The sequence below is a fragment of the Hakea prostrata genome, chromosome 10 (genome assembly GCF_041222555.1).
Source record: "Hakea prostrata isolate BN-2017 chromosome 10, UWA_Hpros_2, whole genome shotgun sequence".
In the NCBI taxonomy this organism is placed as follows: domain Eukaryota; kingdom Viridiplantae; phylum Streptophyta; class Magnoliopsida; order Proteales; family Proteaceae; genus Hakea; species Hakea prostrata.
This window is the reverse complement of record NC_142609.1, coordinates 15,661,482-15,733,570: the sequence shown is the minus strand read 5'-3', so window position 1 is coordinate 15,733,570 and position 72,089 is coordinate 15,661,482. Positions and strand designations below refer to the sequence as shown.

At 38.8% G+C, this 72,089-nt stretch overlaps 2 protein-coding genes across 6 annotated transcripts; both read right to left on the bottom strand.

Annotated features, from left to right (window-relative positions):
- Positions 1-1,387: 1,387 nt before the first annotated feature.
- On the bottom strand, positions 1,388-3,898 carry LOC149002158 (receptor-like protein EIX2). The gene has a single exon (XM_089138648.1). The coding sequence runs from the start codon at positions 3,896-3,898 to the stop codon at positions 1,388-1,390; it is 2,511 nt and encodes an 836-aa protein (XP_088994774.1).
- Positions 3,899-22,274: 18,376 nt separating this feature from the next.
- On the bottom strand, positions 22,275-61,431 carry LOC149002157 (protein LNK2-like). 5 transcript variants are annotated; one of them, XM_089136399.1, is made up of 11 exons: positions 61,022-61,431; positions 54,940-54,970; positions 40,409-40,769; positions 40,206-40,335; positions 39,673-40,015; positions 39,403-39,492; positions 37,425-38,141; positions 37,184-37,341; positions 23,033-23,148; positions 22,741-22,906; positions 22,275-22,649 (listed from the first exon to the last, which is right to left on the bottom strand). In XM_089136399.1, exons 2-10 carry the CDS (start codon positions 54,940-54,942, stop codon positions 22,767-22,769), a joined length of 2,058 nt encoding a protein of 685 aa, XP_088992525.1. In that variant the 5' UTR covers positions 54,943-54,970; positions 61,022-61,431; the 3' UTR covers positions 22,275-22,649; positions 22,741-22,766. The 5 variants fall into 5 exon arrangements, with proteins under 5 accessions (XP_088992525.1, XP_088992526.1, XP_088992523.1 ...); XM_089136400.1 differs by lacking the exon at positions 54,940-54,970 and having other exon boundaries at positions 37,425-38,111; positions 61,022-61,430; XM_089136397.1 differs by lacking the exon at positions 54,940-54,970 and having other exon boundaries at positions 61,022-61,429.
- Between the last annotated feature and the right edge of the window lie 10,658 nt (positions 61,432-72,089).

Sequence of the window (72,089 nt, the reverse complement as noted above, 5' to 3'; positions counted from 1 at the left end):
CTTGATCCTTGTGACTGTGATCACATCCATGGGTATTTAGGTAAGTCCAATACCGGCTGGGAGAGGTGCGACATAAGTAGTGTGCTCCTGGTTACAGTTGGGCTACATCAAGGATTAGATTTAAACCTCATATTTATTTGTACCTATAATGGATGATTTAATCAAAGACATTGAAGATGATGTTCCTTGGTGTATTTTTTCTTTTTGGTAAGCTTGGTGTATTTTGTTGCTGATATTGTTTTGTGAAATTAGAGACATATTGAAGTTAATACCAAATAATAATAACCATTGAGAGCAACTTTGGAATCAAAAGGCCTTAAACTGAGTAGAACAAAGATGGAATATCTAGTGTGTGTATCTAAGGTTTGCTCCTAGTAATCATATTAGCGTTGGTCATGGAGTAGCTGTGATAAATGATAAACTATGAAAAGTTGATTGAGGCGGCAAAACAATGTTCGACAGAGCCCTTTAGATGCATTGTGTAGAAAAACAATTTAATCCAGGTTGAAGGAATTAGAAGAACTAGGACCAAACCTTAGATAACCTTAAGATAAGCAGTGAGAAAGGATATGCATAGCTTAAGCCTTGTATCTAGTTAGTATGGACTCAAATAGGTTTGATTGGAACGCAAGGATCCATGCAACCCCATATAGTTGAGAAAAGGCTTGATGTTTGTTTTCACTTTATTATTGACTAACATATGTTGATCATCTAATGGTGTGGTGATGTTGGACTTGTTAGCTTTATGGTTACTTTTTGTGTATCTTGGAGGGTATTCCCCTTGTATAGCTTACCTTTTAAGCTTTTGGTGTATCCAATGTATATAAAACAAAACACATATGGAATGTTATCACTTAGTTTCTAGATTTTCTATTACTCAGATAATGATTCTTAGGTCTATGATTTGATATATATGATGTAAGTTTGGACCAGCTATAGCTTCTAAATACTAGAATGGTTAAGGTGTCCAAGGTGGATGTTTCACGGTTTAATGTCATCTTGGAGAGGGCTAAGGGAGAACCCGCCATATAGTTAAATTATATATAAAAAATACTTTGAGGATGTAATCAAGTGAGTGTAAGGGATTCAAATAAACCTCAGATCCAAAAGAAAAATAGTTAATTAATTGAGGCACAATGGAGCAATCATCACCATCTTGGTTAACTTTTTCAACATCAAATATTAGAATATCATGCATTAAGGTACTATTTTGAAATAATTCAAGTGAAGAGGACTAAAAAAACATTATAGCTTGCAATCCGTATGCTAAACTTGGCCAAATTGAGGAACTAAGCTCAATTTGATTTATCTAGGGGAGAAACCTTTGGAAAGTAAAAACAGTTACATTGTGTGGAGAGATAATGCAATTATTATTTGTCATTGAATATCAGCCAAAGCATTTTTCTATCATCTTGCTTAAAAACTGAAAATATGCATGTCTCCAGGATTTTTTGTACAGTAAAGGACCCCACACACCCCAAAAGCCAAACACAAAACCGAAGGCCATGCTGATATAGAATCCTTCAATTTGAGAGACACTGCCTTTGTTTGCTTCTCTTCTAATATCGTTGTCAGACGAATCTCTAGTGCAATTTGGTGTGAGTGGAGGCCCACAAAGTTTTGGAGTGTTCCCCATAAAACTGGATTCATTAAAGCTTTGGAGCTGGGTACTAAATGGAATGTTACCTGACAAACTATTATTAGACAAATTCAAGATAGCTAAAAATGTTAGCTTTGACATGCTTTCGGGAATGCCACCAGAGAGTTTGTTTACTGATAAATCCAAAGATTCCAACAATAACATTTCCCCAATCTTCTCAGGGATATTTCCTGTCAAATGATTTCTTGACAAGTTCAATGATCGCAACATAGCAAGACTTGTTAGCTCTTCAGGAATCTCTCCAAACAAATGGTTGTCTGAAAGATCAATGCTAATTAGAAGCTCAAGAACAGTAGTGCTATATTGAAGCTCATTTCCTTTGATAGTCAACCAAACCTCCTCTGAGGAACCTATAAGGAGCCCCATAGCTCTTATCAAGTGAAAGAATAGAGAGGAACCCATAGTCAAGTCTCTCTTTGTGGCCATAGAATTGAACTTTTTGAAGCATTGAGGTATGGTTCCTGAAAGGTTATTATGAGCAACATGAAGGATTTGAAGAGATGACAAATCACAAAGTTCTGGTGGAATGCCACCCCCAAAATTGTTTGAATGCATGATCAGGACTGTTAGATTTTGTAAACTTTTCCCCATCCAAGTAGGTATGCTTCCAGAAAACTCATTCTTACTAAGGTCAATAAGCTGTAACATTGAACAGTTTTGCAAGGGTGAAGGTAATGTACCAGAAAGATGATTGTTGTTCAAATGCAACGACTGAAGACCATAGGCTGATCCGAGAGAACTTGGAACCTTTCCAGTTAAATTGTTGTGCCCCAAATTTATTACTTCCAATGATTGTTGTGTCATCCAACAATCAGGGATATCCCCAGATAAGAGATTGTTAGAGAGATCAAGAATTTTCAATTTACTTGATACATCTAACTGTTGACAGAGGAAATGGGAAATTGGTCCAGAAAACGAATTGTTAGAAAGATCTAGTTCCCCAACAGGGGAAGAGATATGAGGTAGCAGGCCTGTAAGGTTGTTGGAACCCAAAAATATCGTTGAATAGATAAAATCAAGCTTCAGTCTTCTTGGGAGCTGTCCACTTAGCCAATTGTTGGAGAGATCTAAATATGAAATATGTGAAGATAAGTTCCAAAACCAAGTTGGTATTTCACCAGAAATTCCTGCATAATATAATTCTAAGGAAGACATGTTCCTTTGTGTTTGGAGCCATGATGGAAACTGAGATCCTACGTGCCATAATCCCAAACTTATATCGTTGAGTTGGAAAGGAGGAATCCAATTTGAGGCAACTCGCAAAACCAATGAGTTTGAAGATGCACACAATGAATTTAGTCTAGTGAGATTGGCAAAATGAACTTCAGATACCTCACCTTCCAAGGAATTTTGGTCGATCCTCAATTGCTCAAGCTGTGAAAGATTTCCCAGACTTTCTGGAATAGATCCATTCAACTGGTTACAAGAAAGACCTAATTCCCGCAGTGATGATAAACTTCCTATAGATGAAGGAATGGGACCAAAAAAAGAATTATAGGAAAGATCAAGCACAGTTAGGCTCTTAAGCTGCCCCAGTTGATTAGGTAGGGGACCTGAAAGGTAGTTCGACGACAAAGACAATTCCTGCAAGTTGCAAAGATTTCCAAATGTTGTGAATGGTAGGGAAGTCAGGTTACCAACTGCACTTACAATTGAACCTCCCAAGCCGTTCATGGAGATTTCAAGAGTTACAAGACTTCTCATATTAAACAACCAATCTGGTATGGTGGAATTAAAATTGTTTCCAGAGAGTTGTAGGATCCGCAGAGAAGTCATGTTTTGAAGACAACCAGGTATCGGACCATAGAAGGAATTCCAAGCTAATTGAAGAGAAACGAGGCCTCTAATACTCAACAACCACTTAGGAACAGATGATTCCATAAAGTTATAAGAAAGGTCAATGCTGGTGAGTGATGTAAAATTAACAAGTGAAGCAGGAAAATCAAGACTTGGGTTAAGTTCACAACTGGATAGGAATAACTCTGTTAAAGAAGGGAGCACATTCAATACCTGCACATAGTCAATTGCATTGGTGAGGTTAACTCGACTCATGTCAAAGTATTGCAGTAAAGAGAGATTGGAAAGCCATTGCAGACTCTCAGCATACAAACCAGTAATACCAAAAACTGAAATAGAACCAAGTGCAAATGAAAATTCTGTAGCAGTAGCTGAGGTCAAGATAACGCAAACTTGATAGATTCCCCAGCTGATGAGGAATCGTTCCACCAAAATTTGCATTAGAAAGGTTAAGATATCTCAAGCTCTTGAGTGAACCGAGGAACTCAGGGATGCGAATACGAGAGAAGTTTTTCACACTTAGGTCCAAGTATTTCAGTTGCTGCAGATCAAGTAAAGAAGGACTTATCACCCCACCCAATAAGGAATTCATATAAGTATCAAATTGTTCATCAGCAATGCCCCATCTTCCATGTTCAACTATTTCAACATCATATGGTTGTCGAAGGTTGACCTTGGTGACGTGTCCGGTTCTTTTATTGCAGGTTACTCCTTTCCATGTACAACAGTCATCACCGATCCAAGAGGAGAGCCAATTTGTTGGATCTTCGAGGCCATTCTTAAAGCTAAGAAGGGCTCGTCTCTCAATTTCATTGCAAACCGCTACTGTTATGTTTGTACTTGTGACACTTGAGTTGGAGGGTTGTAAGCATAAGAAAATAAGCAAGAGAACCACAAAACTTCTCATGATGAAGCAAAGAATGCTTTGTTGAAATAGATGATTTGTGAAATGTGAGGAAATGCAATACTTTCAGCAATATATATACAAAAAGTGAATATTGGTGCATAAGATTGGTTGCAATATTGAGGAGGAACTCTTAATTAATTAGTAAAGATTCACAACATTCAGATGCTCTCCATTTCATATTGCTTTTTGTCCTGTCCACGTGACCACTATTGGATGGGTAGCCACAAAGAGAATCCGGATTGAAATTTATGACCCCTGGCCCACTCCCCATAAAACTGAACAATCAGAACAAGTCAATTGAGGTATAATTGTGTCAGATTTTGATTTGATTTTTTATTTATTTATTTGTCTTATGATAAAAGTTGTCTTAAAAAAGAAGGATGTGGCTCCTTGGATTTAACTTTCTTTACATAAAGAGACCGTCACTTTTGACAAAGCACATCCACCACCAGCTGTCTTGTATGACTAAATGGGGCTCTATGGGTAGCCACTGATCATTTTTGGATGAGAAAAAGTTCAAGTAAATAAGTAAAGTCTTCCTTCCAAAACTGATTTACAAGTCCTCTACACCTTTGTCTACTTTAATAACCCAATTAACAAGTAAAAGTCTCTTCAACGTGATACACATCTCCAATATAAGAAAGTTATTAAATCTAGATAAGATCAAATGGACAGAATCATAATGGGCAAAAACTAAGGTGTAAAGTATCTATATTGAGTATTATGTCCGTCTAAGTGGTGTTTAGGAGATGTATCACCTCATATATTAAGCATTGTATCATATTAATCAATATATTTGGTGCAATCCAACGATCCCTTAGGGGAAAAAAAATAAGAAAGGCAAAATGTATCATATCAATTGGACCCAATATGGATATACCGACTAAGATTTTATTATGGGATACTTTCAACCATAGTAAAAACCCATTGCTTGCCCAATGTGACGTTTGAGAAAATAAACATATAACATCAAGGGTAGTTTTTCCATGGACCGCCTAGAGGATTATTGATACATAAAAAAAGTGTTTTAGTTTGGCTTTGGCATTTTGATTGGAGGATTATTTACCAGTAGTCTCTTTGGTGCAATTTGTATCTATGTTTGTCTAATTAATTTCTTTTTTTATTTGTTTTATTAATTTGCATTTGCTATATCCATCAAAACAAAGCAACTATGTAAAAAAAATAATCAAGAGCAAAGGTAATGGGAGTGCTCGGATTCTAACAATGAAATGAAGGTTTTCATCATGGAGGAGAAACTAGTCCAGCAATGATCTCAAGAAGTAGAAATGTTCTTCCACTTCACCAAACCGGAGTAAAGCAAGTCATTTCTCCCCTCCCCAATCAAATCAAGTTAATTGATAGAATAATTGTGTAAGATTTTGATACTTTTTAAAAAGAAGGATGTGTCTCTTTAGATTCCAAGGGTCACTTTGTGGAGTCCAGATCTGTGTGCTCCCCGACGGCTTACCACCACAAAAAATAGGGGGGGGGAAGGGTGGTGATTGGAGGGAAATCATGTTGTTCTTTATGTATATATTATCATAGGTGGGGCCCACCACTTTTTGTGGTGGAAAAACCGTCGGGGAGCACAAGTCGGGGGTGATGATCCGGATTCCACTTTGTCAAAGCACATCCGCTAGCAGCTGTCTTTGTATTTACCCAAAAAAGAAGGAAAAGAAGAAGAAGAAGCTGCCTTTGTGCAAAAGCACATCCATTAAAGCCATTCCCTTTTGATAGAGAGAGGGTTTTAATTAATCACCATTCAAAGTCCAAGCAAGTAAAAATCATGCTTTTCGCTACAAGAGAGCGACTTATATGGTTCGTCATGTCAATTGGTCAACTCTAATGATAATAGTAAGAATAATTAACCCAATTAACGAGTTCTGCTACATTTCCCACATCTTCATAAAAAAAATAAGTCAATAAGTCAAATCTAGCTAACATCAAAACGAGTGAATCACAGAGGTAAAAAGGTATCAAGTGTTTGATCTAGTTAACATTATTAATCATTCTCTAAGTTAGATGATCAACCGATCTCTCTGGTGATTGGCCAAAAAAAATAAAAATAAAGAAGGCTTGAGGGTAGTTTGGGTAGTTCATAAGAAAAAATTAGTTAGGCAAACAAAATTATTACAAAATTTAAAATTTAGTGATTATTTTTAAAGATAGAATCCATTTGTGTAAAATTTTAAAAAAAATATCTTATTGAGTAAGTTTTTCTTAAAATTTGACCATCTAGAAATTTTTTTCATTAATTTATTTTGATATTATCTGTTTGCCCATCTTTCATCAATTTTAGGTTTTGAATCTTTCAATCTTTGTTCTAATGAGTTACTCGATTTCTAATACTACTGCCTTAACTTATAGAATCAGATGATCACTATCTGTCAATTATTCTGACTGATCTGATACAACAGCTGAAATGCCTTTGGAAAAAATGTTGTTCTATATACCGGGGGGTATTAATGGGAGAAGAGCATGCATTCATGTGAAACGTTTTCAAGATCATGGTTTTCGATTTCCTTGCGAAGATGGCAGCGTGTTATGGTCATTATTAATACAATCTCTGAACATAAGTAAACCACTTGAACCAGACCCAGGGCTCAAGCTTGGTCCAAGAGGGTTCAATTAATGCTTCTCAGTCATGAGGCTTCTCGGAAGAGATGTTAGCTGAGAACCCAAGAACCAAACATCGCAATGATACAGCTGTCATCATGTGACTTCTCGGGAGAAGCTACGCTGGCAACAGATCTTACGTATCCCTTATCCAAACATCAATCATTGCATTTAATTCTGCATTAAATGATCATAGATGACAAAGAAACCTCTCCCTCATTTCGAGCTCACCTCGAGCCTTGTACCTGCACCTTTTGCTCCCCAAATTGTGGGCTAGTGCCATGTCAGTACCAATTGGTGATTGACAGCTTGATTCATCAACAAGATCTTCCATCAATGTAAACATCACACGAAGAGACTTGTTGCACAAGACTCTCTAAGAAGTCATCTCCACCCTCCATCTGATTAGATAAGCATCTGAGGGCTGTGAAGCATCCACTATCTCTTTAGGTATGGACCAACTATATAACCCATCACTACGCCTGAACAACGGAAAAGACTTGAATTCTCCAACCATTATTTCTCATGTATTTACTCTTGAAGAACATTCTCTTCTCCATTCCCTTAAGCATTTATTCCTTAAGGGAAGTCTCTGGTTTTCTTGTCTGGATTGACTTAATCATTGGAGGTGGCTTCCCGTCCCTAAAGGAGGCTAACTCTCACCATTGTTTTTGTCTCAAGAACCAGACCCGAACCAGGAGCGGACCAAGGAGTCCAAGCACATTTTCACCATAACATTTGGCGCCGTCTGTGGGAAACGCTAACAAAAAGTTCAGTAGCTTTCCCTTTGTCTGAACCTTTCAGATGACCAAAAGATGGTTGGAGATGACTCAGGCAATGGAGTCTCCAAGTCTCAAGAAGCACCCCCGTCCCAGGAGGAAGGGGGCTAGCCGAGGATCTGGAGTCCCAAGAGATACGCAAGGGCGTGAGTGTCAGGAAATTATCCCTGAGCTACCCGCTGATCCTCCTCCCCAGGGAGCAACTCATACATCTAATCTAGATCTTGCCCCACGTGCCGACGTACAGTTACAGATGTCTGAGGCAAATGGTTCCTTCCAAACAATTGCGAACCAGTGGAGTCAGCTTGTAATTTTCCCCATTCCAATCGCTGTTCTGCCTGGCACAAGAAAATCCTACCCTTGTCAACCTAAACAGTAGGGCCCAGGAAAAGAAGCAGATACGCTTAGGGGTGTCAATTTATAGCCCGAACTGTTAAAACCGAACTGCACCGGCCCATTATAGCCCGAACCGGCCCGAACCGAACCTTAATGGGCCGTAATTGGGCTGAGGGTTGTGGAGCCCGCACCAACCCGAAACTGAACCGCAACCCGTTATAACCCGTTTTGTAAATTTTACATTAAATAGTATTTGAATCATTATATTGCCATTAGGTAGTTGGTATAGACAATTAAAAAAATTAAGCATGAATTCAAATATCAAATAGTTATTTTACTACTTAATATCTAGGTTCTTGATTTCTATAGAATGGGTGGGTGTTTTTTAATGGACATTGACCAATAGCAACTTTGCTTTCCATATAATTTTCGCTTTTGTTGTAGGATGCTCAATTGTTTCTTCTTGTTCTTTTTCTTACACACCGTAAACCGTTAGTCAACCCGAATCTAAACCATTAGCCCAAAGCGTTAGTTAACCCGAACCCAAACCTCACCAAACCGAAACCGGCCCGAAACCGTTATTTTGCTAATGGGCAGTGTTTGGGCTAGGTGTTTTTCAACCTGAAACCATTAGGCCCAGCTCGAAACCACCCCAAACCGCACCGTTGACACCCTTAGATATGCTTCACATTCAACAGGAAAAACACAAAAGACGTGGGGAAGTCCCAAGCTATAGGCGAAAGAGCACACTGGTCTGTCCTTGAAAGACTAAAGTCTCATACAGATAGATATTCCTTCCCTGGAGTTAGCACACGGCGACTATAGGTCTCAAGACCTAAAAGAATGTTTAGAGGAACATTCACTCTTCTGGACAAGTCACTTTCTACAATTCCAATGCAGACCCGAGATTATTAAGATTCAGGGTTACTGAAAATCCCTGGAAGATTACATGCATACCCCCCGGATGGGGCTGGCACGTCAAGATACTGCCACTAGCACAAAAACAGAGGGCATCATACTAATGACTGTCGTATGTTGAAAGTGGGAATTAAGAAGCTGATCGCCAAAGGGCACTTAAATTAGCATGTAAAGGCCCCTCACTAGGATGAGGCCTCACCTCCGCCAAGCAGGTGCCGCTAGACTCCTCCACATGATGGGACTAAGTCAAGAGGGAAAGCTCTAATGGCGCCCAGGGACGAGGACTTCATCTTGATCTTGGCTGTCCACCTCTGCAATGGCCCTGTTGCACTCTACCACTAGAACTTCATCTTGATCTTGGCGCTTCCTTAGGCTCCTAGTAAGACTGAAAACTTCATAGGCCACATATCTGCTTCTTCTAATTTGACCTTCAGTCAGGTTGACAAAGTTATACATGTTCTTGAGGAACAAAAGTAATTAGCCTTTGATGGATAAAGGAAGAAAAATACCCAAAGTACATAAAAAGAAGGCTCTAGGGTACTTACTGAGCGACTTGAGAAGTTGGGGTGAACAAGGTGAATTCGTCATAGATTTGTTTATCATTAGAGGGCACGCAATGTTCCATCCATTCTTTAGTCTTTGAGGATTCCCCAAAAAGACTGCCCCCCTCAGAGATTTCCATTGGGGGATCCAGTAAGATGGAGGGGGCATTGCTGGATTAATAGGAGCATTATCTCCCCCAGATATGGTAGCTGAAGGAGACACTACAACCTTTGGTGCCCTTGGTGCCTTTGATGTTGGAATTGCTGCTAGTGGTGGTAGTGTTTTTGCCGCTATTGGTGGTGGTGGTGTTGTTGTTGTTGCTACTGTTGTTGTTGTCATTGCTGGTGTTGTTGTTGTCATTGCTGTCTTTGCTGCTGTTGGAGAAGAAACTCCAACAAGTGAAACTTTCACAAGGGTCTTTGAAACCTTGGAAGCAGGGCCCCTGGTTACTGAGCCTACTCTAGGAGTTATAGAAGTAGAATCCTTTGGGGTCCTTTCCCCAATGGTGATCGCAGGAAGAGATTTCCCTGGAACCAGTAGAGGAATACCCTTCGGACACTTCCCAGACTTAATGGCCTTAATCATTTTTCCCTTTCCTCTAGTAAGGGGAGGGTGCGCAGGACGTTTACGGCTGCCCTTTGCGACCACATCACTACTTGGAAGAATCTCCTAAGGGCTGGTTTCGCAGGAAGGTTTGACCAAAGTCCTGTCCTCTTCAACCGTAGACGTGTCTGCCTCTTCTCTCACTTCCTGGGCAATCTCTTCAAGAGTCTTTAACTCGAAGTCCAGGGGGATCTTGGCGACAGGGCTGGGGAGACCAATAGGTGGAGTAGAAGGTCCGGCCTCAACCTCCTAGGTTTTCTCACATAACATCCTAGCTGCTATTTGTGCCTCCCTGTAATGTTGAAGAAGAGCTTCTCTATTCAGAGACATGTTGGGAACTGCAAAGGGCGGAAAGATTTTCAATTCAAGGAAAGACAAAATGCACTAATTTCCTAATAAATTAGGCGAAAGGTAGAGATCTAGGGGGCTCACCAAGCATGACTTCCCAGAACAACAAGGAAGCTTCAAAGTCCATCTCTCGAACATGAACTGGGATCCCCCTTCCCTTAGCAAAAAGTTGATAGCAGCGTGTTTCTTCCTCATTTAGCGAAGGCTTGACATTCAACTTCTTAATGGAGCTTTTGGATATGTAAGGCCAGACGAAGGAGGCGCATTTCTAAGGAACTTTACAGGCAATATACCTATCCCTCCACTTTTTGTGACTATTGGGGAGGGTTTATTCCTCCAAGATCATGAATTTGAGAGTGGAGGTACCCCGCTTGCTGAAGCTGTACCATCCCACTCTTTCAAAAGCTCTAAGGGAAGAGACACACCTAAAGACGTTCAGATTGTATTCTATGCCTAATTGCTTGCAGCACCCCATAAAGCCCACTATATACCTCCAACCATTTGGAGCTAACATCCCTAGGTTCAAACCGTAATATTCAAGGGTTTGCATAACAAAGGTGCAAAGAGGAAGTCTCGAGCCCCCAAGCATGGAGTGATTTCTCCCTCTCTCAATAGATTGGCCCTCTCATTGGGACCAGGAAGTCTTAACCAGTAAACTCCTCAAGGATCCTGAAGGTTGTCTTCATCAATTGGACATGATGGGAGCACAGAAGACTGAGGCAATGAAGAGGCCTTGACTTGGAGCCAAAGGTATAGTGTTTGATGGTTGAAGGGCTTTGGGACAGTACCTCAGAGGCCATCTCCTCTTTGGTAGAACTACCTAATACAGCGTCTTCATGCTGTGACACTTCTGGCTCACCAACAGAACCAGTGGCCATACCAGGCAAAGGATAGGGGGAAGGGAGCCTACCTTCATCGCCTAGGGAATCTCCTCTGACCTTTACCTCCTTCCTGGGGTTTGGAGAGTTTTTGGCGCTAGGCTTCATAAATGAGGTGGTCTTCCTTGCGATTTTTCTACCCATCTCACTAGCTGAAAGAGAAACTTATGGGAAGAAAAAAGGATTGCAAGTTCTTAAGAGGCGTTGGTCCAAGCAGGAAGTTCCAAAGCTTGCAGAATGAACACTAAGAAGAAAAGTTAGAGATACTAAGATTCAATTTATAATGGTTATGGAGCCAAAAGCAAAGTCTCAGATCCTTTTAGATCAAAGGCCTTCAAGCTTCGACACTTCAATTTCGAAAAAGAAGTTATAATGAGCAGGACACGTGACCATAAAGCAAGTGTATTGAGAGTCGTGTTCCTCATTAAGGGTGACGTGATTAAGTGGCATAACTGTTAGATAACGTCAGGATTTAAAGCACGAACTTATCCAGATTTTGAAACTCTTCAAGAAGATATTATGTGACCTATTATGAGGTTGTTTCAACTTCTTGGGTAACCCCTAACTTCGAAAAGCTGCGAAGCTGGGACAGAGTACTCTTCGTAGCAAGACTTTCCATGAAGACTAGTGGGCTAATGTTATGGTCATTATTACTACAATCTCTGAACCAGAGTAAACCACTTGAACCAAACCCAGGGTTCAAGCTTGGTCCAAGAGGGTTCAGTTAATGCTTCTCAGTCATGAAGCTTCTTGGAAAAGATGTCAGCTGAGAACCCAAGAACCAAACATCACAATGACACACAACTATCATCATATGACTTCTTGAGAGAAGCTGCCCTGGCAATAGATCTGATGTATCCTTTATCCAAACGTCAATCATGGCATTTAATTCCACATTAAATGTGTCAAGAGTCATTAAATGATCATATATGACAAAGAAACCTCTCCCTCATCTTGAGCTTCGCACCTGATCCTTTTGTTCCCCCAATTGTGGGTTGGTGTCATGTTTGTACCAATTGGTGACTGACTGCTTGACTCATCAACAAGATCTTCCATCAACGTAAAGATCGCACGAAGAGATTTGTTGCACAAGCCTCTCTAAGAGTCATCTCCACCCTCCATCTGATCAGATAAGCATTTGAGGGTTGTGAAGCATCCACTATCTCTTTAGGTATGGACCAGCTATATAACCCACACTACACTTGAACAATGGTATGGACTTGAATTCTCTAGCCGTTATTTTTCCTGTATTTACTCCTGAAGAACATTCTCTTCTCCATTCCCTTAAGCATTTATTCCTCAAGGGAAGTCTCTAGTTTTCTTGGCTGGACTAACTTAATCGTTGGAGGTGGCTTCCCATCCCCAGAGGCGGCCCACTCTCACCATTATTTTTGTCTCAGGAGCCAAACCCGAACCAGGAGCGGACCAAGGAGTCCCAAGCACATTTTCACCACAACAAAGCAAAACGTGAGACTCCTTCTTGTAGTTATTATTCCTTTTGCAAGAGCCCAACTTGGAGGTCATCTAAAGAAGAAACTAAAAGAAGAGCTTGATCACATCCTTTTTTCTCTTCATTCTCATTCTCATCTCTCTAGTGTCTTCATCCAAAATGGGAAGCAATGGATGAATCATGGAAATTTTTTTGGTTGTGTAGCCTAACTTATTCATCCAAAAGGGTAGCTGATTATGTTTCAACCATTTCTAAGTAGGCTAATTCCATCCTTCTATCTAATAGTTGAAATTAAATCAATACACATGTTGTCCATCCAATCGTCTGACGCACAAAGACCAAGGGCAATGCAGGACAAGGAGAATCATGAATAAGATTCACAGCCCTTGACCCACTTCCACTAAAATAAACTAGCCAAGTCTTTCCCTTATCCAAACTTTGAGTAAAACAAAACAAGTCATTACTTGCCTCCCCCACCCAATTGAATCAATTGATGAATAATTGTGTAAGTTTTTTATTTAACTGTCTTAAATAAGAGACCATCACTATTGTGACAAAAACACATCCAATAACGACTATCTTATTTGACGATTGAAAGGTGCTCTATGGGTAGCCATTCTTTTTTGCGTGAGAAAGGGGGTTTCTAGTTAATCACGATTCAAAGTCCAAGCAAATAAATCAAGCCATCCTTCTAAAACTGACTTACAAGTCAAAGTCCACTACACCGTCATCTACTCTAATAATTAATATTAAGAATAACCCAATTAACAAATTAGGTTCTCTTCTACATTTCCCACGTCCTCAAAAAAATAAAAATAAAAAGTCAAAAAGTCAAGTCTAGCTAAGACCAAAACAAAATTATCAGGTCAAGTGCTCTTCAGTGTTGCGTATATCTCCATAACCAAGGAACGAATTATCGTTCATCTTGCCGGGTTCGCTACCCAGGGAACCCGGCGATATGGCGAAATCTCGCCGGAGAATCGGCGATAAAATTTCGGAGGTAACCCATATCTCGGCCTCAAGGCTCAGGCATCCCTAGTTTTCTCAGCAATCAAGCACCACCTAAGAGAGTGAGAGTAACCCATATTTCGTCACCATTTTCTTCTTCATTTGACGAACCCATACGACTTCCATAAGAGAGTAAGAGAAAATTGATAGCTTTGACGCCGTTCTCTCTGTTAATGGATTCTAAGACCATTAGGGATGAAAGAATAGTTGGTGAGGTAGAGCATTTGAAGGTTTCTCCAAAGAATACCTAGCTACTTGGGTTTTCTACTTTTCTTATCAATCGGTTCTGAAGGGCTTCTATAGAATCAATAATAATCAGTGGTCAGCGTATCATGATTTCATCGCTGTCTTTTTCTTTCTTTTTTCTACCGGTTGGAATCTGAAACTATTCATCAGGGACAGGGCACACTTGGATATTCGTATCAGCCATCGTAGATGTAGCCGAAGTTTGAGAACCAGCAAATAGAGAGCTCCGATGGGGACGACGGAGGAGATTTCGCCGACATTTTCCGGAGTTGCAGACTTGAAATCCAAGCATCTTGGCCGACGCCGGTCATCTTTGTTGAAAACTTGAAGTATTTTAGGCATAGCATGGATTTCGGCAATTTTCGCCTGAATTTCGTGAGTTCGCCAGAAAATCGGTGATTTTCCGGCAAAAATGGAAAATCTCGTTTGCCCCTGGTATCGGTTTCGCCAGGGGGCGAAACCAGCAAATTTCGGCGATATTTCCCGAAATTCCGTCGAAATTAAGTTCCGTGTCCATAACAACAAAGTTAATAAGTCAAATCTAGCTAACATCAAATGAGTGAATCATAGAGGGAAAAACCTAAGTAGCCAACTGTTGGTATTGAGTATCGAATATATCAAGTGATTTTAAGAGGCATAACATCTGGTATCGAGTAATGGGTGTATTGTACTGGGAAACATATTTTTGTCTAATCCAATACATAGCCTTAAAAAAGTAAGAACGAAACATATTGATATGTATTGTATTGGTTGTACTCAATATGGATACGTATCGACTAGTATCTATACATTATCCATCTCGCAAATCCATTCCATGTCCAATGTTACTTTTTGATAGCTCCAATATTTCTTTATTGTTTCTAACAAGAATTCTTTGATCCCTTTCTAGCAAGACCTCAGATGATTTGGATATGGTTAACTTTATCAAGGATGTGTTACTCTCTAATTTAGATGATAAATGGATCTCGTTGAATTCCTCAAAATGCTCGTCCTCAACTAAATTTGCGGGGAAAGTACCGTCTTAGGAAAAATTCAGCTCTTCGGACAACTCTTTCTTTCAATGGTGGAAGATGACCGGAGAGAGTGATTTCCGGCGGGGAAGGTGAGGCGGTGGTTTCCAGTAAGGAGAGGGTGTGGTGGTTTCCGATGGTGGTGAATGATTTCTAACAGTTAAGGTGAATGAAGGAGATGGGTCACCAACCGAAGGGAGAGTGTGAGTGACAACTGGAGGGAGTAATTTGGTCATATCACTTTTCAAATGGCATTATATTTATTTCATATTGAAGATACGAATTACTTAACATAATCAAGGCCAACCTATTAAATGTGGATAACCAGTACGGACTCTTGCCCTGCAGCCTCAAAGTTCATCTGTTGAAAGTTGAAACAAGAGAAATTTCAATCCCTACGACCTCATCAAACTACATGAGATTGTCAGCCATCACGACAGTAAACATACAAATTTAACATGTTATGTTTTTCATCTCCAAAGGAACTTCCATTGCTAATTCTCGCTTTCTTCTCTGTGGTACAAGTTCTAATTTAGTTTGGATTTAATTTCTATCTCACTTCCACAGGAATTTTAGAATTGAGACTTGAGAACATCTTCTACCCTACTCTTGCGGCACTTTATTGGAATTTCTTTAATAAGAAAGAGCTTTTGAAGGCATCGAAGAAATGGTTTATTTTGGGTTTTTCATCTCCTGTTCTTTAATTTGGAAAACTTGCAGAGAGTCTTAAAATGGGTGAAGCATCAAAGCCCCTTTTTTTAACCTCGTTTCTTTTAGTTACAGGACAATTCTTGAATGAGCAGACTCGCTCCTGATCTGTTCGCTTGTTCCTCCAAAATTGTTCTATTTGAAATCAAACATCGAATTAGAAGGAATCTTACCCTTCAAGAGTAAAGGTCAAAATTCTAAATAGATACTGAAAATAAAACAAAAAATGCTCAGGCAGAAAATATTCAAGTCGATTCCTTCAATGTGTGAAGAACACAAACCTAAACTGAAGAAAGAGAGAGCCCAAAAATCAAAAGTATAGACGAGAGAGAAATAATCTTGGTAAACAGAATCAGAATCTTGAATTGAGTAGTTAAGGAGACAAGAAAGGAAACACAAGTCATAACAACTTGATAGGCACCAATTTTTGAGTGGTCACCTTCAGTACTAGACCCATGAAGAAGTGAATCCCTCATCGTATGCAGCTTTATCCTTGCCTTGCAAATTATGCAAAAGTATCTCCCCAAAGCAAGCATTCTCACTCTATTAACAACCAGAGAAGAAGGAACGTACCTCTCTCTTTTGCATCCAATCTGATCAGATTTCACTATTCTTAAATGATGGAAAGCCATTCTGATCATTAGATTAAAGGAGAAAGAAAAAATGAGTCTATTCTACCAGAGTGGTGGATCTCAGTGACAAGGCATGTAGAAGAACAAGGAACCATTCAATCTTCTACATATAAGTTACAAAGGGTTCCTATGACTTTGAGAGATGTTGAGAAAAACAAAGGATGCTAGGACCCGATTGTGGTCTCCACTGGTCCATTTCACCATAGGCATCCCAAGCCCTAATCAGCAGAGAACCTCAAAACTGCATTTGCTCAGAAGTTAGACTGAGACACCAGAAAATTCTATATCAAATTTGTTAAGCTAAAACCACAGAGCAAGGGAATGTTATGCTCAAGATTGAACTTCTGAATTCAAAGATGAATTTTAAGCAAGTCAATAATATCCCAATTATTCCCTTCACATATGAAGTTTGAGATCCCAAATCCATGCCCAGGTTAGTGCCTTTGTAATAGCTTTGGCCTCTACTACCATTGCAAGTTGATCACCACATCCCTCACAGAAGCAAAAAAGCATTTTTTTTCCTTGGCTGTTGCTTAGCACACCTCCAAATCTGGCTTGTTTCTCACCCCACCCCCTCCAATCTTGGTTAAACAGGAGCCATTACATTAAACTTGACCCATCCCTCCCTTGGTGGTTCCCATTTTATCCTCTTCTCCTCCTAAATTGTTGTGCTATTGCTGCTGCCATGATAATAATTCATATTTTGTGGAGACAATGCGGAATCAGTAGGACACCTATTTGTTAGTTGTGACGGGAGTAAACGAATTTGAGCGTCAGGTCCAATCGGATTGAGAGTGGAGAATCTTCATTTTAATAACTTACTGGATCTCTATCTTTCCTTATATAATCACTCACATTTGGATAAACCTATGCTATGATGGCTTTTCTCTCTTGTTATAATAACTTGCTATGGTATTTGGTTATTAAGAAGTAGTAGAATGGCTTATTGATCCATGATCTCAAGCCCTTTATTTATAATAAAGTGGAAAGTAGACTATTACAAGGAATAGAAGTTTATATGAATGCAAACTCTAATTTAACTCCTATACAAACTCTTATTTAGACTCCTAATAGAATCCAACACTCCCCCTTAAGTTGAGGCATGGATATCACACATGTCCAACTTGACCAAAAAAGTATAAAACATCTGTCCAGGTAAACATCTGCAATTTGATCTTCAAACTTATAGATTACGTCTGCCTTATAGACTTCCATTTGATTTGTCCTCATCTTTACTGCAACTTTATGTCTCCAAGGAAGAATGCCCAAGTAAAAAAGTAGAATCTTCAAATGTTGAGAAGACTAAATTTCTGCACAAATCTGAGGGAAAATATATTTTTGGGGTAACAATAGCTAGGGTAAAACAGCCAAAGTGAAAGTTTTGATTTGTATCAATGTTAGATCTTTAAAGGGAAAGTTTGCCAAGGGAAAATCTCCAAAGGTAGGGGAAAATTTGTCAAGATAAGTGACAATCTCCAAAGGTAATAGAGATCAAGTTCTGCAAAGGTCAAACGACATGTCTTTTGCAAGGTTAGATCTCCGAAGGGAAGATGTCAAGTTAAGGGGCAAATCTCCAGGGTTAACAGAGATCAAGTTCTGCACAGTCAAAAAGATAGCTCTATAGCAATGTTAGATCTCCAAAGTGGAAGATTGCGAAGGTAAGGGACAAACTTTCAAAGGTAACAAATATCAAATTCTACATAAGGAAGTCTACATGAAAGGCTTTGAATTGTAGACATCTTCAATCTCCCCCTCACGTGTAGCGTTACACGTTGGAAGATAATAACAAAGGAAATTCCAATGGGGAAACTTGGAAAGGAAGATATTGTAATGGTAAGATAAAAGTATCAGGAAATTTTTTTTAGAGAAAATGAAAAAATTTGATAGGGGGTTGACCGAGCCTACGGTGCCACTGATGAAGGTCTGATATTACCGAATGGACAGGATTAGAAGATGTAGTCAAAGCAGAAGTAGATCCTCCAATCGGCTCGAGCAAATAAAGTCCATTTACCACGACCAATCTCCTTCCCCGGGACCAGATCCTGAAGTAGCATGGTAGGAGTTGGTAGGGGTATTAGAGGAAGCAGTGGTCGAGGCTATACCGGCAGTAGAAGACTGCATAATACGTTGCAGAGTAACGAACTCTTCCTGCGAAAAACCAACATCTGCAGAGGATGTGGTGGAAACTGTCTCAAAAAGATTAGCCTTTTGTTTTCCCTGTCTTTGTGCTCGTTTTTGCTCAAAATCAGCAGGCTTCCCATGCAGTTTCCAACAATTTTCCTTGGTATGATATGGTTTGTGACAGTGCTCACACTTAACAATCTCCTTAGCCGGATCAGATTTAGTGTGAACAGACTATAAAGCTGATTTCTCCATAATAGGAGTATGAAGTATGATTAATCGATGACTTTCCTCACACTGAACAAGAGCATAAGATGTTCTAGTGTAGGAAAGGGAGAATGACTTAAGACTTGCACTCTGATTTTATCGTACTCCACGTTCAAACCTGCCAAGAAGTCATATACTCGAATCTTATCAATGTACTTCTTATATGTCGCCACATCATCTGGATTAGTGGGGTGATAATCCCCATAATGATCCAACTCTTGCCAAAGAGATCGCAACTCAGCATAATAGTGGGCCACAGTTAGTTCCTTTTGGGTAGTCTCATGAAGCTTCTTTCGTAGCTCACAAACCTGTGTATCATTCCCCAATTGTCCATATGTTTTAGTAGTAGCCTTCCAGATTTGGGCTGCAGTATCAAGTAATAGGTAACCCCGGGCAATATTTGGATTCATGGAATTCAAAAGGAATGACATAATAAAAGAATCATTTGATATCCATTTATCCTGTAAAACACCTGCAGTAGTGGGTTTGATAGTGGTGCCCGTAATGTATCCAACTAGTCCTCTTCCAGCAATAGTTAGGTAAGCAGATCGAGACCAAATCAAATAATTTGTGCCTTCAAATCTTACCGAAAGAGAATGAAGAGTGGGAAAATATTCGGATCCAGTGGGAGCAGTAGTACCATCGATAGTGGTCATGTTGAAAAAAGTGTGTGCAGTTCTTCGGTCTTCACCTTTTGAAAAAAAACTAAAACATCGCAAAATGCAATAGCCAAACAATGTAAGACAAAAAATTTTCTCCCTTTTTTTTTTTTTTTTTAATAGAATAGCAGATTATAAGAAACAAAATAACAATATGGTTTGGCCAAATATGCAATGGTCTAGTTTGGTCTAAATTCGAGAGAACCAAATATGGTCTAAACTTGGAGAGAACCAAAATATGGTTCGACCAAGATTTATTGTTTACCTGGTTCAGTCTGATTCGTTTTCTCTTCTTCTTCTTCTTGAAGTCCCAAAAGCTAGAGAGACGAAGCAAGTAGCAGCAGCAATGGTGTTTCTTCTCTTTCTTCTCTTCTTCTTTGCTTTTCTTCCTGGTCTTCCCTAATCGAACCTTGTAGTGCGGTAGTGCAAGAACAAAGACAAAAAGGAAGGGGGGCAAGGGGAAAAAAAAGGAGATGGGTTGCGAGGGGTTTGCGATGGGTGCAGTGGAACTGAAGAACCGAAAAAAACAGAACTGTGGGTTGCAAGGGTTTGCGATGGGTGCAGATGCAGCGGTGATGGTATGCCAGAAAAAAACGATGGGTGAAAAAAATTCAGGGAATTTCAATGGCTTCTGGCTCGATAAGAGATGCAGCGGTGATGGTATAAGTAGGGTTCCTCTTCTCTTCTTCTTTCCCTCCTTTTTCTTGTTCTTGCAGTGGCAGATTTCAGTCCAAAACTGAAGAATCGATAGGTGTAGAAAATTTCTGAATTTGAATATCTGCGATAGTTGCAAAAAAAAAAGAGGAATTTGAATGTTTGCGATAGTTGCAGAAAAATCTTGCAATGGTTGTAGAAAAAGTTATGCAATTGTTGTAGAAGAAAGAACTCTACGATGGTATTACAGTTGCAGAAAATTCCTGCGATGGTTGCAGAAAATTCTGCAACTGCGATGGGTTTTACGGTAGCAGAAGAAAGAGAAAATCTGCGATGGGTTTTGCAGAAGGAAAAAATTCTTCAATCGAACTTAGGCTCTGATACCATGTTGAAAAAAACGATTGTAGTAGAATGGCTTATTGATCCATGATTTCAAGCCCTTTATTTATAATAAAGTGGAAAGTAGACTATTACAAGGAATATAAGTTTACATGAATGCAAACTCTAATTTAACTCCTATACAAACTCTTATTAGACTCTTAATAGAATCCAACAGAAACAAGGTCAGTTTTACTAGTAAGCAACCAGACCCATGTATAGTTTTGGAATATATCAATATCTGGATAAGAGAACAACACCTTAACCACCCTGAACTGAATAGGTTCAAGGAATACCACCATGATAGATCTCTCTACACGAGATGTAGCTGTGATGCATTTGTAGAACTAGTGTAAAACAATAACATCATTCTTTTGTGTGCAGGGATGGCCCAACAAACGAACAACAGAACTATGAATTAGATTTTGCATGCAGTACTAGTTCTCAATACAACTAGATTGCAAACTGAACATGTTTCTATGCGATTATGCAATGCAAATACTTCCTAGGACTCTATAAGAAGGAAAGTTGGGCGTCTTTATCATGCAAAAGGATTTAAAGTTCAACCTTGTATGGCAACAAATTCAGATTATCTTCACCACCAATGTCATATGTAGATCATCCACCGTGATCTAAAGCCCAGCAATATTCTTCTTTACGGTGATTTGGTTGCACAATTGGGTGGCTTCAGGATCTCAAGGAGTCTTTTAAAAGCCTTGTGTAGATCACAGAATCACACAAACTCAATTGGAATTGGTTAAGATGCCTATATGCCACACTGAAGTTATGAAATCCTATTAACTGAATATCATGCCATCAATTGGATTTAGATCTATTACTACAGAAATTAGAGGATCTGGTGGTCATTGTATGAGAACTAAAAATGATTAATTTTGAAGACCTAATCTCTCTCGAGATATATGTCGCTTGTTTGTTATTGCTCTGTAACTGAAAATGCATAAATTATAGAGTATGGTGCAGGTGTTGCTGTCAAAACATATGGTGTCCACTCATTAGAGATGCTAACAGGGGAGTGCCCCACCCCATAAATGGTTTGAAGATTAGTTTAATCTTCATTGTTGGATCAAAATGGCTTTACATGATGGAGTAATGGCTGTCGCCCCGATCCATCACTTTTCTCCACTGAAGAAGATGAAGAAGAGGTAACAAAAGCTGTAACTGAAACCATTGGACTCAAAGATGCATATAAAGGATAGAGCATAATAGTGTCTTAATTTAGTCATTAGAATCAGAGTTACTTGCTCACTCCAAATCACACCATGAGATAGAATGCAAAATGGTGTGCTCAAAGAGTTTCCCTGTACTATTAGATGAAGCTGAAACATTTATCTTCTATTTGACTTAATAATGTCCCTAATCTTACTAACTTATGATCCTAGTTTTTAGATGTGCAATGAGGAAATAATTGGAAGGTTCAAGGCATTGTGTTTTGGCTGCAACAGTAGCAGTGAAGGGAGTGTAAATTTTTGAGAAGACAGACTTGACATAAGACCTCTTCCCCCTCACTCATTCTCATGATCAAGCCACTTCTGTAATTTCTTCTTTTGCGTTTATCTGAAAATCAGTCAGTATTCTGGTTCAGCAATCGCCTAAATTCCCAAATCTCCACCATGGAATAGGTAAAAATGGGTTGAAACAACAATCTTGGTTCGTGAATATCTACTTTTTGGGATACCCAACAAATAAATAAATTTAAAAAAAGAAAAAAGAATATCTACTGGTTGGATTATCAATCTTCCTAGCAAATAACATGATGGATATCATAGCATTTCACAAATAGCTCCTGTGCTATAAGACATAAGTATCATTAGTTATCAGAAGAGCCGTAAAGGTACTCATATAATAGAACATACAGATATACCATACCATGTCTGGTAAGTTGGAGTCTGCATTCTAGACGTGTTGAGTGGAACTCAGCCAACATGATCACCCCCAATGCAATAGTTAAGAACTGACACCAGTCTCTTTTGGACATAGATACATAATAGGAAACATATAAACAGATAAAAAGTCTACACCATTTGCTGCACATATGAAAATGATGACCATTGCTAGAGCCATAATTGAGCCACCAAAAGCCTTTTCTGAATGAAGACAGAATTGGCTGAGACTGAAACACCAAAGAAAAAAAGACAATGAAATTCCATCAAATGCTGGAAAAACAAATATTCATTAATGGAAGAGATAAAGGAAGAAATTACCCATAATGGTTTGCAATTCATTTTCTTCACAGTGAAGCTTCAACCACCATGACTCCACCATGTTCTTGTTCATTGTTTGATGCATTCTCTGGAGTGTTTATGTAAGGACTGCCTCTAAACTTGTCCTCATGATGGGACTCAAGGAACGTGATGGCTGCTTTAGTCCCTGTGTAACTAACAATTCACTTTTCAGTTGAATACTTAAATTGGCATTCCATTGGTAGGTTCATCACACCTTTGGTTATGACTTCAGATGAAAGTATATTAGCTATAGGTGGTCTGGGTATCTTACCATCATGGACAGGCTTTGTGGATGGCTCTGGAGGCTGATAGAAGAGAAGATGCGCCACAGTACGGTCAATTGGATTTGTCTCTGTTTCTGCATCCAGCCTACTCATAGAGATAGATCTGCAATTGCGGAAGTCACAAGATAAAACAAAACAAAAGACAGTTAATCAAGGAAGCATGCAAGTGTTTGCAAGTGATAGAATATTGATATGCAACATTGTTATCCTGGTTGCAGTAAACATCATTGCAGAACAGTTTTCTAAAGACCCCTGCTGGTCTCACCTTAAGTCTCACTACACACTCACACCACCACCAAAATCACAGAAACATCAATACCGCAGAGAACAACACACAGAATATGGATAAAATAGTAGGGATATTTCAGTAAATCTCAGAACAAGATTAGAAACCAAACACCAAGCACATTAAACCATCCAATCAATAACAACCAAAACTCATATAGCAGCAATAACATCCAAAACACTAAATCTTACCTGAGAGCTCCTCTCTCTCCAGCAAGCTGAGCTTTCCCAAGACTAGATCATTTCACACATCCCTCTCTCTCTCTCCATCCCCCTCTAAATAACCCAAAACATTCCTCTCTACTACATTTTCCTTCCAATCACTTTTTGCCAAGTGGACAATCTTCTCTGCCCTTCTGCTACTAGCCAGGGTAGTGGCTGCTTTCCAACCCAATCTGGCCACTTGTCTCTTTTGCTGATCCTGTCCCCTATCTGTCCAGTTTAGATTGATTCTCTCTAACAGCTGAAATTGATGCCATGTTCCCCTTCTTATTCCTACTCTTGTACACCCTGGTGATTATGGTCTTATCAACTAGCAAGCACTACTTAAGGAGATTTGTTTCCTTTTCTTCTTGTTGATTGGGTGTCAAACAAGTCCATTTTAGGATAGAAATATTTGAAGGTATTTTGTGACCAGATTTGAAGATACTTGAAGATATCTCTAATCTGAAAACTTTTTCAACAATAAATACACCGCTAAGGGAAAGAGTTGCACCTTGTACAACTCTCCATTCCCTCCTCCATCTCCACTTCTTCTCTCTTCCTTCTATTCTCTGTTAAATCTAGTTATTTTAAATTTAATTTTGTTACGTTTATCATCGTAAAATCCATTTGCTTCTTTGAGAGTCATTTCAGGTTTTTCATTTGAAGAATAATACCTTGGTTCTAAGAAGCAGATTAACCTGGGTTTCCACAAGATTCTGCACTGCTGCAATTTGAATCCATATTACCTACCACCTTAGTTTACTAGTATTTGGTTCCTAATTGCAAGAAAGATGAAGAGTTCATGATGGATTTGATATTTTTGGTTGTAGTTCAAACTTGATGCGTTCTTCTGCTGGCTTGCTTCTAATGTTCAAGTGAAGTCCCATGGCTAATAGGTTATCAAATCTGCCAGTAGATTTCTGATTCTTTTCTGCTATTGTTGCTGATACGATTTATGTAATTGCTGGTTCGAAGGTTGGGTACCAGAATTTAATTTATAGCCCCTCCTCCTAAGATTATTTATGCCTTGATGTTAAGAGTTTTTTCTTCCAAATATATCAGGCTTGCTTTGCTGGGTTCTTATGAGAGTTTGGTCACTACTTGTCCATGTATGGTCACATGAAGGGGAGACTGGATACATATATCTAGTCAAGACTTTATTGTAAGTATTCTACAGCCACAGTAAGTAATTACTTAGTCCGTAGTAACCTACCTATTTGGCTACAGCAACAACTACCTAATTAGTTCATAGTAAGCCATACTACCTTTTACCTGCCTACTTGGTCCAAAATAACCTATACTATTGATTTGGCTCACAAGATCCTATTTCATAGAACCTTTTGTTTGAGGCTCTACTTCTGCCTTTGTTTGAGCAGAAGAACTGTACACTACCTACTACTTGCCTTCCTGTGAAGAGCTTATGTCCAGACGCTGGAGCTGCACTTTTATCTACTTGTGTGGACATTGGAGCTACACTTCTACTACCTACTTCTTGTAATGTAGCCACTGGAGATGCTACACTTTTGAGATAATTGAGATAGTGTCGATGATATTATTGTTGCTACTATAATTATGGATGTGTTTCATGTTCACTACTACTTATCATTCTTGTTGTTCGAGGGTTATTATTTATTGATTATCTCCTGGATGGAGTTCTCTCAGTGCTTATTAGAGTCAACTATTGCTACTTGTGCTCAAGATTGATGAAGTTTTTTATATATCTTCTTGTTATTCCAAGCTAGAGCCTTTGATCTGTATGCTCTAGTTTGAAGGGGAATGTTTAGATTACAAGATTTACAACTTTAGTGGTAACCACATTATGTGGGGTCCATCCTTATATTAGATTTCATGTGCATGTATTTTATTTTATTCCCTTAGATCCTATTTATTAGATTAGGATACAACTTTCTATCTACACTCCTTATTTTTATGTAGCTTGACTAGCAAGCAATACTTAAAGAAGATTTGTTTCCTTTATTTCTTGTTACTTAATGCTTGAGTGTCAAGCAAGTCTATTTTAGAAAAGTACTATTGGAAGGTACTTGTAACCAGACTTGAGGATATATAAAGAACTCTCTAATCTGGAAACTTTTGAATAATAAGCAAAGTGTTAAGGGGGAGCCGCACCTTACAGAACTCTCCACTCCCTCCTCCATCTTCACTTCTTCTCTCTACCTTCTGTTTGCTGTTGTTTCTAGGTATTTTAATTTTAGTTTTGTTAAGAAAAGTAAATAACCAACAATATAACATCAAAATGCCACAAGGTAAACAGAAAACATATCATTTGGGTTATTGGATGATTCAAAGACTAGAAAAAGCAGCCGTTTGACACTGCTAATTGAGTACTAAGCTCGATGTTAGTTCACTAACAAGTGAAAAATGTAATCTGAGCCAAACCATAACAAAAGAGGGATGGAATGCTATTATAGGATTAGCTTATATACCATTATATCTGAATTTGAGTGTAGAAACAAGTTTTAGATCTCAAGTACACATAAGATGAAAGCATCGTAGTGGAAGTATAGCAATACTGGCACATGTTTCCTAATTACAGTGGAAGTTACTAGCAAGGAGATCTGTGCAACAAGGATTTCGTAACCTTTTCTTTCCTTAGCAGCTATGGTAAGTTTTTCGTTTACGGACTGATGACCTCCGATGTCCCCCGACGACCCTTCCCTTACCCCTCCGACGACCTCCACAGCTCCACCATCCACTTCTAAGCCTTCTGTCTCCACCGTCACCGTTACCCATATTTCTCCCTCCCCTCTTATGGCCTCCCCCGATGAACATCCCCCTTCCCTATCCCCTCCGTTGACTACCTCCACCCCGCCTTCCCTTCCTCAGTGACCGCCACTCCCCCGTTGGCCTCCTCCTCTCCTTTGCCAAATGCCTGGAACTCTCTTTTCTCCCCCCAAGCATCTTCCTGCAACTTGTCTTTTTTCCCTCCTTATCCCTCCGACTTGCCATTTCCTCTGGTTCATTACCCCTCTTCTGCAACAGGTTCTGAAATCCTTCGTTGGAAGAATGCTATCCTGGGAAAATTTCTTGCCCCCCCAACCCTTGGCATCATCAAGGCCTCTCTTGTCAAACAATGGAATTCTCTGGGTTCCATGCATACATTCATCATTGATAATGGTATTCTGCTTTTCAAGTTCTCCTCCCTTGCTAGCCATTTGAAAGCCATCAACGGTTCCCCTTGGTATGTAGGGAATTCCCCTATCTTCATTAAGCCTTGGGAGCCCTCTATGCCCCTCCGCAGGGTCGACCTCAACTCTCTTCCCCTGTGGATCAACCTTCCTGGTCTTCCCCGGAATTCTTGGAACAAGGAATGCCTAAGTCGCATAGGCTCTGCTCTGGGTCGCCCTCTTCACTCTGATTTGAAAACTTATAGACTCGAAACACTGTCCTATGCTCGCATTTGTGTTGAGGTGTCAGCTTCCAAGCCTCTGCCTCCCTGCATTTCTATTGTCGACGACTCGGGTGTTCACTTCAACCAGATTATAGCTTATGACTGGGTTCCTGCTTGGTGTTCCAGATGCCTCTCGTTCGGTCATGACGTTCAAAAGTGCATTGCCAGTCTTGCTGTTCCATCGCCTCCTGCCCCTTCGCCTCCGCTCCCTAAGAAGACGTTAGGGAATCCTGCAAATGATTCTTCGTCTTCACACCTTCAGTCGGTTCCACCTGTCACTGTTGCTGTCAGTTCGCCTTCGCGAGATGCTCTGTTGTTGCCGCCTCCTATTGTCAAGCTGATGCTTCCTCCTTCCTCTAAAATTCCCCCAAGTTTGATCGATTGGCTGGAGCTCCTCTCTGTTCCTGCCGCCGATGATTCTCCTCCGCCGGTTGTTCCTCCCGCCAGTAAAATTTACAGAAGAAGGAAGAAGCTCGTCCGTACCTCTACTGCTCTTTCGGTTCCTGTCGCTGGGATTGGTTCTACTTCTGTTTTGCCTGCTCCTCCTGAGCCTGTCTGCCTGACGTCAGATATTGTGTCGGTTGTGCCCGTTGTGCCTGCTCCTACCGTCGTCCTTGGCGCCTCTGATCGTGATGGCATCCTCAAGCTTCCTGCTACTAGGTCCTCCAGATCCCTGGTACGTCCGGCTTTTCTTCCCCAGGTACATTTCCCTTCTCGTGCTTGTCCTACTTCTGGCGTGATCTCTGCCCATCTGCAACCTTCTTCTTTAAACCACCCCATTTTACCTTTTGTTTCCCTTGAACCCCTTCCTCTCTCCCACGACATTTCACGATCTCCCAAACCTTCTTTTTCAAACCCTACCTTAATTGACTCCTTATTGCCTCACTCTTCTTTACCAGCAATTTCCCCTTTGGCTCATGGGCCTTTTTTCCTTGGCCCTCGGCCCGGACCCACCAACCCATCTTCTCCTCTGAACTATCCCAACTCAAGATGCATTTTAAAACCCAGCCCATTTAACCCCACCTCTCATTTATCTTCCAGTTCTAAATCCCAAAGCCCAACTAAAACCACACCTAGCCCACCCCATGGCCTAAACTACAATATACCCAGCCCAACTGCTAACCCATCTAAACCCGATACTTCCATCATCGAATCCACTTTCTCCCTTTCCCTGGCTCCGCCTCTACTATCGACCCTGACATGTTTGAATCCCCCTCCCCCCTTGGTTCATCCCTGTGTGAGTCCCCCCCTCCTCTTTGTGTAGATGACCACTTATGCATGCTTAATAGACTTTATGGTTCCCCATCCCCCTGTAGCTTGGATACTGCCCCCCATATAGCTGTTTAAATGATTGACATCATCATATGGAATGTAAGGGGCCTAAATTCCATTGCCAAACAAGCTGAAATAAAACAATCCATTTGCGAATCAAAGGCTTCTTTGGTTGCTTTGTTAGAAACCCATGTTCATTGTGACAATTCCCGTCAGATTGCCAATTCCATCGCTCCTCCTTCTTGGTCTTTTATATCCAACTCTTTGCATTCTCCTAATGGTCGAATCTGGATTCTATGGGACCCTTCTATTTTCCAGCCCTCCCTTCTTTTCTCTCTTCTCAACTCCTACACTTTCATATTTCTTCTCCTTCCTCCCCCTCCTTTTATCTTTCAATTGTCTATGGCTTTAACCGCTCTTTAGACAGGATTCCTCTCTGGGCAAATCTCCTCTCTATTTCCTCCTCCTTCCTAGGCCAACCTTGGGGTATTGGGGGTGACTTCAATATAGTATGTTTCTCAAATGACTGTATTGGCGGCAACCCTCCTATCCCTGCGGTGGTTGACAATTTCAATTCCTGGATTAATGATGCGGGCGTGTCTAATCTCCGTTGGTCTGGCCATCGTTTCACTTGGGACAACCGCAAATCTGGCTTTGCCCGTATCGCCTCCAAGATTGATAGATTCCTTGTCAACCTCCCGTGGCTCACCCACTTCCCCTCCGCTCATGCCCATTTCAGCCCTCCCCTTCTTTCCGATCACTCCCCTTGCCATCTCAAGATCCTTGACCATCCTTCTTTTGGTCCTAAACCGTTCAAATTCTTCGATATGTGGAATTCTAATCCTTCTTTTCTTCCCACTGTCATGACTGATTGGTCCCAGCTTGTCCATTGTCACTCTCTCCCCCTTGTGGCTTTCGCTCAAAAGCTTTGCAACACCAAAATTGCCCTATGTTCCTGGAACTCTGCCTCTTTTGGTAATATCACCTCTAGGGTCTCCGCATGTCGTGATGATCTAGCCAGAGTTCAATCCCAACTTCAGATTGATCCCTTTTGCTTGTCCTCGGCCGAGGAGGAGAAATCCCTCTCCTTACTCCTCTCCTCTCTGGTAGCCCAAGAAGAGAGCTTTCTCCGCCAAAAATCCTGAATCAAGTGGCTTGAGCTTGGTGATGCAAACTCCGCTTTCTTCCACCACTCCCTTAGAGCTCGCCACAATTTCAACTCCCTCCCTTACCTTCTCGCTAGCGGTGGTGTTTGGATCTCAGACTCCTCTAGTATCAAGGAGGAAGTTGTCTCCTTCTTCTCGAATCTTCTTTCCCCCCCTCTCTCCCTCCTCGCCCGTCACTCCTTCCTTCCATCCTCAATAAATTCATCGACCCCTCACTCCTCCCTTCCCTTTGCTCTATCCCTTCTCCAGACGAGATCCGCACTGCCATTCGCTCCCATAAAGCCAACAAGGCCCCTGGCCCCGATGGCTTCAGTATAGGGTTCTTCCTGCCACTTGGGATTTCATTGAGCCTGATCTTATTCTTGCTATCCGTAGCTTCTTCCTTAACACTTCTCAACTCTCTTCCATCAACAATACTTTTCTTTGCCTTATCCCCAAAAAGCCTGGTGCCTCTTCTCTTCCTGACTTCCGCCCCATCTCTCTTGTAATCTTATCTACAAATTCATCTCTAAGGTCCTAGCCAATCGTCTTAAATTGGTCATCCCCTCTTTGGTGAGCCCCAACCAATCGGCTTTCATTGCCGGCCGGAGCATCTTTGACAATATTATCCTCTATGCTGAGATTATCCATGGTTTTGATAGGGCTAACCACTCTCCTGCTGCCCTTTTGAAGGTTGATCTCCATAAAGCTTTCGACTCTATTCGATGGGATTTTATCAGTGAAATCCTCTCAGCTATGGGCTTTCCCCCTCCTTTGTCCATTGGATTGAAACCTGTATCTCCACTCCTCACTTCTCTGTCATCATCAATGGTTCCCCGGCTGGTTTTTTCTCTTCGCGAGTTGGCATTCGTCAAGGATGCTCGCTCTCCCCTTATCTATTCACCTTAGCCTTAGAAGTGCTATCCCGCCTCATCCAATCCAAAATTGACCAACTGCTCATCTCTCCCATCCCAAAATGCCACTCTCTCAAGCTCACCCATCTTGCTTTTGCGGATGATCTCATGATTTTCTCTAAGGCTGACCACTCCTCCATCTCTTCTATTCTATCTACCCTCTCCCTCTTCGAATCCCTCTCGGGTCTCAGAGTCAACTTCGAGAAATCCACTATCTTTCTCTCTGGCATCTTTGATTCTACCAGAGCTTCTCTCCTTCAGTTCTCTGGGTTCAGCCCAGGCTCCTTCCCTGTGACCTATCTTGGTCTGCCCCTTATCCCCGGACGGCTTACCCACCACCATTGTGCCCCCATGCTTGATCATATTCAGAAAAAGCTTCAACTTTGGAAGAGTAAGTTGCTTTCATTTGCTGGAAGGGTAGTGCTCATCCGTTCTGTACTCCAATCCTCCTACCTCTATTGGTGTGGCATCTTCTCCTTCCCTAAAACCATTATCCATTCCCTGGAATCCATTTTCTGTGTGTTCCTTTGGAAAGGCCAAGAATCCTCTCGCTTCCTTTACCCGATCTGCTGGAAGTCCATTTGCCGCCCCAAATTTGAAGGAGGTCTTGGAATCCGTCGTATTCAAGATATGAATATGGCTTGTCTCATTAAGCTCATTTGGAAGATTGCCTCCAAGCATGACTCCATATGGGTTTCCTGGGTCTATTCCTACCTCCTCAAGAATGACTCAATCTGGACTGTCTCGCTTCCCTCTAACCCCTCCTAGATTTGGCAAAAGCTCCTACTTCTTCGGGAGCGTGCTTTTCCTGCCATTTCTATCCAAGTTTCTTTTGGTGTCTCCTCTTCCTTTTGGCTTGACCCCTGGCATCCGATGGGTATCTTGTACACTCTCCTTGGCCCTAGAACCATTTACAATACCCGAATCCCAAAATCTACCCCCTATCCTCTTTTATTTCCTTTGGTCATTGGTCCCCCTGCCCCCACCCAAGTCTCACGCAGGTTTGGAACTCCCTGCCCCCCTCCTCTCCCACTCCGTTGACCGTATCACTTGGCGACACCCTCACCCTACCTCCTTTTCCACTGCCTCGACCTGGAATCTCCTGAGAACCCCCTCTCCCCCTATACCTTGGTCCCCCCTTGTTTGGTTTAAGAGTCATATCCCCCGCCACGCCCTTGCCCTTACCCTTTGGAGAGCCCTTACCCTTTGGAGAGCCCTTAACCTTGCCCTCCCTACCCAAGCTTTTCTCATTAGCCGCCACATCCCCGCCAACCCTAACTGCACCTCCTGTTGGAATAGTTTAGAGGATATTGACCATCTCTTTTTCTGTTGCCCTATTTCTAGCCATATCTGGACTATAGCCCTTTCCTCCATTTGGCCCAGATCGCGTCGCTCATTAGGCTTTGCTAGAGATTGGAAATGGATCCTGAAAAATTTCGCTGGTACCACTATCTTTGACCTAGTGAGTAAGCTTGTCTTTGCCGCCACTATTCACCATCTTTGGTGGGAGCGTAACATGAGGAGATGGTCTTCCAAATCCCGATCTCGAGACATGATTTGGAACGCCATCTATTTTGATGTTTCTTCAAGATTGCATTCTCTTCCCCACCCCACTGTTGTAGACTCTCCAAGAAATAAGTTGATTGTTAGTTCTTGGAATCTTTCAGCTACTTTCCTGTCCTCTACTTGACTGAGGCTTCCCCCCCCCCCCCATTGTCCTCCTTTGTATGTGCTCCTTTTGTTTTCAGTAATTTAATTTTTTATTCATCCCAAAAAAAAAAAAGATGAAAGCATCATAGTAATTAATTCTAAACATCTCCAATCTCACTACATGCAGTGGAGGGGAAAAGGTTGTTCCCCTCCCTCTTTGGTCTCTTATCCCATGAAGAAAGTTTCCTCAAACAAAAATCCCTGATAAAATGGCTGAACTTTGGAGATTCCAACTCCTCCTACTACAATCGCTCAATTAAGATAGTGGAAAGAAGGGAAAATATGAGAAGAATTAGACTTAAAATGCAAAAGAAGGAGAGGAACAAATGCCCAATGCTAAAGCTTCAATTCATCTTTTTCTCCAAGAGTTATCTTTTTTTTTCTTTCTTTTTTTTCTTCCGGGGGGGGGGGATGGGGAAGGAACGTAGGGGCCTATTTATAGCTTGGCTAAAGCTTTATAAGAAATAAAAACTTAGTAGACCAAAAATAGAAACTAACATTCAAATAACTAGTCATAATAGAATAATTTAGAAAGACAAATTACATATAGACCTCCCCGTGTTTGCAGTCAATTACATCTACTATCCCTGGAAAAAAAAAATCAATCACAAATGCCCCCTATTGTTAAGAATTGAAGCTATAAATGGATAGCTCTACAGAAGTAGTAAGGGGGAATTTGTAATTGATTTTTTTCCAAGGGTAATAGATGTAATTGATTGCAAATACATGGGGTCTATATGTAATTTGCCCTTTAGAAATAGAAACTAATTAAAATTAGAAACTACTAGGCTTTATGTTTCAGCCAAATAAATAACTAAAATAGAAACTAAATTAAGGTTCTAAATCTCCGAAGAATAAAATCTTCATGTAACAAATCCTCAATGGAACAGTCCCCAATAGGCCAATAATGGGTTATGACTCTATTCACGTCAACAATGTATTGGCCTCTTTTTGTCCTTCTAAAACACCATTTGAACTGAAGGGGCTGGCTTGAGTTGGCTCAGTCCATTGTTGGTTCACTTGCTATTGGTTCCATGCTGGTTGTCTTCCATCAATTTCTTATAAAAACTCGTCCTTGAGTCTTAGTGAAATAAGAACTGATATTGTATGGATGTTATTTTTTTATTTTTTTTGGATGAAGGTGTCCAGAATAAAGAGAGATAAGGTTTACAATAGTGATATTAATCATAAAGGTAGTGAATAGGTAGAAAACAAAATCAGAAGACTACATAAAGAAAAAGAAATTAAGAACACAAATCAGAGAGAGAAGAAGAATTAATAGGGAAGAAAAATCGAGAGCAAGCTCAATATGGTGAAGAATCAAATAGACAAAGAAAGTTACCCATGTTTAGGCTTTGATACCAATTAACGGGGGATGAATAGAGAAGAACAAGAAAAAAAGAAGATAGCAAAAAAAGGGAAAATTTGAGAAGAATTAGACTTGAAGAAGGAGAAGAACACTCAAAAGAAAAAGAGGAGAAGAGGAAAGAGAAAAGGGGTCTGCAAACGCCCAATGCTAAAGCTTCAACTCATCTTTTTTTCTTTTTCTTTTTTTCCTCCAGGAGTTTTCACTTTCTTCTATTGCAATGTAATGGCCTATTTAAAGATTAGCTAAAGCTTTACAAGAAAGAGAAACTCCCTAAGCTGGCCGAACCATGGGGGGCAATTCTGTCCTTATTCCCCTCTTAGACAAATTTCAACATGTGTTTTACAGTTAAGTATTAATTTCAGCATGTGAGTCTTCAGTTCTTTTAATTCCAGCATGTGTCATTATAGTCTTTTGTTAATTAGGATTTTATTTCAGCATGTGTCAATTAAAGCCCATTACATCTTTTATTATTTGTTTGGTCAGTTGAGATTTAAGTATAAGAGGATCCTAATCTATAAAGGAAACCCAATTAGTTTGGAGTCTTTTAGTAGTAGCCTACTCTTCCTTTGTAAGTTTCTTAAGTCTGATTATTTGAATAATCTTATTTGATTGAGGATTGTGGTTCCTGTTTAGGGGGCCACAGTTGAGTTGAGAATTAAGTTTCATCTTCAAATATAAGCAACAACAATCTGACTAGGATTCTTCTTCCAAAATTCCAGCAAGATTACAAGTAACAACCCCCAGCCCTCTTCCCCTGATGTAACCAGCCAGGGACAGCCCAAGAGGGGCCAGAAGAGGGCCCAAGACCACTAGCCGTTTGCAGCAATCCCAGAGGGGCCAACACAGGGCCTAACTTGTCCCTAGGGCAGCAACACTTGATCTTCCCCATAAATCCTAAGAGATCTCTACACATCCCATAACATCTTTAGACCTATTTGCTGGAAGATTCTGGGAAACCCTTCACTTTAAGGTATAAAGTCAAGAAATTGCTATCCCTAAAATGGAATTTCATATAAGTTTTTAAATAGAAAGTCAAGTCAAGAATAATAATTGAACTGGAGGTGCTTGCTAGGATGGCTTGGTAAGCAAGCCACCAGTTATGTAGGTGCCAACTTCCAATTCTTTCTCTTCCTTCTTTTCCCTTATTGCCTTGTTTGATCTTCCGATCTTTTTTCGGTATGCCACTCCTCAAGCAAGGAGCAACACGAGCGGAGCGTAAAATAGACACTAAACTAAGGTCCTAAATCTCCCAAGAATAAAATCTTCATTCATGTAATCTATCTTGCGCCCACAAATCCTCTATGGAACATTTCTGATAGGCCAAACAATGGGCTGAGACACTGCTCACATGAACAGTTCTTTGGCCTCTTTTTAGCCTTCTAAAAGACCATTTGAACTGAAGGGGTTGGCTTGAGCTGACCCAGTCATTGTTGGTTCACTTGGTCCTAGTTCCATACTGGTTGTCCTACATTATGGAGTCCTTTAATTGTAGGCTTGAGTGCTTTCACTTTGTCCATTCTACTTTTAACCATACCCTGGGATCAGATTGGCTCTGATACCACAATGTTAGGACCTACAAATTTTGTTATTAGAACCCTATAGCACTAGCTCTTGGCAGCAACCTTCAGCCACACACACACCCCAATCTTATTGAATTCACTCTAACTCAAACAGATAGCAACCGAATAGCATATAGAGAGGTTGAAGATGAAAATGTTAAGGATTGATGCACTTAACCATAACTAGATAAGCAAGACTCCATTACAATGACCTTCCCCACACTTGAATATACCCTTCAATAATATGCCCCAACCGAGGGTCTTCCCCTCACCCACAAGCATTGCTTATCCCTTCACTTCACAAAATCCTTCCCTCCCTTTGCCTACTCCCAATTCCACTAATATAGTCCCAACAATCCCCAAAATATCGTAACTACTTTCCACAAAAGCCAACATGAGGATGGCTACTCCTCAATAGGGCATTGTCACTTGTCCTCACACAATTATTTTGATCACAGTTGGTGAACTCGCCTCCAATCTCGTCAAGCAAGAAAACCGAGATGGCGAGATCTTGGTCGAGATATGAGAAATTTGATTGACCAACTCAAGGGCCCATTTTAAGGTCCAAGTTGGGGCTCAAACTTGGGAGTTAGCCTAATTTAGGTCTTTTGAACACATTGGTGGCCTTATATTTGTGAAAAGACAACCCTAAGTAAGAGTTCTAAGTCAATCCTAAGTTTGAAACCGAAATGCTGCAAGACGAGGGTCAACAAGGTTATACAACATTAAATACAGAACCTTTAAGACATATAAATGAAAAGCAAGTGTATCAAATACATAATAAAACTTAAATGTCATCAAAATTCCATCTATATGAGTATCAAAATCTTGATTCGAGAGAACAGAATAAAAAATATGCAGCAATTAAAAGTTCTATATAAGTCATAAATCATAAGTTAATAAGACAATCATGGAATGAGATAAGTAATCAATCAAGCCCTAGCTCCGACACCAACTCCAACATCAGCTCCTCCACTAGCTCCAGCACCAAGTCCACCAACCCCAGTAGCACCATGACCATGACCATGTCGTATACCTTTAGCTACATGTCGGCCCTCCAACTCTATGAGATGATCTACTATATATTCCATCAAAAGGATTAGGGAAGTAGGGTGCATGGGTGTATCACAGTTATGGCAGGAAATATCGCCAAAATTGGGTGAAATTTCTCTGTCGCTTCCTAGTGACACAAAACATGGGTTGAAAATGAAAGTCTCAGATTTTGGTAAAATTTCAGTAAAATTTCGATAATTTTGCCGAAATCTCATAAATTTTAGTAAAATTTTGAAAATTCCAAGGAGTTGTACTATACAGGGCTTATGGTTATAGATATGGATATAATGGAGCATATGTTGGTTTATTTTTTTATTGTAGTAGCATGTCTGCATGAGTATGGAGATGGATCAGGTGCATCATTTGTGACTCCATCTTTGAATATCCATTACTCATTAGGACCAGCACAACTAGTTATGCTAGTGACAAACTATATGGATAATTTCATCTGTAACATATCATGGCATGCCCGTGTCCAACATTCACAATACTCTTCCATAACCTAGGGAATGAATCCAACCCAGCACATACTTGTATATTGAGTTCTACTTGTTGTATGTGTTGTTGCATTTTAATTAAAATCTTAGTGTTGTCTTGCATAATATTCATATTTACTTTGGTTAAAATTCATGTTTCAGACTTCCAGTTTCACCCGCATACATCTGGGCATATGCAGATCAAGAACACCACTTTAGACTAGGTTCGCATCCACTTTTCAAGGCTCCTGAATCACTATCACCAAAAGGTAGCTTCTCTTTGGATGGAGCAAAACCCTACAATGGACTCCTAAATCCAGATCTATAGACCAGACTTGCAAGGCCATCTACAATGATGTTAGATCCAAACTCTGCCTTTGGCTCCTAAGCTTGCTGTTGATATCCCAAAGAATAGACAGTTTGCCGTTACCTGGGGCTTAGATAGTTAATTGTTATGCACTACCGGGCATGCTTAGCTAGGGAGCTCCTCCACCTCTCTTGTTACCCCCATACATGTATAAGGTTGGGTTGAACTGTTAAAAGTACATGAGATTAAACTAAAAGTAATCAATCACATTAACATATCATGGGCTAAGCCTTTTATTTTTCAAATCTCAGAATCTAAAAATAATGTTTAAATTTTCAGAAATGCAAGATATATCACACTTGAATTCACAAGATTGCACAACCAACATTTTCAGTTCATCAAATGTAATATCATACTGCATTTTAGAATCTAAACCTCTTGGGATTGTTTGATTCTCCTATTGTAGCAGCCACATTTTCATCCCCCCTACTTTTGTTGGTACTGCTAGCCTCTGCAGCACTATGCCTTAGCATTGCACTTTGAGCCAACCGGTACAAGCTATCTCGAATACAAAGCCTTATTCTAATATCCAACTGCAGGAAAAAATTATTACTTCATTCATAAGTAGTAACCCAGTCTATAAAAGAGAAAAATTACTAAATGGGCCACACGTTACCTTCTCAATTACTTCTTGAAGGTGATCAAGTATTGCTTCCTCAAGTGAACTCTCATTAATCACCCTTGAAACTGTATTGGAATCGTCTTGTTCAACAGGTGAAGTCAGGTCCAGGGATGGAGGGATTTTTAACTTTTCTTCAACTTCAATGTTAGTTGCCACAGTATCTTCAATTTGAACACCTTGCTGACACTTCTGGGTAATACACTGGTCATTACCATTAACCTGATGAGAAAATTGTTTCTGTTGTTTCTGAATGGCAAGCATTGCTTGCATTTGCTGTCTCCGTCTTAATTTTTCAATCTTTTCCTGAGGTGTCATGATCAAAGAAGTGGTTGAAACATGTGGTGATTTCTTCGATGATGATCTGGGAGAAAATTCATGATCAACATGAACCTGATGTTGGTTTTCCCCCTCAGGTTGAATATGTTCCAATGAAGGCACGACCGCACAGTGAGGCGTTTGATTTGCATACCCAACAGAAACATATGAATGGGAGTTTTGAAAGTATCTCATTGAATCTTGGTCAGCAATCTGTCTTTGCAGACTTGGAACTGAAGACGGGAAAGTTTGTACGGCAGAGGTTGCAAATTGATTCCCAAATCGTTGATATTGCTCTGCAGTGGGTGACCAAGCACTATAAAATTCTTGAGACATTTTCTCTTCACTTTTTTCCTCTGCTTTTATCTGAGACAACAACATTCTTTGATTACTTCCCTGTGGGATGAAGAATAAAGAAGGTTAAGAGCATGTTACTTCAGATAGATCCAAGTGATGAAATCAATTTCAAGTTCAAGTTCAAAAAGCATTAGAAATTGCAGGTTCTGCTGAGGAGGGGACTTTTTCTGACATATTTCAAATCAGACCATGAAGATGGCTAGTTCTGTCACATGTCTATTACTTTCTTGGCAAAGAATCCTAAATGCAGTGGTTAACATATATAAGAAAAGGCTAAAGAGGTGTGGAACTGGCTTTGGGCCTTCTGCACCTCTACTACTGCCAATTCACCCACCAGGACAGGAATAGAGAGAGAGAAAAATGCACTGTCTTGTAGAGATTTTGGTTTTCTTAACCTAATGAAGACAAGTTGATGAACTATGTTTATCAATGAATATTTGGGAACATGAAAACCATATTACTATTGGGTGAAACTTCGGCCAGGAAACTCCAAATCCCTCCCTTTTTCTGGTTCTAAGGCATGGGTTGGAAATCCATTAGTCAGCCAATGATTTATCCCAACCCAAGTCCAAGTTGGTCTGGACAAGGATTAGTGTAGCAAATGTGTACATATTGAGCATGTGCCATCAATATGGTTTATCTAGAAGACATTCAACTTGATAACAGATTGGTGATATAATAATACTAATCTTGGGTACACAATCACCAATGAAATAAAGGATTCCAATGTTGACTTTGAGCTCAGCTCGACCCAGCGTAATCCCAAGTCAGGCTTCGCGCCAAACTTGAGACTAGTTAATGTCAGGATACTCCAGCCTGGGCAGGGTAGGTGAGGCTAGGCTGGGTGTTTAACCTCGCAGGGCTGGTTTTTGGAAGCCTAGGCCCAGCCTGCCTGACATGCACCTCCTGCTTTTCACGTCATTTAAAAAATGTTACACTATCCTTACACGACTTACAAAAGCATTTCCTATGGAATCAAGTTAGAGACTAGCATAAGGGTAAACAAAAATAAGGAAATAAATATATTTTTAAAACATGGCAACTTTAATTGCTCTGCATGACATCAGAAGCAATATTATTGGTAGTTTTGTATAAAGACAATCCAACTGGAAGATTTTGCATCAGGTTCTAGTATATGCTAGAACAGTGTTCCTGCTTCATGCAGCCTTATCAACATTCCTCATTCAAATAAAAAAGAATCAGGTTTAGGCAATGTCTATTTATTTATTTATTTGTTAATTTAGTTTTTGGCTCCTGAATTGTATGATTAGATTGAATGAAAGGTTTCTCATGAAGTTACCTTGTCTGCTGAGTCATTCTGGATTGCACTGTTTTCACCAGGAGGCTTGGACTTTAAACCTTCTGTCTTTCCAATTTCTTCATGAGCTGCCTGCGAAACAAAACACTTTCTTTAGTTTACTTGATTCTCTTTCACTACAACAACAACAACCAACAAATGGCTAAGGTATGCATGCCATTTTTCACTTCTTTACCTAAGGTCATTAATTCTTTCACTGTAGAAACGACTTAGTAAATAAAAACTGGACGATCAATATACTAGCAGTCTCACCTTCTCCTTCAATGAGAGCTTACTTCTCCCTCCAGCACATTCAACTAATGAGTCAATAGATGAGACGCTTTCCTTTCCAGTAACCTCATCTTTTTTCAGATGCAAATGCAAAACATGATCATTTGTTTTCCCAATTCCAGGGTTAGAAGACTGGTCCTCATGTGGTATGGCAGTCTCTTTGACTTCGTATTGCTCAGATGTACAATTTAATGCTCCTAACCCAGAACTTGGAGAGCCAGCAGACAAAGGGAAGGATTTAGCTGAGTTGCTAATTACATCTGTAGATGACCAGAGTTCATCTGCATTACCAAGACTTTCACATCCAAATACTAAGTCATCATTTCTGCAAAATATCACTTGTGAGAATATTGAGTCAGACAGATATTCTTTTTTTGACAAAGAAAAATGAAAGAAAGAATAGATGAAGGATGATCATTCTTACATGATTAATCAATTTCCAAGCCTTCAACTTGATAGGTTTATATAAGACAATTCATTCAGAGTAGGAAAAGCATGTAAGAATCCTGAATTACCTAAAGATTCTATCCAGGTCATCAAAACTCCCTATGCTAGCCCAACTAAAGTCGAGAAAGCCACCTTCTTTATCAATACGCTCGGCCATAAACAATTCACGATCACTATCTAGTTGAGCTGTGTCAGCTGCTGAGAGACAATATACCTTTAACTTTATAAAGCATGTTTGCTCTACTCAAAGAAGAGTTTTGAAGAACATCACCTTTTACTGTATTGAACTCGCTGATTTCACTGATGGAATCTTGACCATGTCTGTCACCATATCCTTTTTCGCATTCAGAAATTGGTAATGGCAAATCAGGCCAAGAATCCAAGTCAAATCCTGGAGCAGAAACTCCTTCATTTGTGTTAAGCTGGGAACTGTCTTCCAATCTACAGTCAGTGGAATCATTTTTTGGCGTGGGTGTCTCCTGCTCAGCAGGTCTAATAGTGTCAGAGTCCTGATTCCATTGTTTCTTGGTTTGATCTCCACATAGAACCAAAGGCTTCTGTTCATTTTCCTTTGGATAAGGCACAACATGATCACCATTTTCACTCACCTCACCCCATATTATGTCTGCAAGCTGGAAAATTAACAGAACTTTATTAAGAACCAATGCAGAGTGGTAATAAGAATTGAATTTCAAAATGACAAAGTCAAGTCAGATCTCCCTTAGAAGAACAAATAAATAATAAAGAACAGACAAACATCTCAATTCTAGAATAAAAACGAGATTGTTCGATGTTAGGGGCAAAAAGGGGAAAAAAAGATAGAAAAGGAGAGTATGCCCTAAGGCCCCTAACTCAAGAAGCTTGATTTCCTTATTTTGTTTGGATTCTACCTTCTATTTTGAAGGATATTAGTATCGTTCATACAGGGGCTTTGCTCTACAATTAGAAGATGGTTCTATTGAAAGCCTCTAAGGAGAGTTTCTGCACATCACCTTCTTCTTCCGCCTCTTTTCTTCTTCTTCTTTATTTCTTTCTTTCTTCTCTTCTTCCATCTGTTTAACATGGTTCAGAGCTGTGGTAATAAGACCTCCACAAATCTTTGTGCCAGTCTCTGTTCTCACGTTACAACTTGCTGCAGCCTCTCCTACTTGATTTTGAGAGTCCTCTACAGATTTTTTTCGGTAGTTTAAGACAGCATTCTATGCTGTTTTCTGGAGCTTGGATGTGACACTGGTTCACATTAAAATGTGAAGGAACCACGTCTCTTGAAGTTCGATTGAAAGTTGTATTGTGTGGAAGAGTTTAGATTCTGCCCATATATGTTTCAGGCTTATCTTTGAGGTTTCAGTTGAAGCATTGACCCTAAATTTCTACTGTTTGGAGATTGGTTTGAGAAACTGTGTAGTTTGGTTAAGCTAGTCCCTTTCTTCTGACCTAGTTTATTGGCAACTCTACTGGCCATCCATCACTGGTGTTTTTGGTCTATTCCTGATTTGGTTGGCAGAAAGAAACTGCAACTGCTATTCTGCCCCTTTTGATGATTCGTTATCGGTGTGATCATCATTCTGGGTGAAGTAGTTTTACTGCTGTGAGATTTGGATAAAACTGCTGCCGTGAAGGCTTTATTTGTTGGTTAAGAATGCCGTGAAGGCTTTATTTTTTGGTTAAGAACCACTGCGAGAAGATATCCTGTGTTGAGACTTGTTCAGCATCTTATTTTGGAGGCTCAAGTGTTGCTGCCCTCGAGTTTCAGACCTAGATTCTAATGAAAAATTATTTCTGGAGTCATTCTTGTGCTGCTACAGTGTTTCAGATTCGATATATGTTTGCCTGAGCACTTTTGGTTTATTGATTGAAGTGTTGTCGAGTTTTATCATTGTTGCTGCCCACTTTTTTATTGGAGTAAACTGTTACTTGCTAGGACTGAAGGGAGGTTATTTCACTATGTATACATCTGTATCTAAGTCTGAACCCAATAATATTGTTGCAATTCATACTTGACAAAATAGGAAGGTGTGGGTCATGGAAATCAAGCTGGCAGATCTGGTTACATAATAGGAAAGTTTGGTTGTTTTACAGAATAGGATAGGAAAGAATAGAATCTGTTGCATATTTTCTAGCAGGTTTGGTTTTATATCGTTTTTCCTTTTTTCGGGATAGATTTAGATCTTTAGAAGATTGGATTTTAGTTTGTGATGTGTATAAAATTAGTAGGAGAGAATCTCATTGATATTGGGATATGGTTTTAGGCTTGTATCCTTCTACTATAAATAAAGTAATCTAGAGGGAAGAGATTGTACCATAGAAGTCGTATCTTCCTCCTCTTCTTCTTTTCACTCTCCTCTCCTTCTCTCTTGCCTCTCCTCTTCTGCGACAGCATCTCAGTAGAAGGTCTCTGTTGAAGAATACGCAGGAGCACCAAGGCTGCTGCCTTGGTGCACAAGCATGCTTTAGTGGTGATTTTCTTCTTTTGATATAATACATTACTTTCTATTTCTGGTATTGGAACCTTGGTACACAAGTTTTGGGTGTTTTCAAAAAGCATACTTTCTATTTTATGTTAGTTGCTAATTTCAGAACTTTCCTTTTTCTATAGTTTCTATTTTGGACTAATTTTAGGAGTTAGAAGACTAGAAGATTCTGTCCGTGAGTTGTACTTTTTTATTTCCTTTTTATAAGGACAAGCTTCTTGTCTCTCAAGTTGTATGCTTAGCACTCAAGTTCTATAAGTAAAGGAAGCCTATGATTCTATTTCTACTCGCTAGAATCACAAGCATTTGTTGTGGTTCCTCTCTCCTCTCCTTCTCCTTCTTCTCCTTTATTCTTCCCCTTCTTCTAGCACTGATTTGATTATTCAAACCTTGTTTTCTAACATGGCATCAACGCTTTGTAAAATAAAAAACAGTATTGTTCCATTCTTTCTTCTGAAGTTTTTTTTCTGTGTCCTGTTTTCTTGGTGTGCAGCCACCTAGTGCTGTACCTAATACACTATTAGACTAAGTATTCATATGAACTGATCTACTCTTCCTTACCCTATGTTTTAAAGTTCCAGAACTTAGATTACATTCTGGTTTTTATCCCCTTTAGTTTGCTTCTGTTTTTGCACTCTGCAGATTTTCTTTTCTTCCCATTCGGCTTGGAAATTGCAGAATTTCTGTTGTGTTTTTTACTTCAAGTTCTGGGATACTAATTCAAGTTTCTACCTATTGATTGTGTGATATCTACTACAACTATATCTTCAATGACAGCTCATTCAACTACAAGTACTGTAGATTCGAAGGGATCACAAGCATGGTGGAAGATCTCGCTAAGATATCTCATTTTTTCACATTGGCGAAATGTGATGGAGGCCAAGAGCAGAGAGTTGGGATATCTCGCTCAAGATCTCACCATATCTCGCTATATCTCGCCATATCTCGATCCTAAATCTCACTAGAACTCTCAATTTTTGTCTTTTTTGTGAATTTTGGCTGGATTTTCACTTGCAACTACTCTTAGCACATCTACAACATCGAAGGAAGATCAATCATTCTCTGCTTATCTTGTGAACTTATGATTTAATGACTTATATGGAACTTTTAATGATGGTATAATTTTATTATTCTGTTCTTGAAAATTGAAATTGTGATACTCATATGGATGGAATTTTGATAACATTTAGGTTACTTGATGCATTTGATACACTTGTTTTTCATTTATATGCCTTAAAGGTTCTATATTACATGTTGTATAACCTTGCATTCCCTAATCCTACAACATTTCGGTTTCACACTATGGGTAGACTTAGAAATCACATATAGGGTTGTTTTCTGACAAATCCAAGGCCACCAATGTGTTCAAAAGGCCTTAAATAGGCTTTTAGCAAGTTTCAACCCAATTGGGACCCTAAAACCCATCTAGATGGGCCACCGAATTGACGCCAAAAATTTGTATATCTCGATGGAGATATCGCTGAGATGGTTGAGATCTCGGTTTTTCAAGGTGGCGAGATCTCGCTCCATGATCACAAGTTGATCCAGTTAACGTTCAAATTACCTCCAACAACCTCAAAGTAGTTCTAATCATTTGCTTTGTTCACAAACTATTCATATTTATATACTTGCAAAAGGTAAGCTTAAGTTCATTGATGTTGAACCACCTACTGAGACCAACAAATCCTATGCTAGTTGGACCCAAGATGATGCCATTATCAAAATCAGGATGTGGAATAGCATGGAACCTGACATTACAACCAATGTCATGTTTTATAAGACTGCTAAGGGAATATGGGATGACTTGCAAGAAACCTATTCGCAAGCTAAAAATATGACTCAAATTTATCGTATTTATGGAAAACTATTTCAATTTTAGCAAGTTGACAAGTCTTTACAGGATTATTACAACTCTTTTAAAGGCATCATAGAGGAGTTGAATGTCTTCCAACCTCAAACTAGAAACATAGAGAAGCTTAACGCAGAATGGAATGAGTTTTTTGTCTTATAGTTTCTTGCAAGATTGAACCCTGAACTAAAAACTGTAAAGGGCATCTTCTTACTGGTGAGCATGTCCCCAACATCAATGAAGCATATTCTAGACTTCAACGTATTGCCTTCCCTGAAAGGTTTCTTCTGAAAATAGTTTAAAAGGAGAAAATTCAGCCTTTACTACATCTCGTGGAAGGGGATGCGATCGTGGTTCAGGGGGAGTTAGTCGATCTCCTGGAAGCTGTGGTGTTCAACAGTCTAATAAGCCATCTAGGCTTTACTCACTGTAGTAAAACTAGAAACTTGGTGGAACCTTATTGAGCCAAACATGGAAAGTCAGAAAGGGCCAAGCAACTTACCAACCATGTCATATCTGATGGTGGTATTGACACAGTAGCAAACAACGATAATGGTTCAGGATCTTCTTCTGGGGACCTGTTTAAGACTCTTCGAGATAATATAAGCCAAATTCTTCGCCGTCTATAAAATATTCAAACCACTGCTTCCACATCCACTGGTACTTCTACTACCACTCTTTCTCATGCGGGTAACATAGCTCTTCTCACTTCTACATCCTTTCCTTGGATCATTGATTTAGGGGCTACTTCCCACATGACTGGTAAGTCATCAATTTTTAGTTCTTTTTCTAAATCGACCACTAATAACTCTGTTGTCATAGCTAATGGAACTTCCACACCTATTCTAAGCTCTGGAAGTGTTTCTCCTACACCTTTTCATACTTTGTCTTTTGTACTCCATGTTGCCAATTTTCCCTTCAATATATTATCTATTAGCCAATTAACTAAAGCTTTGAATTGCTCCATAACCTTTACTCCTAATCATGTTGTCAAAGCATCCACCTAGGCAGCAAGGCGGTTTTTCAGCCACCGTGTTTTGAACCACTTAATTGATGCGCTGTTTTTTTGCCACTTTTTCACCTAAACGCTACCACTTTGTCGCATTATGCTCCTTATTGCCACCTAGACGCTAAAGCAACCGCTTTTTTGACATTTTATGCATAATATTTTTTCTTAACTTTTTTTTAAAATCAAAATTTATTCTATAAAATCTTATATAAATTTAATAGCTTAATCATCAAAATCAAGGCCTAAATTCCAGAGGAACTCTGAGGCTCAAAGTTACATAAGACCTTTACAAGCTCTGGGGGCACTGCCCCCACACTCCTGCCAAGACCCCCATGCCCGTTGGCAACAAAATGTGAAGCATGAGCCATAATCAACATCGAAAATCAATGAATCATTAAATAGACAATGACTTGGAAATCATAATAATGAGATCTATTAATTTATCGTGTTGGCCCTGTAAGTACATAGTCATTGTTATGATGCTTGATGAGATGAACTTTTATGTTTGTGTTTTTTTTTTTGGATAACTTTTCATAATTATGATTCATGAATGCTATATTTTTTGGATGAATGTGACTATTGAATGTTTGTTTAGCTTATTATAGAAAGTAGTTGTATTAAAAAAATAGTTCAAAAGTAGCTATATTGAAAATTTTTTACCCAACTACTTTGGCAGCCTTATTGCTGCCTAGGCGCCGTTTTGTTGCCTAATTGCCTAGGCGGAGCCCAAGTTGCTTTGGTCACCTTGCCACCTTGACAACCTTGCTCTTAATTCTTGAGTTTTCTAGGACCTTCATATGAAGAAGACGATTGGTGAAGGGTGTGAAAGGAACGGACTCTACTATCCAGATTACGCTACCTCTACTGCAACCCATTCTGATGATGGTGTAGATGCTTTCTAGTGGCACTGTCATTTAGGCCATCTTTCCTTAGCTAGATTAAAAAATGTATTTCCTTCTTTAGAGTCAATGTCTAGGTTATATAGTGAGGCATGTGAGTTGGGGAAGCACCACCGTCCCACCTATCCTCCACGCTTTGTCCCTCGTAGTGAGTCTTTGTTTTCTTTAGTTCATTTAGATATTTGGGGTCTTCGTAGAGTTAGTAATCGGCAAGGTTTTCGGTATCTTGTTACTTTGTGGACGATTTCTCACATCTTAGATGGTTGTATCTTTTAAAGGATTGGACCGAGTTCTTGCTTATATTTAAAAATTTTATTCATGAAATAAATACTCAATTTTCTCTTCCTGTTAAAATTTTTAGATCAGATAATGCTCTAGAATACATACAAAATGATATATTCAATTTTTGTAACGTTCTTAGAATGATTCATCAAACCAATTGTTCATTCACTTCTCAACAAAATGGAGTGGTTGGACGCAAGAATCATCACCTCTTAGAGGTTGCACGTTCTCTTTTAATTCAGATGAATGTTCCCAACAGTTACTGGTGTGATACAATTTTAACTGCTAGTCATTTAATTAATCAAATGCGTATGACTTTACCTTCTAACAAATCTCCATTTTCAATTGTTTTTCCAAATGAAGAACCGTTTTTAATTCCAACCAAAATTTTTGGTTGTGTTTGTTTATTCATATACCACATATTGTGGATAAACTTTCTCCTAGATCTGTTAAATGTATTTTTCTTGGGTACTCTCGTACTCAAAAAGGTTTTCGATGTTATAACTTATAATCCTATTCACCGGAAACAATTTATAATGTGACCTTTTCTGAGGACACCCCATATTATACTAGTCCATCTCTGTCTGATGAAATCCTGTTTTGAATGACGTTCCTCCCATTCCATCTTTAGTTCCTTCAAACAACAATGTCCCTTTACAGGTTTATTAGCAAAGACGTAAGTTTGTTGAGCGTATTGTGGATAGTACAGTTCCTCCTATTGATACTGGCAGCTCTCCTGTAGTGGAGATTGAGGCTGGTCCTACAAAAGTTCCCTCTTCATCCTCTCCACCAGCAAATTCTTCTAGTGGAGATCTTACTCCTACTTCAGATGACTTACCCATTGCCTTAAAAAAAGGTACTCGTACTTGCACTTTACATTCTAGTATTGTTTATCTTATTCCTAATTATATATCTGATACTCATCTACCTCCCCACTTTCATTGTCTTGCCCTTTCTCTATTTGTCATTCGTATTCCAACCCATCATAATAAGCCCTTAAGAAACCCTAGCTGGAAAGTTGTTATGGATGTGGAAATGGATGCTTTACAATCTCTTCATACATAGTCTTTGGTAAACTTGCCCCTTAGAAAAGATATGGTCTATTGTCGGTGGCTATATGTTGTTAAGTATCATTCTAATGGTATGGTTGAAAGGCCCAAGGCTCACTTGGTGGCTAAAGGCTATACATAAACGTATGGTATGGACTACTTTAAGACTTTTTCTCCAGTGGCTAGACTTAATTCTATACATGTGTTGATCTCTTTAGCAATTAATTATGCTTGGCCTCTCTTTCAACTTGACATAAGAATGCCTTCTTGTATGATGACCTCAATAAAGAGGTTTATATAGAGCAACCTCCAAGGTATGTTGCTCAGGGGGAGGATAGTACTCGTGTTTGTGGGCTTCATAAAGCAATCTATGGGCTCGAAAAATCTCCATAGGCTTAGTTTAAGAAATTTAGCAAGACAATGGAATCTTTTGGATTTGTCCAATGTTATTCTGATCACTTTATTTTTGTTAGACGTCAGGATGGTGGTGTTGTCATTATGGCAATTCACATTGATGACATTATTCTTTTAGGCAATGATATTGGGCTATTGATACAGCCAAGGAACACTTACAGAAGTACTTTGAGACTAAAAACTTCGGTAATTTATAGTATTTCCTGAGAATCGAGGTAGTTCATAGTAAACAAGGAGTTAGTTTATCACAAAGAAAGTATGTATTGGATTGTTCGACAGAAATTGGCATGCTTGCATCTAAACCTACTGACATTCCCATGGATCCTTAGTCGAAGTTAGGACTAGATGATAGTGACTTGTTAGATCATGTCCATCGTTACAAGAGTCTTACTTGGAAGCTTATTTATGATACTGTTACTTGTCTTAATATTTCTTATTTTGTTGGTGTGTTGCAACAGTTTACGCCATCTCCTAGGAAGGCCCACTGGGATGCAACAATGAGGGTACTTCAGTATCTCAAGAGTGTCCAAGAAATGGCTCATCTATATCAACCAAATTGAAGTACGGATTTGGTTCCCTTTTAGATGCAAATTAGGCAAGATCTTCAACTGATCACCGATCTACTATAGGTTTTTGTACATTTATTGGTGTAAATCTTGTGAATTGGAGGAGTAAGAAGCAATCCACTATTGCCCGATCTAGTGCTAAAGTAGAATATAGAGCCAAGGCTCATGGCTACCGAGTTAATATGGCTTCACTCCTTGTCAAAGGAAATGGGATTTCCAATCTCTGGCCTTATGAAGATGTTTTGTGATAATGAAGCCGCTAATTGTATTGCTAGTAACCTAGTATTCCATGAGAGGATGAAGCAGATAAAGGTACATTGTCACTTTGTTCATGATGCAATCAACAAGAAACTGATCAAAACTCCCTGTGTGGGTTCAGCTGATTAGCTAGCTGACTTATTTATTAAAGCTTTATTCAAACCTAGTTTTCAGTTTATTTGTTGTAAGCTGGGCATGGGAGACTTGTATGCTCCAGCTTGAGGTGGAGCATTGAAGAATACGCAGGAGCACCAAGGCAGTGCAAGCATACTTTGGTGATGATTTTCTTCTTTAGATATGATACATTACTTTCTATTTCTGGTGTAGGAACCTTGGTACACAAGTTTTGGGAGTTTTTAGAAAGCATACTATCTATTTTCTGCCAGTTACTAACCTTAGAACTGTCCTTTTTCTGTAGTTTCTATTTTGGACGGATTTTAGGAGTAGAAGACTAGAAGATTCTGTCCATGAGTTGTACTTTTTTATTTCCTTTTTAAAGGACAAGTGTTTTGTCTCTCAAGTTGTATGCTTAGCACTCAAGTTTTATAAGTAAAGGAAGCCTTATTCTAGTTCTACTTGCTAGAATAGCAATCCTCTGCTGTGGTTCCACCTCTTATCTTCTTCTCCTTCTTCTCCTTTGTTCTTTTCCTTCTTCCAGCACTGATTTGATTCTTTAAAGCTTGTTTTCTAACAATTTTGATTTCATTAAATAGTGTCAAAACCACTCTACCGAGGGCATGAGCCATCTGCGATTCAACTTTGGTTCCCCCCCCCCCCCCTCCTATTTGTAGTAGCAACCTCAAGCTGCAGAAGTAACTGTAATGTCTAGAATGAATTAGATTTGAAGAAGACAATCAGGTCTTCTATGTTTATGCTCGTTGATGTTGTCCGTAACAAGTATTGTGATTGTAAGTCTCAACCATGGCTAATCCTTCAAAGATTATATCCAAAGAAAGTATACCTTTCCAAACACAAGTATTAAATTAAAATGAGCCAAAATTTATTTTCTTTAAATGACAGCAATGTATGCAGTTATCCATGCCCAAGGAAAATCGAAGTACTTAAAAGGAAGATTGTCCCACTATGATTCTAAGGAAGCAGCCTCGGTTTCCGCACATGAAAGGTTGACCTCATGGAGATGCTACAATTAAGGTATGGATTTGGAATAGTGTTGATTCTTTTGTTGCAAATAACATTATGTTTTATGACACATCCAAACAGATCTGGGAGGACTTATAAAAAAATCTTTGGTCCAAAAAATAATATATTTTGAGTGATTATGACTTATATGATTGGATGTTCAATTATTCTTAGAATGGCCGTCTGTTGATAGAATATTATAGTGGATTTAAGGTTGAAGAATTGCAGCAACATCAACCACACCACTAATCTTGAAACTTTAAAGACACAAAGGGCTGAATTCTATGTTTCAAAATTCTTGGCTAGTCCAGATCCAGAATTTTCTACAGGTAAACGTAAAATTTTAACATCTGAAACAGTTCTTACTTTAAGTGATGCCTTCTGCAGACTGCGTATCAGTGGAAATAGAAGTACTCAAGGAAGCGGAGAATGCAGCCATGGCTGCTAGCCGTGGCCGTGGCCCTTATCCATCAAGCGGAAGGGGTACTAGTCAAGGAAGAGGAAGGGGAGGAGATCATGTTCCTCCTCCAGACTTATCAGAGGGAAAATAGAATGATATTGAAGAAAATTGTTGGGATAAACATGGTTGTTCTGAGTGGGCAAGGAATTATGTTAATATCACAGCATCTACTAAAGAAAACCCTAGTGAGAACTCATCTGAGTCTACTCCTGTGGCGTCTATAAGCTCCTTGTCTCCTAATGTTGACCTCATTCAACTCCTAAAGTGCCTACAACACTTAAGAGTAGAGTCAAAGTGCATCCACTTCCAATCTCTCCCAAACAGGTATATTTACTAAGTCATGCTTCGGATTCTTGGATTGTAGACTCGAAGGCATCTAAACATATGACAAGCTTCTCATCTCTACTATCATATTTTTCTAAGTTTCCTAAACCTACCTCTATTATTATAGCAATGGTGAAAAGTCTTATGCTGTTAGTAATGGAACTGTTTTTCCTTTACCAAATTTGAACATTTTCTCTATATTATTTATTCCAAAATTTCCAGTGAATCTTATTTCTGTGAGTCGTATTGCCAAAGCCTTACATTGTCTTCTATTGTTCTTCCCATCATTTTTTGAATTTCAAGATCTTCGGACCAAAAGGAGGATTGGTGAAGGAATTGAAAAAGATGAATTATACTATATAACCAAGTTTGATTATTATGTTGCAAAGGCATACAATGTGTCTCCATTAGACAGGCATTATCGTTTGGGACACCTTTCTCCTAGTAGGCTTAGGTTGGTAGTACCTAATTTACTAGAATGTTACTTCAATAAATTGTGAGGCATGTGAGTTAAGCAAACATCATAGGAAAGATTTTCCTGCTAGGACTGAACCTAGAAGTACAAGTTTGTTTTTTTAGTTCATTCCAATGTTTGGGGGCCTTACCGCATTTTTAATCAGTTTGGTTTTCAATACTTTATTATTTGGTAGATGATTTTTTCGGATTTACAGGGTTATTTTTCATAAAGGATCAGAGTGAAGTTTTAAAAATAGTTACAGATTTATTTTTTTTTGCTGAAATTTCTACTCAATTCAACATGTTTGTGTTCTATTAAAGGCATTCTCCATCAATTTAGTTTTCTGTACACGCCACAACAAAATGGTGTGGCCAAATGGAAATATAGGCATTTGTTAGAAGTGGCTAGATCCCTTATGCTCCATATGAGTGTATCCAAACAGCATTGGTGTGATGTAATACTTATAGCATGTACCTTGATAAATCAAATGCCATATTCAGTTTTGTAAGACGACTAGATGAGATACCCTTTCAAGTTGTTTATCGGAAGTCACCACTATTTTCCATCTCACCCAAAGTTTTTGCCTGTGTATGTTATGCACATGTTTTACCTCAATCAAAAGATAAGTTTTCAACCAAGACTCATAAGTGTATTTTTCTAGGTTATTCTTGGTACCAAAAAGGATACAATGTTTTTGACCCTCTGATAAGTTTTTGGTTGTGCTTGATAGGCTCTCTAAAATGGGCATTTTGTCGTAACTACCCACCCATATTCAGTGAATGATATAGCTCTAATTTTCAACAAGGAGCTTGTTGGGTTCCATGATTTTCCAAGTTCAATTGTGTCAGATGGAGACTAGGTCTTCACGCACAACTTTTGGAGAGATTTTTTCAAACTGGCAGGAACGAATCTCAAGTTCAGCAGTGCCTACCATCCATAAATGGATGGCCAAATTGAGGTGGTGAATAGAGGCTTGAAGATTTACCTTCTCTGCTTTTGTGCATGGCGAGAACCACCAACATTGCTAAAGTGAGAAGGGGATCACTCTAAGGTAGATGAAGTTCATGTTTCCCTTCACGAACGGGATTGCATCCTAGATGAGCTGAAGACCAACTTATGAGTGGCTCAAGACCACATGAGTTCCTCTATAAATCAGCACTGCAGAGATGTCACCTACCAAGAGGGGAAGGAGGTCTTCCACAAACTTCAGCCATACCAGTTCAAAAAATTGGCCAATTGTCCAAATGAGAAGCTCAGCCACCGCTATAATGGGCCATATCCAATTGCAGCTCAAATAGGTCCCATCGCTTACAAACTTACTCTTCCACCCGACTCCAAGGTGCATCTGGTCTTCCATGTATCCCAATTGAAGAAAATCATGGGAAATAACATAGCCACTCAGCCCCTAACATCTTGCTTATCTGCGGGCTGGGACTCCAGAGGAGTTGTAGGACATCAGCCACTCATGTCTCATGTGACTCTTGAACTGCTAATTCAATGGAAGAACCTACCTCCTTGTGAAAACACTTGGGAAGAATTTTTTGTTTTTCACAGTCAATTTCCAAATTTTCACCTTGAGGACAAGGGGGAACTCTAGGGAGGTAGTGTTTATAAGCCCCTAATACCTCAGGTGTACAAGCGCAAGAATAAGGGGAGAAGCACAAGATCACCACCAGCAGCTACAGTGGATCAATCCCAACCAGACATACAGGGGACAGGATCAGTAAGATGGACAAGTGGCCAAATTATATTGGTTAGCAACCACAACCTTGTTGACAGCAGAGGAGCAAAGATAATGGTCCACTTGGCAAGAGGGGATTGGTCTGAGATGTAAGAGGTCGTTAGGAATGTTCAGTTATGTAAGGGGAGAATGAGTGAGGTGAGAGGTTGTGTGAAAAGTATCTGAGTGTGGAGCAAGCTGCACTTGCTGTGGAGAGGACTCATAAGTAGGGTTTTAAGATGTGTATGTTGTGTTCTGTTTTGGGAGTATTTGTTTAAGGTTAATGAATGAATCAGTGATGCTGCTTGGTGTTTCAGTTGTGATTCCATTTTGAATTAAATGAAGTAATTCTATTCATATTTTGGGTTTCTAATACCTTGCAGCACTCTCTACATTTGCTGAATTTGGTGGGGGTTTAGAAGTGAGATTGATAGGGACCCTATCATATAGTTGGAAGACACTTCATGAACGATGGCATCCATAGAAACAAAGTACTTACGAGATGGAAGATGGTAGCAGTCCTAGCCATTTTAGGAAGGAGAGTAACCCACAAAAATACATCTGATGCTTCATGGATCAAGCTTGCCAGGATAGTGATCGTAAACATGGCAGACAACCAAATACTCTGAAAGGTAATAAGCAAGGGTTCTTTCCAAGTAGTAGAGCTTTAGGGGATTGGAATAAAAATGCCAGAGGGCATTCGATCAATTGGATAAGCAGCAACGAGAATAATGTCACTCCAGTATTGAGATGGAACATCACAAGCAAATCTAACAAATGCGGGTTTTTTCTTTCTGCTATGCCATTCTGAGTTGCGGTCAACATAACTAGTCTAATGGAGAATGCCATAACCTGCTAATTATGCCTGAAAAGTGTGCTCAAAATATTTTCTGCCATTGTCATTGCGAAGTGCTCTGATGTTGCCATCAAACTCAGTCTGTATCAATTCATCTTATGGAACACTTGGAAGCATTGGAAGACTTAACATTAGACACACCAAGTGACCAAGTGTGACAGTCAATGAAGGTTACAAACGACCGATAATCAGAATTAAAATTACAATGAGTAGGATCTCACATATCAGAATGAATTAAATCAAAGATACATCTGATGCTTCATGGATCAAGCTTGCCAGGACAGTGATCGCAAACATAGCAGACACAACTGAATATTATTGAAGATACTTAACTAGGGTTCTTTCCAAGTAATAGTGCTTTAGGGGATTGGAATAAAAGATGTGAGCAGACATCCAGTCTATTAGATAGCCGGCAATGAGAATAACATTACTCCAATGTTGAGATGGAAAATCATGAGTAAATCTAACAAACGCAGGTTTTTTCTTTTCTGCAGCCATTTTGAGTTGGGTCAACACAACTATTCTAATGGAGAATGCTATAATCTGCAAAGTGTGCCTAAAAAGTATGCTCCAAATATTCTCTGCCATTGTCACTGCGAAGTTCTGATCTTGCCATTAGACAGTCTGTATCATCTTGCAGAATACTTGGGAGCCTCGGAAGACAACACATTAGATAAGCCAAGTGACACGAGTGTGACAGTCAGTGAAGGTTATAGACCACCCGTAATCAAAAAGAAATTACCATGAGTAGGGCCTCATATAGCAGAATGAATTAAATCAAAGGGATGATCACTTTTTCTATCAGATGGAGAGTATGTAGAGTGTGTTTGTAGCAGGAATACACACTTCACACAAAAAATCATCTTTATTACAATGCTTAACTAAATTGGGAAAAGGGAAAATAAAGTTTTAACTGGAGGATGACCAAGCCTCTAATGGAAAAGATGAATATCTGAGAAGGAGAAGTCAATCTGTGGTCTTTGTGAAGAGGTTACAGCAGTAGGAGAAGCAATATTGTCAAGTAGGTAGAGACAATTCTGCACCTTACCATTTCCAATCGCCCTCTCCGTCACCAGATCCTGTACAACAGAATGAGAAGGAATAAAAGGTAACTTTTCCATTTAATCCTTAGTAAGACTACTAATAGATAAGAGATCAGTAGAAAATGAGGGAATATGCAAAACAAAAGACAGGGTTAAGGTGGAAGAGCAGTGAATTTTCCCTTTCCCAGAAGAGAAATCAATTTGCCATAAGAATGTGCCTCTTCCTGACAAAGGGGTTACTAATGGAATTAAGTGAATGAACTAGCCATATGATTAGTAGCCCCCAAAATCCATAATCCAGGAGGTAGCTCAAGTCGAAGCACAAAAGGGTAGGTCAAGAATACCTCAGTGGACTTGATAAAGTAGCAGAGGTAGTTATAGATGTAGTGGTAGTGGGGGCAGCTTACAACTTACAAGAACTGATGGAGAGCTTGCAACTCCTCATTGGAGAGCTCCAAGGTGTAGAGTTAGCTTCAGTTTGATGAGACCGACTTCCACCGTTCTCTCCACAACCAGCCTTTCTTTTTGCTTCAAAATCTAGGGGCTTTTGTGCAGTTTCCAGCACTTATTCTTTTGTATGCCACAGTTTACCATAATGTTCACATCTGATAATTTCTTTTAGTGCCTCTTTACTATTTCTAGTTTGAGTTTGAAGGGCCAACCTATTAGTGCAGGAGAAGGGGGCATTACAGCACAATGAAAGTCTTCCATGTGAATAAAAGCATATAATTCCTCTAAGGTAAGAAAGGGATCTCAATTGAGAGTCTAAATTCGAATAGGGTCATGCTCAACATTAAGTTCTGCTAGAAAACCATAAACTTGAGTCTCATCAAGGTGCTTGCAATAGGCTGCAATGTCATCAACATAATTGGGCTGGAATGTGTTATAGTGGTCAATCTTGGCCATAATGCACTAAGAGTGTTATAGTATTATCATATCATATCCTTCTGTTTGGTCTCATGAACCTGTTTACAAAGTTCATAGACTTGAGCGCTATTTCTAACTTTACGTACATCTTTTGTGCAGCAATGTCCAACAGAAGGAAGGTTTGGTGTAAGTCTGGTTTCATGGTTCTAATTAAGAATGCTATTACTAGAGAATCATGTGCAAGCCATCAATCTTGTGCTGATCTAAGGTCTTTGGATTTGCAGTTGCCCCTGTTATGTCCCAACAGTCATCTGCCAGTGATAGTAACGTAGACAGATCTTGACCACATTAAGTAATTTGAACCATCCAGGATTATAAGAGGAGAACCAAGAGGCTGGTAATCAGTCTTATCAGGCTTTCAGTTGCAGTAGATACAGTCTTTGGTTATAGTTAATTCTAATGTAGTCATCTTCTTCCAAATTTTAGTGTTGCAAACCCCACTGAGCTATTTGGGTAATAATTAAGGTAGAGTTACAACCAATTTAGGGTAGGAAACTTGGGGCAAAAAGAAAATTACAATCAAAGATTCTTGAAAACTTCAAAGGAAAAAAGATTAAAAAAAAAAAGACTGCAAAGGATAGTAACTGCCAGGGTACAGTAGGAAAAATAGAACTTCAAATCCACAGCAAGGTTAGGTCTCCAAAAGGGAAGATTTCCAAAAGAATGAGCAAATCTTGAGATATAACAGAGATCAGTTAACATGCAGGTCTGAGGGGGAATTTATTCCATATTTTTGAGGCATAAGGGGTAACGAGAGCAATAAATCTGAGTCATCATTATCTTCTCAGTTGTTGCCCTCGAAACAGAAAAAAAAAAGACCGCCGTATGGTGATTCCAAGGAGAGAGAATTACAGCTCCAATTTACAGAACTAATTTTGGTGAAAGGAGTATATAGAAAAAATAGAATTTGGAGCCAACTCTTATTGGCACTACAAGCAACTCCCTTTTTTGTTTCTTCAGCCTGATGTGAACTAACTATAACTTCAGACCTTTTTTCTTCAACCATTACTTTTGATGTGCGCCTCTGTTTTTCAACCACTATCCTCTGACACAGACCTTTGTTGGGTTCATGTCACACAGCCCTACTGATGGCACTTGTGAGAGGGTCTTCTCTCTTCCCAATCTTATCTCCCCTACTCAATATCTGCTGGCAATTGAAGACAATGGTTAAAGACAGTGAGGGTCGGATCAGAGAACTTGAAGGCACATAAAAACTACCAGCAACGACAGCACTTTAGGGTAGGTTAATAGTCTATAGATCTGCTCCTTCTCAGCCATGGAGGTCGCTGAAGAAAAGCGTCTCAAATTCAGGGGCAGAACCGTTTGTTCAGATCAGACAAGCACTCTGACAGCACATCATAAAATAAGAACAAATTGCTCTCCTAAGTTGATTTCATTCATTCACCCTAATAGGGTATGCATAAGAACAAATTGCTCTCCTAAGTTGATTTCATTCATTCATCCTAATAGGGTATTCATAGACTAGAACCAACTTAGAGAGGGAATAGGAGTACAAATCAGATTAGGAAAGAAGTAAGAAATAAAAAACACCTAAAATATAAGGACAGAGGAATCCTATTTCAACTAGGACTCTCAATAACTTGAACTAGTTCAAGGTTCATCTGATGACAAGAACATTATTCTAAAGTTAGTCTAGGATTCTTCTATTTCTATTTTAGTCCCAAAAGGATTCTCCATTATCTGGCTATTAGCCCATTATGTAAACCCCCATGTGGAAGAATAAAACAGAGATTTTAGATTCAATTTTAAGAAAATCATTGCTTTGTGAAACTTGAATTTTGGAAAATCTCTTGAGGAGATCGCACCGTTGTAGTTGGTCTCCATCATTTTAGTTCTCAACTTTTTAAAGCTGCTGGGCAGCTTCCATGTAGGCCAAGCAAAAGCCCTTTGAAGAAGTTTCTCAGGCAGGCACTCAGGTTCAATTCCATTCCAGCCCCTTCTACCCATCCATAACCTACTTCCTTGCTGTGCAAGATTCTTAAAATACAAACCCTAAGTCCAGGATTTGAAGGGGAAAAATCCAGTCGCCATCCACCAATAATTCCCCGAATGCAGTGAATCCATTTTAGGCTCTCAACCCCACCTTTAAGCCCTGTTTGGACCCAATAGAAACCCTAATCATCCTACCCTTCCTTTCCCTTCTATGTTTATCTTATTTTTTGTTTTGGCTGTTAAATCTGAGTCCAAAGCTGCACCCTTCTTCCCCAAATTTCCTAAACGTATATCTCCACATTTGTCCAACCAGTTTCTCCATTTAGGCACATCATCCCTGCCTCTATCCCTCATTTGATCAGAATTACAGCCCCAACCGAACCCTAATTCAGGTTTGACTTAGAGTCCCTTACCCAATCCTTTTCAGACTTTAATGAATCCTTTATTTTACTTTATCAGGCCTAACCTTAAACCCACATCCCCAACAGACCTTCCTTCATCCAAAAACTTTACAAACAGGCTTGATCAAAATCAGCCCAAGCTCATCCTGTTTAGAGGATACTGAGTGCTGCTGCCCTGAATTGGACATCCAATCCAGGACTGTATCACCACCTCCATGGTAAATCTTATAATTGTCCCATAAAATTTTCCAATCAAGGTTGACAGGCATGTGTTTGTCACATAACACTCCCAATGCACATTTTCCACTTCATCTATGCTACTTTAATGTAGTGAGAAACATCACCTTCTATACCCTTCGTTAAATGTTAATCCAAGGTATCTAAAACATTCACTACAAGGCAGCTCTCACTCCCCAAGTTTTACCAACAATACCTCCCATGGTTGGTGGAAATTGCAAATCATATATTCTGTCTCTATTCTACTTAACTTGAAACCTTTGATTTCAAACTTGGTGTTCATCATTCTAGCTTGGCATTAATTCCTTTCACTATTTCATTTACTAAAACAATATCATCAGTGAATACTATACACCAAGGGACTTCATTTTGGATTTACCTAGTGAAAACTACCATGAGAATGCAAAAAAAAAAATAAGGATTTAGAGCTGAATTTGGTGTAACCCACTAGTAATTGGAAAGAAATTTCCTTGGCCCTTTGTAATTTTGGCACTTGTCAGTCACTCCCTACACTGCCCCTAATTATGTCCACATAATTACTTGAGCTCCTCTTCTTCTCTAGGACATGCCAGAAAAGCTCTTGAGGCATTAAGCCAAAAGCATTTTCTACGTCAATAAAGATCAAAAGGTATAAAGATCGTAAGCTCTTAAAATTTCCATAACCCTCTTTTAGAATAGCTTTCATTGTGGGTCTCCGTGGTATCAAACCGAATTGGGTCTCCAAAATAGTAGTTTCTCTTCTTAGGTGGGCTTCAATGATTTTTCTCTACCCTAATTTCATGCTATGACTCATTAGCTTTATGCCCCTATAGTTATTACAATTCTGGGTATCACCTTTATTCTTAATAATTGAAACTGTAGTGCTTCTCGTCAAATCTTCCAGCAGTTTCTTTGTACTTAATAATCTTGTTAAATAGCTTAGTTAGCCAAGATTCTTGAAACACAGTTCCATCAAATTCTGTAAACACTAGGTCAGTCTCAATTCTTGCCAGCAGATAGTGAAACATATAAATGAGGCTGACAGCAGTTATATAATGAGCCCAGTACAAAGTATCAAACCATATCATTTCATCTTGGCTGATACATCTGTAATGCAGTACTGATATGCTATAATGAAATCTCTCTTTGTCATACCCAAAAAAAAATGGTATTCATTGGATCGCATTCTATTGATTAATACAGTGTGATACAATATGATATGGTAGAAACATATAAACACTATCAATTCAATTGATCTAGAAATAGTTATCAATACATATCACTTAGCATCAGCCAATAGAGTGCAAAAATGGGATACATTGGGATGTGGACGTTAGAAGGCACATAGGACACCATCGCAAGGTTGCTCGACTAATAATGACCAACACCTCTTAGTGAAGAGGTCGTGGGTTCAACTCTCGCTGATGGTACATATATATATTCCCATCCCCTATATATAAAAGGTACCCTTTACCCAAAAAGTAAAAAATAAAAAAATAATAATAAAGTAGGCACATAGGACTTTAAATTCATGACTTTAGAAAGAACTAACGGAATTTGTATAAAAGGGGTGCACAAAACCTAATCATAAACATCAATCCCTTTTCATTGTGGATTTGTATTAGATAACAGAGCAGTCTAAATTTTATTTTATTTTTAAATTGATATTGGTTGTCAAAAATTGAGACAGCTCTGGATTAGTACAAAATAATAAAAAGCATCACTATCTCAATCAATTTTCTAATTTATATGATTCCTCCTTTTGGGTCAACACCATTCTATTTCTAGGTGAAATACAACTTCAAGTTCTAGGAACAAAAAGTTTGGAAATTTGATACAACAAAAGAACAAAGGCCTATAGAAAGATCAACAAAAGCATTAGTATCCTTCCTCTTCAGTCTCTAAGCTCCCAATAATGGCAAAAGTCCCCCGATAAACTACTTTTGGGGGCAACATTCACCACTGTTACCTAGTAATTGTAGTCCAAGGTGTCAAGAGGTTAGGTCGTCCAATTTGAGCAGAACCAACATGTTAGGAGCAGGAGAAAATTAGACTCTATCAGCCCCCTTTTTTAATTTTTAAGATGATACCTTAAAAATATGTAGACCACTCTACTTGATTGCATTCTTCAAATCTTCTAAAAACCTGCTTTTAAGCCACTTCCTATCTTGTACACTAGAATTCCAAAAAAAAAACAATGTACTGAGGAAGAAGACGCAATCAGAGGCAAAAGGTAAAATTGTTAAGATAGGCATGCACCAATATCTTTTTGAGTCACCCTAACGATGTTCTTGTAACCTAGTTTCAATTGACTAACAAAACTTAAACCCAGTAAACAGATGTTAGTTCTTCCTAACTTATCAGATTCTTTTCCACTCACAGAACATATATCTAAAGAAAACCACAAGAGCTAAAGAAACCCACAGAAGAAATCACAATTACAGCACGCTCATCCATTCCCATAAGAAACTCATGAATCTTTAAATAACCAATAGGGAACACCGCATAATCCAACAACACCGGATTTTCTTAGGATCCACTAGTTTCAGGCTTTCAGCTAATAAAACCAAAAGAGCAGTAGAGTTAGTACCTCTTCTTCGTTCCAATCAAACATCTCCAGTGAAGAAATTAACGATCCCTACACCAATACCCAATATAACTAAGCGCTCAGAGTCCCAATGGAACATCGCCAAATCTGCAGAGACGAAACAAAAATGATCTCCTTCTTCACAACCCAGTTAAATCCACAATTCCCAAGTGCCCCAAAAACCGAAGACAAAAGAACACTGAAATTTCCACAACCCAGAATTTCCCAAAACACGGATGACAGCATCAACAAGTTCACGGCTTCAAAAGGGATCAATTTGGTTTTCCATGGCAAAATCGTCTGAAAGAGGCTTCCAGAGATATTGGAGAGAGAGAAAAAAATGAAGGAATTTGGACTGGAGGACCTGTGCCACGTGGCATGAACTTAAAGGACACGATTGGTAGGCTATAATGGTGGTTTTCTGTAATGCCACGTCGGATTGTGGGTATCTCAAACTTGTGGCGTTGAAGAGTCTATCAATCAAATACTGAAAGATGGTTAGTTAGAAATGGATTTGAATTTCATTTCAGAAGAGTTGAATTTGAATTTCGTTCAACGTTTGGTTCCGGAGAAAGGACTTGCGTTCTCAGGTATATGTGAAGTTTTGGTTTTGTGGTGGAAATCGACTCAGATGTCACTATCAAAAGTTAGGAATAAACCACGTGGTCTCCTTACGTTTGCTGGTAGATTTGCTCAAGTCAAAGTCGTCCATTTCCCAAACGGATCACTACTGTCACCCGTGTGCTTTGCACGTATGACATCTCCTTCACAGAGTATGGTGAAAATATTCACGGATGCATGTGAGGCATTCAAATAGAATCTTTCATATGACACCTATTTTTGGTGAATTCTATCTGAATTCCTCAAATGAGAGGCATCAAACAGTTGATTCAGTCAATTTCGGATCAACCATGAGTGGATCCAAAATCAGGGATTTTTTTTTTGGTACAAAGGGGCTTTATTAAGCCGGGGGATGGGAATATTAATATGCCTCAGTGAGATTTTAACCCACGACCTCTTCACTAAGAAGTATTGGTTTCAACCACTAGAACAAATCTGCATTGGCAAAACTAGGGATAATTACTGATACTATAACTTAATTATTATTTTATCTTTCTTAACCTGACCCTAGACTTTGCATGAAATTACTGGTATCCGTTCTATTAGTTAACTAATAAATTATAGTATAAGAAGCATCCGGACGAATCTCTAAATAATAACAAAACCTTAGGCCTACCTAGGTTTTTCTAAATAATTGCTAATCAAACATTGATTTCTAGGAAATTACAATTGTTCCTCTAACTTCTAAGGGTGTTCAAAGATTGTTAAGGTTAGATATGCAATATCCAATTTACCCTTCACTAGAATTAAGAAAAAGATGATGTTATATCCAAGGTTTAAAGTATCGGTATCGCATAGCGTATCGGTAAGGTGATTTTAAGAGACATATCGTCTTGTATCGAGTATTGTACCGCTATGACTAATGTATATTAGTGTAATTCAATGGAAAGACTTATCGATGTGTATCGTATCGGTTGGGTCAAATATGTATATGTATCGGCTAATATCGTATGGTATCGTGGGATACTTTAAACCTTGGTTATATCCATTTAAAAAAAAAAACCATATAAAGTACTAATTTTGGCCTTATACTCTAGTTATTTTGAATTTCAAAGAGTCTTATCTTGACAAGATGATGTAAATGGTAAATAAGTAATAACAAACATCAGTTATTTGGATTTTCAAAAAATACAAAGATGGCATGTCATCAATTAACTAATAGAGCTTAATAGCAAGGGACATTAGTAACTTGAGGCAAAGTTTAAGATTAGGTTAGTAATTTCAAAAAAGTGCAAATAATAAGATAATAATTAAATTATAATACAAAGGGACATCAACAATTTTAGTAAGTAGCAAAACTAACATTACACATCCCACTTTAACAACTTTAACAACTTCTCAACACAATCAGAAGTGAGGAAGACAATAGTAATTTTATAAAGAGTAGGATTTGACCTAGACTTCTGAGAATAGTCTCTTTTTGTTTTCCCCTCGTTAGACTTTCTAATAATGCTTGTTCAAAGTCCAGCAGTTACTACTCTCTATTCTAGTCCCAAATTCTATGTTTCTCAAGTTGTCCTTAATTTAGCTCTTTTGGCATGTGCCAATAAGAGCTCTTATACTGTTTAGCTTTTGCTTTCATTTAGTTTATTTTCTTCACAAACACACCAAAAAAAATCACATTTTTCACCTTCAGAGGCATGACATTAAGAGGGATAGAACGGGGGGGGGGGGGGAGTAAAACCCAATTTTTTTCTTCTTCTTTCATTTTGTCTTCCTTCTATGTCTTCTTTGAGGGCTAACCTGTAAATTCCTTGCTAGAAACTCATCTTTGAATCGAATGAGGCCTTGGTTCACATGATTCATAATGATTCTGACCTAGAACTATTTACTTGTGCCCAAAAATGCTATGCAAGGGCATGTGTCGCAGTCAATTAGTAAAGAGTAAATAGAGTGTTGATCCCACGGAGAATTTTATCTTTAAATTTCAATGTAAAAGGGAGACTAATTCAAACAAGATTGAAAATATTATTTTGTTTTACGAACTAATTAAACGAACAAATGAATTAAACAATAGATCCTACATTGGAGAGCACGCAATAGAAAGAACTACAATAAGTGGCATGAATGTTGTGAATCATTTCCCTTCCCCTGAATTTGGGTTGTGAATTCTACAACAAAGCTCCAGCACATGGCTTATTAGAGAATCTGGAACCAAATTATACACAGGTAGGTATCTTTCAATCCACTTATGCATTAACATCCTAGTTTAAAACTATCATACTCCTAGGTATTAAATATGCTTGCAAGTCTATTATATTAGGTTAATGAATTGAAGCACTTAATAATAGAAAATATGAATTGCTTGCCTCTAGTGAATTTAAGAATGGTGAAAATCTATTTGTTAAGAGTAAAGGCTTCAGTGTATAAAAAACATAAATTTTAGCACAAGGGTAATCATGGTAGTTTCCAAAATAATCAAAACGCAAATGATGCAAAGAATGGCAATGTTAAGAATGAATCAACAAGTACAAAATGTTCTTTTCTATAATAAAGACGATCATTTAAAAAGAAATGTTATGCATTATAATAGAGAATTAAAAGAAAATGAATCCTCTAGTGATAACACTTCATCTAATAATGGCCAAGCTAATTTGTATGAGGTACTTATTCTCCTATCTTACCAAAAAAGAGATAGGAGAATGGATTCTTGACTCATGTTGTACCTTCCACATGAGTCATTAATTTGGACTGGTTTTTAGTAGCTTGATTGAAATTTGTGATGTGAAGGTGTTAATGGGTAATAATATTACTTGTGGAATTGCTGGTATAAGTGTTATTAAATTTTTTTACTCATAATGATTCTGTGTTTGCATTACATAATATCCGATATATTCCTGCTTAAGAGAGAAATTTAATTTCTTTTAGTTGCTTAGATGGGTGTAGTTTGATATTAGAGCTGCCGATGGAATTCCCACTGTTTGTAAGGGCTCACATGTGTATCTTAAGAGTATGAATAAATCTTGTTTATATGTTTAATTTGGATGATACAAATTGTTTGAATGAAAATCCTGTTGTTTTATGTCTAGTGGTGGTGATTGTACAACTATGTGGCATGCTAGATTGTAACATATTATTAATAAGTGTCTTCAAGCTAGGTTTGAGAAATTGAGATTTGTTTGGTAATGATAGAGTTGAAAATCTAGGTTTTTGTGAATGTAGAAACATAGACTTGGTTTTGGTAGGGGTTCACATACTTCACATGCTCCACTTGAGCATATATATGTTGACTTGTGGAGTCTAGCACAAATTGGGACATATGGTGTTAATTCTTATTTCTTGTCCAGTGGATGATTGTTCTAGGAAGAGTTGGTTCTATTAAATATTAATGATGAAATATTTAATAAATTTAAAAAGTGGCTGCATTGGTTGAGAATCGAAGTGATTGGAGTGCTAGAAGTTCTTAGGACTGATAAGGGGATAGAGATACAAATGAGGTCTTTAGTGAATATTGTAAACTCAAGGGAATAAAGAGGCATATGACGAGGGCCACCCCACAACAAAATGGGAGAGCTAAAAAGATTAGTAGGACAATTCTCAATAAAACTAGATGCATGCTTATAAGTTCTGGTGTTGCTAAGGGTTTCGGGTAATGCAACGACCGTTGTTTTTGTTTTATAAATAGGAGTCCTACTATCATGCTAGGTTTCAAATCCCCTGAAGAATTATAGCTAGGTAGATCTTCTAACCTTAGTAATCTTAGGGTTTTAGTTGTGAAGCTTATGTTTATCAAAACATAGGCAAATTGGAACTTAGAAATGAAAAATGCATAGTACCAAGGGTGTCAAGAGGTATAAGCTGTGGGATAGGTCCATTCTTAGTGCTAAAACTTTTCTAAGCAGAGATGTAATTTTTAGAGAATCTACATTTCCTTGTTCCTATAGGCGAAGGGACGAAAGCCCGGCGAAGGTTAGACCTGAGAAAGTACAAAAATTAGTACGCCGCCCCTTGATTATTAAACAATGCGGTAACGAAGTCGCTTAGCCGAGCCAAGGCCCCTTGATTATTAAATAATGCGGTTATTGAATAACTTAGTCGAAGAAAATGAGATTTTGGTTATGAAATAATTTAGTTGGTTGAAGGTAAGTGAAAGAGTTCAACTAAATCACTAATATGCCCTCAATTAACCAAAGGCTAACACACTTTACTCAGTTTGAGCTTGGACAAGTGTTTATACTACTTGTGGAAGAAGATTCTAATCAAACAGCTACAAGTGATGCTGAATCCACGTGCAAGAATCTGAACTTGTAGAGGATGAGGTTAAGACCTAACCAATTAGATCCTGAACTTGAAAATCAAAATTTAAGGAATTATCAATTGGCTAAGGATAGGGTTAGGAGAGAAAATAAAACCCGTTAGAAGGTATATGACCAATGTGGGTGTTCTTGCTGAAGAGGCAACATACGAAATAGGAGTTTGTCACTTTCCTACCATTTTAGTTGTTCAAATGGCACTTGGAGCTCCTTTTAGTTGGATATATTACTTATCTCCTCCTTACCTGGAAAGGTATCAAATATATCCATTCTATCAACTTTTCCGTTACATTTTACTTGAACGGTTAGATATTTTTATAAAAGCCCAAATTACTCTTAAGTGGAAAAGATATTTTAGTGTAAATCTCAAATTACCCTTAATTACCCTACTAGTTAAAATCTTAAATTATCTTCAATTAATATTATTTTTAGAACCACAAAATACTCTTTACTTTAGTGGATAAAACCCTATATTGCCCATAGTTAATTTTTTTTTCTTAAAAAAAAAAAAGAAAAGAAAAAAAAAAAAAAAAAAAAGAAAAAAAAAAAAAAGAAAAGAAAGAAAGAAGAAGAAGAAGAAAAATTCCTAAGCTTAAGAAAGAAGTCTAGATTTTCTATTATAACTAAAGAGAGACACCTAAATTAAATAACATACGGATATTTTGGGTTTTAAGATTAAATTAATTAAAGGTAATTCAGCGTTTTCAACTACTAAAGGAATTGAGAGTATTTTGGAGTTTTAGTGATAATATTAATTGAGGGTAATTTAGGGTTTTAAGTGTTAAGGTAATTAAGGGTAATAAAGAGTAATTTAAGGTTTAAACTAAATTTAATTAGTTAAAAGTAATCTGGGTTTTTAAAAAAACATTTAATGATACAAATAAAATTTAACTGAAAAAACTAACAGAATAGAGGTATTTGATATCTTTGCTAGGTAATCGAAAAGTTAAGTTGATATTATCCAAGTAATAGGGGTCTATGCATGTGTCACTTGGTCAACTAAGAGGGAAGGTAAGTAAAATTTATCAAATATTTTTTATTCTTATCTTAGCAAAAATTTCATGCTATTTATGAAAACCACCTAAAACAAAGAACAATATTGCGGATAAGGATTGCAATAATGCAAACTAGCTGACTGCATATGTTGAACATACGATGCAATTAAAATTGGATTTCATTTGCCTTAACGAAGATAAAAATATAAATAAGAAACATAGAACTGCAGAAAAATTGACGTGAAATACATAAATTAGGTCAGTCTAACTTTGTCAATATAATAATAAAGCAAGAAAAATGTTGGAAGAAAACAGAGGACATTTTTAAGATTATTCTGATACATCAAATATACAAGGAAAACGAGAAAGTATCACGTTATTGAGTTGTATACCTGTAGAGCTGCAAAAGGGTCATGGTGGCAGGCTTATAAAACTCTGATCGGACTAATATTCTATTCATTTCTGATTGTAGATGTGTGACATGTGTCTTAACATCACATCAAAAGGTTGAGGTTCACTTACAAGTCACTTTTTTTTTTTTTTTTTTTGTAAATTTAATCACAACTCTTTGATGTGAGTTATAAATAGATTTCAACCATTTGATGTTGTTGCGATACATGTTATACATCTACAAGGAAATGGATGGTCCATTTTTTACGAGGAAATGGACTGGATAAATTTCCAACCCTAACCATCACCTTGAATACCCTTTCTAGGCCATGAATGACCTTGACCCTATACTCTCACTAGCCCTTATGGCCTTGGTGGTTGAGTTAGACCGACTGGGCCCTAGCTTGACCACGAAACAATAAATATTCCATAATCAAGTATGGTATTAGTGTTAAATTTAGGGCTAATGTAGGTAGTGCCAAGCAGCCGTAAAGATGTAAAGGAAAAATAATGAAGAGAGAAACACAACACAGTAAAGTAAGTTGGCAATTCCAGGTGCGCTATAGAAGTCGTTGTCTTTGAGATGGAATTGGCCCCCACAAAAGGTGCTACAGGAGGTACCAGCAAATTGTCTCCTAGGATATAAAGAAATCCAACTCAAGGTTATTTCTCAGATTTCACAAAGCACTGACAAAACCTAAGTTGCAGAGAGATTTTTGAAATTTTTAGTAATTGACCGTTGTAAGACTAGAGGGTTTATATCAACATTGAGGTACCTAAACAGAAAAGTCAAGACGTTGTTCAGTACATCTTTGTAGGGATATATACCACTGTCCATGTTCAAATTAAGCCATTAGATCATTTGGCCGCACAATTTGACGGTCCAGATTGAACCATCGAGTGGATGTGGGTATCATTTTATAGCGGACAGATTATAACAATAAATCTAACTGTTGGATTTTCTTGGATTACGACATTTCTATTTCCCTCACCTTGATTGACCATTCATTAAAATATACCAAGTACATGCACCAAAAGCACCTAAACAACTCATTACCCATGCCGCGCATGAGTGCTCAGACGCACTGTCCTCCTCAGCTTGTGCATCACACAAACTCACTAGCGTGTCATGTTACTATAAATCAAGGATAATAGACAACGCCCATTAATTTGGATTCCGACTCCATGGTTTCCAACATGGGACTAAATAAAAAAAAAAACTCATTCCTACAAAAAAAATAATTGAAAGTTTTACGCACTTAATAAATTCAAGAAAATGAACCTTGATTTTTTTTTAATTACTTGAAAAATAATACAACAATACACTCAGTCTTAACCCTCATTGGCTAAGTCTAGCTCTTACTAGACCTCATTTGGCCTTGATTGGGTTGGATCAGCGCTAAGCTGGGCCAAGCTGGCTAGAAGTAACCCTAATCCTTACCAGAGAAAGGTTAAATTCATGGACAATAGGGTCAAAATCAAGAAAGGGAAGGGCCATGCTCCATCGCGTAAGGTCTAACACTCAACATGACTCCAACCCTTATTTTTAGCTAGATTTAATTTTCCAGCCCCGACCTGCTCTTGAGGGTCAAATTTTGAACCCAAACCTTAGTCGGATTTAGGGCTGACCAAAATTGACCGAGGCTGTCAAAACCAAACTTGCACTCTCAAATACTAGCCTAATTGGTAATTAACGATGAGACATTGCTGGGCAAACAATAAAAGTCAATTGAAACTTGAATAAGAACATGGAAACAACTTAAGAAGATGAACGCTATCAAAGTGTGATACTAAGGTGGAACTGAACAAATGTTTTATGTTCCATATTCAATTATATAGTGATCTCCTATTTAATTTTTAGTTTGAGAGTGAGTTGACCAGTGAGCAACTCAACGTCTAGTGAAAGAGAAACTATAATGGTTTTTTTTTTTCTTCCAGTAATTTTCCAATAATAGGACAGAAGATTATATCATATTTGACGCCAAATTAAGGAAGTTAGCATGCTGCATGATTTGAACTTTTAGTTGGTAACAAGTGATCAATATTGGTGTTTCTTTGTACACGTGCATGTATCTTGCAAAGTGTTTTTTCTCCCTATAAATGTTTTTTTTTGGCATTTAGACCTTCTTCGCATCACTTGAGTGGATGTGATGCTTACACTCAAAGGAAGTTGGAGTGGCCCAACCCTATATAGGTCAGGGGACTGCCTCCGACTCTCAAGTTAGTCTAAGCACAACTTTAGAAGGCTTTGAGCGAGAGAAGTTCTCAAAGCGAAATATTAAGGAATAGTACTGAGTCATTCCTTATACCTTGCCAATCCCATGAATGGGGTTTATATAATGATTACCTTGATATAGCCTCTCCATTGATTTCACCCACTTAGTCAAGAGTTGGGTGAGTTTCCTTAGGAGACACATTTTCTTTCTTTAGTGATTTCTTTGATGGACTCTTATGGACCTATTACTCCGAGAGTTACTCCCCCGTGTTTCATTATGGGCCGCATATTGGGTGGTTACTTCTATAACTGGTCCCTTTTTGGCAGTGGGCTTCACATCCTCTGCAGCCGTGAACTAAATGGCCATCCAGCGGCATTCAACCTATGAATGCCACTTGTCTTTTTTTATCTTTCACCATGAGATTTTTAAAATCTCTAATTACATTTTAAACCGGTTTAAAACTCAAATTAAACCAAACATTAAACCAAACTAAACAAATCCTCACTTTTCACTAGCTTGGTCACTTAACGTGTCTCCCAAATTTGGCGACGGCGTCATCGGAGCAAGACGATTTCTGTTATTCTTATGGTAGACGTTTTCTTTGTGGTTCTATGACTGTTCTTAAGAAGTACAAGTCCATCCTTTCATTCGAAAAAATGGGAGAGATCATTTAACTAACAGTTTCATGTTTACCACTTCTACAAAGTTCCAGAATTCAACCATGATTTCCAAGAGAACCAGCTGTATAGAAAAGTTTAACTTACTTGAGCTCTCTTGGCTTCCATTCGAAGACTCGGATTTTGTGAACCTTTTTGTTGGAAGGAAAACGAACAACATTGTCCTACAGCTCGATGCCAAAGAGTACTCAATACGTTTCTTGGAGCCAAAGTCTCTTGGAAGAGTGAAACGAGTAGCGATGGAACCACCATTTCTCGTGCGTTCGTTCTAAAGATTAAAAAGAGAGATAAGCGTTGATAATCTGCCCCTCTCTGCAACACATCCACTCCATCACTGATGAGATTGAACAAAGGAAGAACAATGTTAAGCTCTAGTTCACCAACGCCGCTGAAACAAAGAATTACAATGACACCATTGCCATGGATTCTAATTTCAAGAATAAAAAAAGCCTGACCTTCAATCCTTGCTCAAATCCAAACAGCATTACCATCAGCTCGGCTGCGTTTGGGAGCGGAGCTACCTGTAGTATGGACCGTCTGGTACAGGAAAATCGAGCTTCCTTTTCTCCGTGGCCAAAGCCGTTTTTTTTTTTTTTTGTGACAACATGAAAGCCGTCCGATCGATGAAGATGCATCCGTTGACTGACTATGTTAAGAAATCTCTTACATGACTACAGTGGACCATATCACCAAGTAAACAAATGCGAGACAAAGGGGAGTCCTCAGTTTCACTGATGGAGATTCCGGTGCATGCCGATCCAAGGATGAGTTGAGCACTCCAGGCCGGGGAGGGGATTGAACATGGAGGGGGGCCGAATGTATGTGGGCCAATGTGGGACCCACTATAGGTCCCATCTCAGAATATATTATTATATTTTAATGTAGATTCAACATTAAAAATTAGGTAAATTAATAAAAAATTCGTGAGTGTGAGAGAGAGAAATGAATAATTTGAGAAAGAGAGTGAATACCTGATGTGGAGAAGATTTAGGAAAATTCCAAAATTTGCTAACTACTTCAATATTTTGTGAGACGTGTGAGGAAAAAAAAAGAGAAAAATAGGAATAAAAGAGGAAATCAATGAGAGAATAAATAGAAATGAAAATAGGAGAGAATATATAAGGAGAAATTCATGGATCGTGAATTAGTTTTTAATTCAAATTTAACTTTTTATTCCTTAAAACTAGGGATTGAATGATAACCATTAGATAGAGATTATGAATGACATTTGTACCCATCATCTTTATCTTAAATTTTTATTTTTAATTTTTGGAGGGGGTCAAATAGTGGTATTTCACATTTAAAGATAGAAAAATAAGGAAAAAAACAAGGAAATTTCTAATTTCAAAAAATCCGGGGGGGGCCATGGCCCCCTCCGGTCCCAACGTGGCTCCGCCACTGCTCACCAAGCTCATGCAATTTTCAAATAATCAAGAGAAGGTGGTTACAATACTATGATATCTACCCAACAAGAGCCCAAGCATGAGACAAGAAGAGAATTATCTAAACAAGAACGAAAGCACCTGTTTACAGTAGCGTTTCCATCCTCTCTTCAAGGCAACCGAATACACCATGTACCAGGGATTCTCTCAAGCCTTCGGAAGCAAGCAAGCTTCAACAATCACACTTCAATAGCTCTTGTACCAAGGCTTCAAGCACAGCAAGCCTTCGGCCTCTCAAGAAAACTAGAAACCGAAACCAGAGGAGAGAGAGTCTATTTGATCGAAATGAGATTACAAAGCCCTAACCCCCAACTCATGTATACAAATAGAGATAGTGAAAAGACTATCTTGCCCCTTAAACTAATCAATAAGACAACCTAGTCCTATTAACAAGTAAAAGTCAAAATTGCCCCCTGTACACATTACAACAGACTACAAGCATAACTATAATCAACTGCGTTTAGTTTTTTGGAGTCT

Bases quoted from the DNA above. Each gene is read 5' to 3' on its own strand.
- LOC149002158 (XM_089138648.1), bottom strand. From the start codon at position 3,898: ATGCAAATTTTGGTGGAACGATTCCTCATCAGCTGGGGAATCTATCAA.
- LOC149002157 (XM_089136397.1), bottom strand. From the start codon at position 61,045: ATGTTTGATTGGAACGAAGAAGAG. The intron at 38,142-39,402 runs GTAACTTCATGA...TTCATCCCACAG, and splicing joins AGAATGACTCAGCAGACAAG to GGAAGTAATCAAAGAATGTT. The intron at 37,342-37,424 runs GTAACGTGTGGC...TTTTTCCTGCAG, and splicing joins TTCAAGAAGTAATTGAGAAG to TTGGATATTAGAATAAGGCT.